Source organism: Corvus kubaryi, unplaced genomic scaffold (genome assembly GCF_017639235.1).
Source record: "Corvus kubaryi isolate FWS band 111438036 unplaced genomic scaffold, C.kubaryi_AGA036_p1.0 37367, whole genome shotgun sequence".
Taxonomy (NCBI): Eukaryota; Metazoa; Chordata; class Aves; order Passeriformes; family Corvidae; genus Corvus; species Corvus kubaryi.
The window spans coordinates 6,103,164-6,174,612 of NW_024581119.1; the positions used below are offsets into that span (position 1 = coordinate 6,103,164).

Below are 71,449 nucleotides of genomic sequence, written 5' to 3' on the forward strand. Positions count from 1 at the left end.
CACACTAGAAACACATTTAATTACCTTGTGGAGAGGAATAAGGAGAAATTAGGCCTTGCCACAATTGTCTGGGTATTTGGACTCTGTCTAAATGCATTACTAACTCCTGTGACACCCCTAAGTCCTTTTAAACACTGTGTGCTTAAGATTTCACATTTACAAAAACACTGGCAATGGTGTAAGACTTAATTATTGATGAAGAGCACTGCATTGCTTTGAGAGCTGCTGGAAAAAAAGGGCAAGTCTTGCCATCATCATTATTATTATTGTTCTGTCTTTAAGCTGTCAGATTACATAAATCTAGGCAGATGCCTTAAGGCATTGTGTGCAGAGGAAAGCTCTCTAAAGGAACAAATTCCATTTTACTTTGTCTTGGACTAAAATATCATAATTGTACGTGAAGATAGGACAGCTATTACTGAAAGGGAGGTACAAAAGGGTAGGAAAGAAGCTAATGCAGCACTGAAAAAGAAGAGATGAGAGACAGCTTCATCCAAACTGATAGTGAAACACAAATTATTCCCAAACTGGCCTTTTGAGAGTATGCCATAAACATTTAGATATTAAGGGGCTGTGAGACAATGGCTGTTATTCCCTGAGTGCAAATGTAATACCCTGGAGTCTGAGATATTAGCACTTACTGCTCTTCTTTTTTTAGCCTGAAAGTCTCAAAAGTGTTCTAAGCATCAGCTGGACACACAAACTTATTTGCCTTCTTCAGGCAATCCTGTCCAACTGATCCATAAACTTTGTTTCAGAGGCTGGAAGCCTTGACTCGATTGTTTCTGTGGGAGTTGGAGATCAAGGCTCCTGGGAGGATTCTGCAGGGTACTTTTAACCTAATGTGAACATGATGAACAGAATTATACTGGTGATTAATGGATCTATAAAAGAGAAGTATTAAACCACGCTGCCCTGTAATATTATGAGTTACCTATATACGTTCTCCTTTCCTTAATCCCTCTCCAGGGCCTCATACAGAACTTTTTAGGCTCTTTCTCAGGCTGCCACCATTTGTTGCATTGCACTACAACAGCTGTGACATGTCTGCTGCATTTTGATGAAATTACTGGAACCAGAATCACCCATGGTGCAATTTTTCCTTATATAGATGATTTTATTACAGCAGGGAGATGTTACAGGGTTAATTAATTGTTGCTTATTAAGTGCTTTGAGACCTTTGAATGAGAGATGCTACGTATGTGCAAGGGATGATTATTAGTTATTAACAGCAATGCTCCCAGCTATTTGGAGGGTAAAAATAATTTAGTTTCATTGTGAAATATTAAATTTGCAGTCTAGTTGGATCCATGGCGCATTTCAGGTTGCAAGTGAAAAGCCAAGTATATACTTAGGTAGTGATGCACTGTGCCAAATTCGGCTTGTGGGAGTAGTTCCCATCAGTTGCCGTTGGAACAGAAAAGAGCTGGAAATGCAGCAGGTTGGAGAAACTGGAGGAGGGGATGGTGTGGGAGGAGGTTCCTGAGCTTTCAGTAAAATCCATAGGAAACTGAAGGGTTTGCAGGAATATTGAGGTACAGGCTCTAATTTAATAATTTAGCCAAGGTTATTGAACGGCATCCATTGCCTTCAGAGCCACCTTCTCCTTTTGAGGCTTTTTCCTAAAGATTTTCTCCATCAGGAGCAACTGTAGGCTTGCCTGAGCCTGTGGACAGTGTATCTGTGGAAAATCAGGCTGCCTAAGCTCTGGTATTTATCCTGGCACTCAGGCTGCAGTGCTATGTCTAGAGAGATATTTCATCGGTTCTCAAAATTTAATAACTCAGGGTGTCAAAATATGAGCTGTTCAATTACTGGAATCCCTTTACTCATTTCAGAGAGCTCTCTCTTCCCTTTGCTCCTTCTTGCCACACTTATTCTTTCTTATATTGAGGAATAAACTTATTTACTGGTGAGAGAGGAGGAAGAGACAGACTTTTGTCCTCATGTTGCTTCCCATGAAGGAGCACAAAGTGCCTTTTAAGGCTTGTTTCCATACCTGGAAGTTCAGTACTTGTCTCCATCCCAGAGATGAGCCCACTGACCGGGGGCGTTTTTGTGAAGGTTCTGCAGTGCCTCAGAGAGGAAGGAGGAAAACACAAAATGAGCTCTGTGAATCCTGAGCCAAGCAAAAGCGACTGACATCATTAAAGTTAAAGTCTGTCTCTAGGAAATGATCACTGACATGGGTAAGTAGCAGCTCTTCAGGGTGCTGACCCATCACAAAGGGGAGGATTGGGCAAGGTGTGAATACAGGTGCCTTAAAACATCCCCTGAGCTGGGGAATCCAGGCAGCGGGGCTGGCCAGGGTGTGATCTGTTGGGGTCAGTGCCCACAGCTCCTGCTGAATTGCACGCGAGGGGCTGCTCAAATGTGGATCTAGGTAGGAGAGAACCGAAGGAGCTGCCAGAGGGTGGAATGGACCCCTGCAGCCTATTTCTAAATTTGTGAACTGGCTCTAAACCAGCCTCTAGATAGAGCTGGAGCCCTACAATAGAGTATCTCCAGCTGCTGCACATCTTAGGTGCTTTAGGTTTGTGCATTTACAATCTTTCCCCAAGTCCCTGTCACAAGGACAGTGTTTGTCTTGCCAGAGAGGTGCAGAAGTGCCACGTTTCTGCTCAGGTATTCTGTGCAGCACATTGTGAGCACCGGGAGTCACTCTGCATGCATGGGCTGTGAGCTGCATGCTTAATGCCTCCTTAGTTGCTGCAAGCCCTAGTCTTGCTCTGCAGGTGCTGCAGGGATGAGCTTTACATACCCAGCGGATATGTTCAGGAGTCCTTGACGCAGAACTGCCTGATCAGAGCTGCTGCAGAATCCCCAGAAACTCAGGAAAGTGTATGTGGTCTTCAGTTCTGCTTGGATAAAATCTCTTGGAAGGAAAAACAACAGCAACAACAACCAAAAAATCACATATATCTGAGAGCCTTAGATGAAAGCACAGCTTTGGGGGATTTATTTGGGGGTTTTTGTCAGGTTTTTTTGGGTTTTCATCACTGTGCTGTGCAGTGTCTAGTTTAGGCCTGAATTGTGTCATCCAAGTAAGAAAATTTTTAAGAAGTGTGCAAGACTGTCTAAAAGGTTCCTCTCAATTTACTGGCATTATCCTCTAGGAAGTTTTCACCAATTTTGATGGACCTAGACCTCTTCCTGTTCTCAGTAAGCAAATATATGGGCCCATTTTCCAGCTTGATGGTTTCAGGGAGCTAAATTTTGTATGAACTGGCTTTATTATTTTGTTTTTATTTTATTATTTTATTATTTATTTGTATGAACTGGCTTTAATTCTAGAGAGTGAAGTTGTCTGTGAGTGTAAATCCCCTTCCACTTGTAGGAGCTAGCTGTGTATATGTGTATGGGACACAAGGAGGATTCAGCAAGTCTGATCAGAGGAATTTCCTGGGGTGAAGCCTGTTGCTGTTTTTCTGTACAACAACTGGTTCTGCTGGGTTATGACTGGGATCTGAGATACTCCTGCAATGCAGATGATGATAATAAAAATACCCCACATGTCATTAAGTGAGTCAAGGAAAACTCCACCAAAGATACAGTTAAATCTTTATCTGTTCTGATGGTGCAGGTAGGGATTTTTGGCTCCAAAAGCAGGAGTGTGGGGGAAGTTAGGGCAAATTCCACTGAATTCCTGTTTACCTTGGGCTGTTCTGTAGAATGAGATATTGCAAATGCTGTGGCAGGTAGAGATGTGCATTTGTCTCAGCTACTGCAACAGCCCAGAAATACAAATGCTTTCCATGCTGTAATTGTTTTGACTCTGGAGAATTGTTCTCTTTCCTGTGTTCTGGCTCTTCTGGGCTCTGATTGCCTGTCAGCCAAGGAATGTTGCTCAGCAAAGGGGAATGGCTTAGTGCCCATCTTTGTGGCTGAAAGACTATTTTATTAAATCTTTCTGGACAGTGTGTTTCAATTTCTATTGCTCCAGGGCTCTGGAATCTGAGCCACTCAGTGAAACAGGCTTCTGCTCCTCCAAGTGCCAGGAGTGATCTGAGGGGAAATGAGAGTGGTGGCCAAGGCTTGTGTCCCAGGATTCAGCCAGTGATTTTCCCACTGTGGGGGTGTTCAGAGAGACAGAAATCCCCGTGGGGAGATGCTGGGTGGGTCACGTGAGTCACCAGAGAAACACAGCCTCAAAAGACAAGGCAGAAAAGCAAATTGGTTTTCTACAGATGAGTTACCACACAGGGACTTACTAAAGATGATCTATAAAATTTGCAGGATTTGGTTTACTATTTTATCCATGAAACCATTCTTTTAATATTCGGCTCTTGCTCATGGGGTGGAAGGGATGTGAAAAGCATCTGCAGCATTATTAGCAGTCTCAGTGTAAAAGGGATCCTTTAGCAAGGTGTTGTGGCCGTCTGTTGTCTCCCTCCTGCTTGAGCCAGCCCCTCCATCCCAGTCTCTTTATTCCCCTGCTTAGTCAGCAGGTTCTAAACCAGGTGAAAGCAAACAGCCCTAAAAATGCTGACTTCTCAAAGTGCTGCACCCTGCCAGTCAGGCACCCAGGAACAGAAGTACTACCAACATCTTCCTCACAGCAGACTTTCATCTCCTTCTAAAGGCAGACACGTAAAAAGGGAAATAATTTACAAACAGTGATGCTAAAATTAAAAGCGTAGAAGAAATAATTCCTTATTCAACCTGAAGTAGGTGGCATACAGAAGAAAGAGGTAAAAAGCAAAACCAGTCTAGTTTTCCCTTCTCTGAATATATTACTTTTTTTAAAGCTTGGATAAATCAGCCTGGTGTATTAACCTTCCAGAGTGGTGGAGGGAGTGCAACTTGCAGCCTGGTTTTTATGTCTCCCTCCACTTGAGAGCCTTTGCTCACAGGTCCCATCTCTCACAGTTTTGTATTCCTGGGCAGAACAAACTGTCAGCCCTTTACAGCTGGAATGGGAATAGGTCTTGAGGAATGGCTTCTGGTACTGTTTTCTCCAGGAATCCCACAGGCATTCCCAGTGATAATACCATACTGCTCCTACTATTTTCCATTCCGTGAGCTGCTCCAGTCCCCTTGGCCTGGGCTTGGGGCAGCCTGGCAGCTCCGTGGTGGAGCAGAGAGGAGATCTAAGGCTGCACATCCTGAACTGGCTTTCCAGGAGTGCTTGGAATCTGTACTTGTACATGGGACACTCAGCTTTCTGGATTTATTCCACGTGAGACTCTTTCCAGCTGCAGACAGAAGTAAAAAAACCTGGTTAATCTTGATTTAATGTCCAGGCTTTTTCTGCCTTTTAGGAAGGCTCTTTCTGTGTAACTCAGCTCCCTCATTTCCCAGAGTATTTTAATTTTAATTGAAGACTCAATTGTACATTTGTACAGGTACAGTTGAGTACAGGTAATACAGTACTAGTCAATGAAAAGGAGCTTTATCAAAGCAGAACAGAATATTGTGGGGTTTTTCTGTTTTATTTGCTTTTGTTTTGCCAGTTGACTGAGGCACCAGGCTTTGCCTTTCCTGCTGCTGCCCTTCTCGCTGTGGGTCAGGGCTATCTATGAACCACTAAATGATGTATCAAGAACACTCTCTCATTTCTCTGCCTTCAGTGCAAGCTTGTCTTTGATGGATCCTAGCTGAATGGGATAAAATAATCCATGTTCACTGTGGAACACTACAGCTCAAGCCAGAAAAGGACCCCAGTAAAAACCCAAACAACAACAAACCCCTTCTTTGAAATTCCCTGATGTTTCTTACCCTCACAACTGCTTGAAGGGCCAAAGCTTTTAAAATCTTGTTTAGAGAAGATACTAATGGCACCTGATTCATCCCATAATGCTTCTTTAAACTGTTTTCCTGTTTTCAATACAAAATCTTGGGGTCCTGTACAAAGCAAGGTCAGCATTCTTCCCTGTTTCAGAGCTGAGGAAACTGAGACGCAGGCTGAGTGGATGACTTATGCAAGATCACACAGAGAGTTCTGAGACAACTACAAGAAGATGTCCTGCTTTTGAGCTAATTGATGCAATCTGAAATCCACATTATTTTCCATAACTGTCCTGGTGTGGGAACTCCAGCCTGTATTGCTGTATTAGTAGAGGAGCTGTTTTTTCCTGTTTTCATGGCGAAGATGAGTCTGGAAGTTCCTGTGGATCTTTGGGGGATGGCAGAGAGCACTTTTTGTAAGAATAAAGCCTTGTCTCACTGTTTCCCCTGGGTGACCTGAGATAGACTCTGCTCAAGAGCTCCAAAAGAAGGCAGGATATGAGCCCTGGACATACAGCTCAGGGTGCCAGAAACCAGTCCTTGCTCTGGGCCTCTGAAAATTGCAGAGGGACTGTCAGGAATGGAGGAATGGCTGGTGTGCAGGGAAGAGAGAGCTGGAATGGTGGGGGACAATGAGAAGGAAGAGGGCAAGAAAAATATGTGAGCACAAGAGGCTCAAAGACATTCTTTGGCTTCTTCTGCCTCCTGTGCTGGCTCAGCCACTGCTGGGGCCATGAAGACCCCTCTTAATCTACATTTCCTTTTCCTCTTTCACTGGGAATGGAAGAGTCATGTGTAGGTGACCCTGCTCGCCCCCTCTTTCCCTCTCCATTTCCTTTCCCAGCAGCGTCTCTCTGGGATACACAGCCATCTGGCTGTTTATTGCAGCATGAGCTGAACTCTTAGATGTGTCCTTTGGAATTTGGTCCTGGTTTAGTGATTTCTCTGTCATTCCTTTGCATTTTCCATACATCTCGTTCACGCCCCCGCAGCCACTGCTGTGTGAGTGCACTTTGTCCTTTTGTATCCCACGTACTTTCATGTTTCCTCTTTCCCCCAGAAATTCTCAACACTTGTTTGGTTTCTATTATTTTTATTTGATTTTTTTCTCATGTTTCTCTGCTTCCTGTTAGCACAGGGAGCACCATCCCACTCTGAAACAGTCAACTGAGTGTAGGCATCAGCCTCCCTCCTCCTCTAGTCCCATCCACCCTGGGTCAAGACACTGACCTCAGAGGCATTGCTGGAGGTGGAAAGGGAAGATGCAAACGATTCCAAAGGAAGTTCAGCTTAAGAAGCTTTTAAAGTTCAGCACTGGGATAATCAGCAAGACTCCTTAGCCCTCTCCCTTTGTGCTATGAGTAAAATGCACAGTACAGTCTGCTTAACTCCTTCACTGCCAGCAGCAAAGATGTTGGTAAAGAGATAGGGAAACAAAAAGGAGCATCTTCCATGGAAAATCCATCTGTTCTGTATTGGTAAGAAAGCACGAGATACTGAGAGTATAATGATGAAGTAGAAGTCTGTCCTGGGTACTTTCATACTCCTCTCCTCTTCCAGTATATCTCACAAGAGAATGTTAGCCCTACAGCTGCTGGAAATTGATTTCTTGATGGATTTCTCATGAATGAATGGATTGATGCTGGGAATGAAATCTTCATTTGTGTCTGGTGGTGAGATAAATTATGACTGAACCTTTCTCTCCTCTCACAGATTAATTCTCTGATTCTTAGGGGTGTCCTGTGCAGGGCTAAGAGTTGGATTTGATTATCCTTGTGGGTTCTTTCCAGCTCGTATTCTATGATTCTGTTAGAGTGTTGTTCTAGGCTCTTTCAGTACGTAAGACTTTCTCCTTTTCATTTCATTCCTCTTGCTGTAACAGTGAACTTGCCATGGTTGTTTCCTTGTGCTGGACACCATCAGGGCAGGGCTGAAGGTGAAGCTGATGCTCCTGTGCCATCACACGTGTTCCATGTGATGAGGAGCACGCAGGGCTGGTCTGCTGGGATCTGTGCTGAGGAGGCTGAATGGCCACCTCACAGTGGCAAAGGATATGGACCCAGAATAATTAAACAACTGTGTCTCATTGCAGCTCATGACAGCTTCCAGATGCTGCTGAAAGTGATTCCAGATGTGTTCTTGGGAACCTCTGGTTGTTGAGAGCACCCATGTGTTGGCAGGGTGAGAGCACATCCTCTTTCCGAGATGCACGTGGCATCCCTGCCTTTCTCCCTGAGACATGAGAGGCCGGCAGCACTTAGAAATACCCCCACAGGGCAAAACATTTCCCTGTCCCTCCGGTGCCTCTGTCCTTCCAAGAGCTCACAGATGTGCACTGCTGTGCAGTTGAGCAGGGCACAAAGGGTTGTCTCTGCCTGTCACCTGTAAACCCTTTACCTTACGCACAGTTACTTTTAGGGCCCACTGTGTCCCGCCGTGGAGACATGCAGACCCAAAGTGACCTTAGTGATTCTCTCTTCTAGCAGCACAAGGCAGGAATTTCTCCTGGTTACCCGCATACCCTTGGCTTTCCTGGCCTGATACCTCCCCCTGCTGTTCCCTGTCTTTTTTGGCGCTCTGCATCCAGCTCCGTCCCAGCTCTCCGTCACTCCTGCTGGTACCTCCGGTAACTGCGGAGCTGAGCTCGGACTCTGGCGTGGCAGAGGAGCAGAGGCGGGACAGTGGGTGAGGCTCCCGGAGCGGGAGAGTGTCTTTAAACGGAGATCGTGGGCTTGGCATTCTGAACGAGCTCTGAGTGGGGAAGGACTCAGAAGTCACAGGGGCTCAGCTCTGGAAACCCCAAACTCAGCAGCTGAAGGCCACTCTGGTACTGGCTGCAGGCACTTCTCTGTTTCCCCACCTTTAGGACAACACCACCTCCCCATCTCCCTCCTAATGCTGGCTTTAAGAGATTTCCCAAGCTTTGCATGGTTGATTTTTTTTTAATGATAGTTTATGTGTTCAGTCCCAGTGTCATTAAAATTCTTCTTTTGTCCTTCCCAGCATGAACACTTCAAGGCTGAGACTGGTTTATATTTTAGTGGCTTTCAAGTAACAAATATAATGAATTATATAATTATGGGAGAATATAGGGAGGAAGAGGAGTGTTATTGGTGCTCATTCCAGCCCCTTCACTACACCATGCAAACCACCCAGTATGAAGCAGGCAGGCAGCTTTCCCAAGGAGTGTGCAGGGTAACAGTATTCCCTCTGACCTCTGCCCCGGAGGTGACAGGGGAGGAAAGGGGCTTCATCATCTATGACAATGCCCCAGAGAAAAGGAATAACATTAGAGTGTAAAATCTTGGTGAAAGGGACCATTTTTATTGCATAGGGATTCAACCTCCCACACAAAGGATGTTCATCCCAACTGGGTGCCAGCCTAGTAAAAGCACTTTTAAAAAGAAACAACTAAATGCACTGCGAAGCAAAATAATAAGTAGAATTCGACACATTACAAATAAAACACCAAACAATCTTATTAAATCAGCACTTAGATGCTAGAGCTGAATGCATTCAAATTAGATCTAAAGCTTTGATATTGCAGTCTCAGCAGACGTGTGAATTCCCTGTTACAGGTTCCATCACATGAAGGCTTTTTGGATGGTTTTCTAAAGATGCTATTTCACCTCAAAATCACCACCCAGAGCAGCCCAAGGACATCTGCATTGAGCCAGTGGATAACTTTATGGTACGTGCCTTGACTCTGTGAATGTGCTGCCATCGCTTGGTAGGAGGGGGACTGGAAAAATGGGATGAGAAGGCTGGGCTGGAGTTCAGATCATGTGGTTTATGCTTCTCTCCATGGCAGGAAGTGGCTGGTGGTTGTTGCATGAGCCTGGGGAGCCCTGTCTGTGGATGTTTGTTTAGAAACACAGTTGCACCAGTAACACCACAGTGCTAGGTCAGTTACAATGGAATTGGCTCCAATGGTTTCCTTTTCAGCTCAAATGTACTGCTCCAAACTGACCTGTCCTCTCAAACCCTAAATCAGGCTGTGCCCACTCAGTGTTTTCCAGTGCTTTTAGGAAAATCATACTTTGACTGATGGAAAGCAGAGCTGAGGAAACCTGTGTGGACTGAAGACCATTAGTGTCTTCCCCTCTTTCTGGGACACAAGAATGTGATTCGTGAGGCTGTTCCTCTCTGTGATGAAGAACTACCCAGAAACAGGACAGTCCTGATAGTGCTGATGGGCAGGAACTGAGGATAAGGCTGCTAGTGACTTAGGAACAGAAGGAAGGAATGACCTAGATTTAGGCAAGATGGTTTCTATAACAAGTATAAAATACTCATCCAGGCTCATTCCCTAGTCTTCTATTCCCCAATTTTCTACGGTAGGTCTGTATTCAACACTGTAACTGTGAGCCTATTGTACCTTAAGTGTTTTCATAACTTCTTTGAGCAGAAGGATGCAGACTTTGGCTGTGATTTTATTTGGTCCAGCTGGTGAACCTGTCCTTGGCTTGTCAGGAGACAAGGGAAAATCCTCTATTTAGATCAGTAGAGATCCTTCAGGGAAGGACTGTGACATAAGACATCTGGTTACACTTGGAATGCTGCCGTGAAAATCACGCTTATTTCCCTAGACAAATCTCATCCTTCATCCTTCCCTCCAATTCCCCACATGTAAAAAAAAGGATAATATTGCCTGATCTGTGGATGTTGGGAAAATGAATCCACAAGTACTTGCAGGGCACTCAAATGCTGTGGAAAAAAGCTCAAAGAAAAGCCAACCAATAAAGAGAGTGATGAAGAACACAGGCCAATGTAAACCATTCCTTGGCCGTGGTACAGCTCCGTTTTAATGACTCATGGTCTCGTGCAGTGTAAAACAACACCTCGCTTTCTGATAGAACAATAGCTTTATGTTGCATCCTGCATCCAGTGCTCCCAGACACGCACAAGGAAAGGCAGTTTTATGTTTTATACATGTTTGCTTTTCAACCTTCAGAAAGATTTAAGGGGGGTTTATTCCAAATCTGCAGCAAAGCCAGTGTTTCTTCCTGAAGATTAGTAATTAGATCCTGTGGCAGCACTTAAATATTTTGGTGATGGGTCCTTTAAAAGCATCTTAGATTAGATAGTCAGATAGGAATGCATGATAATAAACTGAGCAGACAGGGCCATGTGCTGAGTTACTCATTATCACTTCAATCCAGGCTGAATTGTGTGAACATGCCGACACTAAAAAGGCAGAAAAGTAAAGTGGGCTTCTTAAAAATAATGTTATTTTTTGCTCTCCATAATTGATTATATACACATTACTCTAGAACAATCCAGAAGACAGGACAAGGAATATGTCATTTTATGCTTGCCTGTCTTTTGCTGGCTTCCTAAAATATTGCAGGTTTGAATAGACATGATGATACTCTGAAAGTCTAAATTATGTTCTATTAAAAACTTTATAAATGGGCCCTCCATGAAATAGCAGCTCTGATGGCAGCGAGGCAGGCTGTGTTTCAATGGATGTTAGTGGGAGCTCTGCTGCCTCCAAACACAGGATTGGGCACTTGTAGAGTGGAACCTGATCCCAGAAAGGCCCTGCGGGATGCCATTCACAGTTATGATTAGAAATGTCCCAGGAATGTGTGGGGAAGGATGAGTGCACAGCCTGCCTGAGATAGTGCCAGCATGGTCTTCAGCTCTCTCCGGAGGAGCCAGATGGCATTGTCTCTTTTTCCCAGTGATTTTGATTCGATAAGGTTGCCTTTTCCATGTGCTCCCTCAGTCTGGCTGCAAAGGACCTGGGAGAGGGGGAACATCTGACTTTACTCTTTGCTGTGGGATTCTCTCAGAGTTTGCTGCCGACCCCACTCCCCAGTGCTGGCATCCAGTAACCTACTGCAGCACTCCAACAGCACAGGGACACCACGCAGGACCTGCTCAGCCTGACAGCCAAATTTCCATTCCCATCTTTTTCCAGGCTCTCTGGCAGCTAATGAATCTCTACAAGAGGTTTTCCTTCCTTTTGTCGGTGTAATACATTTAAAGCCTTGAGATCACTGTACAGAGACCTAGCAACACTGCAGCACTAATAATGTCGTTCTGAGGGCTAAGTCAGCCAACAAGTCACTGGCTGAGTATAATTTCTTTGACTATTTGTCATTATCTCCAAATATGCTTTGATTGCTTTTTTCCTTGACATGCAGACTTGGTGATTTGTCTGACATGCTTTGAGCTTTATTTAGAACGAGCCTTGGATTAATTGAATATCTCAATTTTTAATTTAAATCCTGTTTTTAGAAAAGACTTGCAACTGCAAATTTTACCAGAAGGTGGAACTAAAGCTCCATCTCCCAGGAGCTGCTCCAGCATAACTGACAGGCATGTACTTAAAAGCCTTGGATTCAGTTAGTCCTTTCTCTCTTTCTCTCGAGGCAGCTGCTGGAAAGAACTCTGTCTAACACTGCGAGTGGATTAATTATTCTATTAGATTTGTTTAACCAAAATCTAATGTTCTGAACATCATATTGTGTCTGAAGGGACTTTTAGTACTTGTTTAAAATCATGAAGATTTTATTATTCCAGATACTTCCTGAAAAAACCCTTTTTTTGTTCAGTCTTCTGGTGCTTTAGCTTCTCAACAGTTAGAGTTTATCAGGCAGAGATGTGACTATTTCTAGTAACACAACTCAGGGAGCTGGTACTTTTAGTGGAGTGTTAGTACATTTTGCAATGAGTTATTGGGTCATATTATTCCATGAGAGCCCATTCCAGAGGCACTGATCAAGATGCAGGCCCCGCATGTGAGGTTGTTCCTTTTCAGCTGTACACAGAGTTCTCCAGAGAGTTGTTAAAGCAAAGAACAGCAACAAAAAAAGGTGTGTTGCAACTTTCCCGAGGTCACAGTGCTGGCAAGTGGCAAGAATTGCATCCATCTCCTGAAACAGAGTTGTTTTCAGACAGCACTGTGCCTTCCCAGGGCAATTATAATTTACTAATTGTTCAGTTTAGCAACAGATCCATTATCTGTCCCTCCTGTTTTTTCCTTCTCTCTCCCCTCCCTTCACCCAGAATCTCAAACCACAGCCAATTCTGTACCTCTTTTTGGGGAAGAGAAGTACTCAGAGAGACTCATAGCCTTAAATGTAATGGAAACATTTGCTAATGAATGAGCCCTTGTTATGCGTGTTACAAGGAAACACTTAATTGACAGTGGCCACCAGATAACAGGGTTTAATTAATAAATCTATGTGGCGTCACATACACCACAGGAAGGGATTACAGGGGTTAAAGTGTCTGCCTGGTGGACTTTTATGGAAGAGTTGTGTTGCCTGTCTTTTAACATGAATAACCCGCGTGTCTGTGACCCAGCACTTGCAAAGGGAGGGTCAGTTGGTTCTGAGAACACAGCAGCTCCGTCTGGCTGTTTGAACATGGCTTGGATGGCATCTGAAGCACACCAAAGGCACATTTGTTTTATTGCCTCTCCAGCCAGCATCTGGGTTCCTGTGCTGCTGTCTGTCCTACTGCACACACGGCCCTGAGCAGGACAAACAGGCATCTCAAACTCAGCAGTTAATGACCGGGTCATTAGTGCCTCAGACAGGCTGTCAGCACCCACCTGCCCAGCGGCAGCAGGTTCCCAAAACAGGGACTTGATAACTGTATTGATAAACTGATGAAGCTCTGCTGACCTTCCTCTACTCGTACAGTGACTCCATACCCAATGGGGAGCAAGGCTCCGGAGATCCCACTGCAGTCTGTTAGGGAGGATGGATTACTGTCACTCTGACCTGCAAGGGGTTCTCCACGTTTGCAGTATGATGTGAAAAGGTCACAGAGAGTCCAGAACTCCTGATCAGTCTGGCCTTTGATAATACTGGAAGGTTCCATGCCAATGGAACCAGGGGGTGGAACGAGATGGGCGTTTAAGGTCCCTTCCCAACCCAAACCATTCTGTGAGTCTGTAATTGTCATCCTCTTCTATTTGCACCTCATTTTAGACCTGGAAGTGTTTGTTTGTGACAAACAAAGGGGTAACATTCACAACCACCAGCAGCCCAGAAACACTCACCTTTAGCCACTCTGCTCCTGCTTGGATGCACATCACTCTCAGAAATCCCTGCAGAGGGGACAGAAAGCAGCAGCTGCCCACGTGAACCTTTGCCCAGGAGAGCTGAACCTCCCAATATCAGCTGGCCAAGCCCTGTGGAACCAAACAGAACCAGCCTCATTCATCCTAGCCCATGGGCCAGGCAGCACATCTCCTGTTCTTGTGCATGCAAAGTGATAACTGGGCAAGAGGGGAACAAAGGCTCTCTGCCTGAAGTGGTGCCTCAGACACAGAGAGCTCTTTGGGACATGGCAGAGTTGTTTGTTCTCCTGCACACAAGGAGCATCTTGGAGAAATGTGGCCATACCAGTTCTGCTGAGAACAATTAGGGACAGAAAACCCTTTAACCTGCTCTTTGCCTTCCCAGCAACCAGCTGTGGCTTACCAGTACAACCCCAGTCACCATCCTTTGCCTGAATGAAGATGTCATTGTCCTGCCTTTAGTATAGATATTAAAAAATAAATAAATAAATCACACTAAGTTGAAAGGAGCAACTTTTCTCAAGGATGCAGGTCTTTATTGTTAACCAGTTACTTATTCAACTAAGAAAACAGTTGGACCATGGAGACCTAATTAGCTGGTAATTATTCTCTAGCTTTGCCTTATCTGGATCACAAGACAGATCTTTATCCTCTATCAGTAAAATCCCATTGCAGGCAATGGAACAGGAATAATCTGTTAAACTGGATCCTGTTCACAATCCCAATATTCTGGAAGAATGGGGGTTTTCACATGCAGGTCCGCAGAAACATCTCACTGCAATTACTTTATTACTATTAATCACTACCAGGCTATGACGGAGTAGTAGTAAGTTGAAAAGAAACTTGGTTTACTATGAAAAATTGTGTATTTTGATTTATTCTCTAGCTGCAGCGGAATCATCTCTTTCTGTTCTCTTAATAGGAGACTTTCCATAAGCCTTGACTCTTCTTCCATGTGTTAATGTACAGACCTACTTTTAATGCTTCTGTATTAATATTCTTCTGGACTTAGAGCTACAACTGTGGAAACCATAATTTTCTTTAATACACAAAGCACAGAATAGGACACAGAGAAGAATTAAGACTAGGGAGTCTCCAAGTGCTCCCTGACCCCCATAGCTCATAAGGAGATTTCCTGCCTACAACAGGGATCCATAGCTGGTGAAAATAAAATTTTGTGTGAGCTAGAAAGACTTCAGAAACAAAGTCTAGAACATTCTTCTTTCTGTGCTAAAAAATACACTAACGGGAAATTTAGAATTGAGAAAAAAGAGCTCTATATAACAAAGGATGAGCTATAATAATATGCCCTTACTATAAGAGCTTGGACCTTTTTTTTTTCTTCATGGCATCCTTCTAGGCAAACATTGTGCAATTATAACTTATATAAGCTCATTTTACATTAACCTTGCCTATTTTAACAGTTAAAACACTTTATTTTCAGTTGCTGAGATTAATATTGAGCTACTAACACAATATAAGCAGCAAGCAGAACTATTCCAGCTCTCTTAGATGGTCCTGTGCCCTTCTCACAGTGCAGAGGGTACTTAGCACAATTACCCCTAGTTAGTGCTTGCAGGTCGAAGTGCAGGGACTTGGACATCTTACAAAAAGGGGAAGATGAGCTTTCCTTCAGTTTATTTCTTTTTTTTCTTCTCCTCTGTATAGCAGGAAGAGTTTCACAGCAAAACATGAAATCATCACTGGGGAAGGAAGGTGTTGCCCCAAAACGAGAGCATAAAATGGAGCTAAGCCATGAAGAATTTAAATGTAAAATATTAGTGTAGTTAAGTAGGAGCACATCTGGAATATGAAGAAATGTTAATGGTAGATTGGTGGCAGACAGGGAGCAGGAACAGGCTTTCAGGCTGGGTCTAGTAACCTTTCTTCCCTGTGTTAAAGATACTCTTCAATTGCTGCTGTTGTTTCCTCCAGCAAGAAAAGTGGAACTTTGTCTGCCCCGGGAAGTCTTTGAATGGGTGGAAGGCAAATGAGAACAATTCTGCCTTGCAAACAGACACGATGAGGATCTGTGCAGTCTGGGTTAAGCCCTGAGTGAAAGACACTGCTCAGGTACCAGCTGAGACAGCCCTGATGCTCCCAGGAGCAGTAAGATCCCTGGCAGTAGGGATTAAAGTCTTTCAGAATGCCATGGGAAAAGGACTGGGGAGAGTGGGCAAGGAAATAGGTACTGGTGAGAAGAAAAACAGCTCAGGGTCAAGCATAAGGCTGAGACTATGAGCAGAAAAATGGGACAAATGAGTTAAGGGACCTGGGGGTGCTCCTTAAATAAGGGGATTGGACACCCTGAACACATGTACCAGTTGTTTGATGTTCTACTCCCCCCTTGCACTGATAACACAGTGAAAGCTCTGGGGCTTAACGATTGGCACCAGGGTCTTAACAGCTACATGTATTTGAACGTCCTAATTACTGGGAATGGCAATGGAATTAGAGCTGATTCCTCCCTGTTCCTCCCTGGCTGGTTTGTCTGATCCCGAGGCTGGGGTCAGGGCCTGTCTCTGCGTGGAGCTGAGATTACCCAAAAATCTGTCTGTGTTGCAGGGAAGGGAAGTGAGGCAGAGCCTGGAGCCGAGCAGTGGCACAACCTGATGGATTGCAGATTCCTGTGGGTGCCTCAGTGCTGTTAAGCAATCTAGAGTGTGACAGATTTGCTTCCAGAGCAGCACTGGTGCAGTCAGGTTGTTGTTCAGAGTCAAACCTTTTAGTCCAGGGTTGCTCTGAGGGTTTCAGTGTTCTGAGCAGTTCTGACTGAGCTGGGGCTGAAGAAGCTGAGTGCTCTGCAGGCAGACCCGTTGTCATGCAGAGTGTCCTCTGCAGCATTCCCAAACCCCTGGAGCTGGATGCTGGCTCCCAGCTGATGTTGAAATACCCAACTGCTGCAACCCAGGCAACAAATCCTTCTGGGAATGGCACAGTTCTCCAGCTCTGGCGATGAAATTGATTCCCAAGCTGTTCCACAGGTAAGGATTCTGTGACTTTGTGGAAGGTCGAGGAATGACACAGAGCATCATAGGGAGCTAAATTAGGCACTTTTAATAGGAGAGAGACTCTCTCCTCTGTGTTTCAAGCCCCAAACCCTGCCTTGGCTGGCTTCCACGCACACAGCCAGTCCTCTGCCTGCTCCTCAGGAGGGTAGATTTGGCCAGGACCTCTGGAAAGCACTTCTCACTGTAGCTGAGGTTTTCCTCTTTCCTTGTTTAGAAGGAATTAATCTATTTATAGGCATGATCAGGCTCTGCAACTCTGTCCTTCCCTTAGCACTGGGCAATGAAAGTCCTGGCTTTACCTGTGGATGCAGGAATGCTACAGTTAATTTTGGTATGTTCTGTTATTTATTGAGTCCCAGAGCCCCTGTGTCTCCTTGTTCGTCCTTGTATTAATTAAGCACAAGTTTATCTACAGCAGTGAATTGCAGCAGCACAGCACCTGGGCAGTGAAGAGCAGGTCCTGGGCTGTTCCAGCATACTGGGATAACTGGGCTTCTGGCTGGCAGCTCCTGCTCTCTGCAGCCTGTTGGGAAGGGAAGCCTGAGCGGTCCCTGTAGGACACTCAGCCCCTGGGCTCTCTGGGAATGGTGGTCCTGGTTTCTCTTGGGTGACTGTGCAAAGATCCATGGGCAGGTTTGGAGTGGGATCTTGCAGAGCCCAGAATGATGAAGGCTGTCTAGAAACCATTAATAAAGATCAGAACTTGATGGCATCAATAACTCCCTTTGGGCTTCTTGCAGGCTGAGATAGTGGCAGATTGTCAAAATTACTTAACATCCTGGAACACCACCCATTCCAGTATGAATAGGTTTCTTGTGTACAGCTCACATGACCCTGGTGTTTTCCTGGTGTCTCTATGGAGACTGGAGACATTCTTCTGGTCTATTGGTTGGGGATCTTTGCTGCTTTCAGGTAAATTGTCTTGTAGAAAAAAAAGCGCAGAGATAATCCTCTGAATAATGAATAAAGCATCAGTCACAGAACACCGAAACATCCTGGCTGTTTTATAGAAGGAGTTGCAAATATTTTGATTTTTCCTTTTTAACACGCTACCAGCTTGGCAGAGATTTAGCAATACTTGTGCAAAAAATAATTGGCCTTAGGCAAAGCTGGATGAAGCAGTGAGCATTCACATGTGGATCCTCATCCAAATGAGGCTGGAGCATGGATTAAAGAGTGAAGCAGTGTTAGATTTGGGAAGCCTTCCCTGCCAAAAATTGGGGATGCTTTTTGAAAGATGTTCCAATTCCAAACACTCTTATTCTCATGAGATTAGATACTTCCCCTCACCATTGGCTTCAGTCCCTCTAGAAGAGTAAATTAAATGAGATTTTTGTTACCTTGGCCATATTCAAACAGTTGTCTCTGTTTTCACGGGCATTCTGGAGAGGACAGCAATGTGGGTAGGAGGAAGATGATGGTTGGGTGCTTCCTTCCCCTTAAGGGTGGGTTGTCACAGCAGTGTGGAATTCACTGGAGAAAGGGGGCAAACACTGTTTATTGTCCCATGAATATTTGGGATGACTAGTAGGGGACCCGGTGCTTCTGTCTTGCCCAAACAGAACCCTCAGGTGGCACAGAATGCTCCTTTGCATTCCTGGTTGCCACTCCCAAACTCCTTAGCCCTAGTTTATACGTCCAGAATGTAGCCTCTTAGCCATAGCCTGGAAAAACAAATCCCACTTGCTGAAAGATGGGCTCTGTTCCTTGGCATAGCCTCTGGTGTACGTGGTGTCTGCACAACTCCCAGAAAATGAGAGACACCCCATAAATATCTCTTTAAATGCCCTCAGTTCTGCCAGTGGGTCTGTCTCAGGATCCATAGTGATTTATTACTTCTGGTTTGGTTCCTTGGTGCCCTCTGTAGTGGCCCAGCAACGCCCTGGGAGCTCATGGAAATACTCCAACTCCAGTGCCAGAGCCTGGTTGGGTTTTGGTAGCAGTAGTGCCTCGGGAAGGAGAAACTGCTCAGGTGCTGCTTGCCCTGCAAAGAGGTAACTGGAAAAAGTTAACACAGTCTCACAGCCCCCAGTGTGCTGTGGGGGAAAAAATGAGGTCACAGAGGAGAATTCTGGGATTCAGATTCTGCTCTGCCTGGAGAGGACGTGATGGTGAGTGAGGTCTGGCTTCTGTCCCAAGCATTAACAGAGGGAAACTTTGCCTCAGTTTCTCTGCATGTAGATCTGAGGCCATATTGAGGTCTCCTTTTTAAGGGATTTTGCAACTGTGTCATGAGCCTGCCATCAGCACTGATAAAAATGGTTATTAGCTGTACTATTACTTTAAATCAGAGCATCTTTTAACTAATTTGGGGACTGGCCAGTGGCTCCAGTCACATGATGAATACCCTTATACTCTATTTCTAGATGATTCAAAGTTGGCTCTAGGCAAGAGAGATTAGGTTTACGACTTGAGGCAGAGCAGGAAATAAAACAAAGGTGTCCCAATTGATAGTTCAGCTGTCAGTATGATTTTATTGAAGAACGTGACTCAAGCTTTGGTTTATTCTGAGCACATCAAGGACACCTTTGTAGTGTTGCTGCCCTAAGCCCATGGCTGTCCAATAAGGGACAAAACCTGCTGGTGGAGCCAGGAATGGTTTGGAACCACACAAATGCTGCGGCACAATGGCGGGGATAGGGAGTAGGAGGAGAATCAGTTGGACTTTACAGGGGAAATAATGTAATTGAGTATTTGAGACAGCTTTGGGGGCTGAAAAAGAAATTCAAATGAAACTGATGGACTTGGAGCAGTCTTATTCCATAGTCACTTAGGCCAGGAGTGAAATTTGGTTGTAAAGATAAGCTGGGAGCAAAGAGCCCCCTGAAGGCGATGGGGTGTATGAGCTTGTGCAGTTGCTGCTCTGCAATTTCTGTTTCCTCGGCTGCCCAGAGGTATCATCTTCTCATCTGCAAAGGGGCCAAGGTAAAGTTCAGGGCCAACAAACACTTCAGTTTCTTTTCCATCCTCTGCCTTTACAAGGCTTTCCAGGAGATGGGGAGGAGACCCTGCTCAGAGGTGCCTTTCTCTCAACGAGCATTTCTGTCAGGGGAATGTACAGGGCTAAGGGTTCACTTAGCCACCCATCAGGTGGCTTTGCCTTCTATTTGCATGTGTGGGATGTTTTACACCGTCCCTGGCTTAAAGAAAACATCTTCCTGGGCAATGCCCTTTTCTCTGGCATGGGGCAGATACTCAAAACTCACTTTATTTATGTGAAGCAGATGCTGAGATCTTTTAGTCAAAGGGATTTTAATGCACTGAGACCTTTCACGCTGCGAGGACAAAGCCTCTGGATTCCCTGGAGCGAAGTACTGGCCCAAATTGTGCCTTCCTCTTTCTAGCCACACATTTGATTTTTCTATACTAGATCAAGTATCAAGCCAAATATCTTGCTGAAAAAGGCATACACTTGAGATCAGAGTGTCAGTGTTTAGCAGGATTGATTATGTCTGTACAGATCTGTTTCCAAAGGTGGTTGGATTTCACTGGAAAAGGGACTTTTCTAGTGAAAAACGTGGTAATGTCAGGGGCTTGTGAAAAGTATCTTTGCCCTTTCGATATGGAAACAGGAATTCAGACTGAGAGTCAATGCACTTTCAGGTCTGGCACTTTAGTTTGTTCTGTCCATTCTGTCAAAATGGGCTTGCATCTTGAATTCTTGTGGAAACTGGTGAGCTGAAAACCCAACAGACACAATTCTTCTCTTTAGGCAAACAATCCCAGTGTGCTCAGCAATGTACAAATACAGCAGCAAGTGATCACCACCAGCTGACTCTGCCCTAAGCAGAGCCAGGTACTTGGGTGCTACCTAAACCACAAATTTAGTAATACAGCAGCAGCTTAATTCCTCTTGCCTTAATCACTGTCTCTTATGGTAATGGTTGTGCTGGGACTGAACAAGTCAACTCAAAGGTGCTTAATCATTTTCCCAAGATGCGCCACACCTGTGGGTCTCTGGCACTGCTCACAAAGGGCCTGGTAGCACAAATTGACTCCAAATTAAAACTACTTGTCTCCAGAAACCCCAGTTTAGAGAGTCTGCTGCCGTATCTCTCCTGATTGAACACAACTGCCCTCCTGGACAATCTATTTTCAGCTCTCTGGTGCCGGGCTGACCTCCCCGTTTTTCCTTGGAAATGACTTGTTACTGACTGACAGGCTCACAGCAGTGCTATTTTCCTCCCCAATTCTGATTGAAAAAGTGCTTTAATTAGTGAAATGCAGGATTGTGTCCCTTGGATTAATTCCCTCTTGGAAAAGGGCAGAAATCCTGGTCCCTGGCTGTCCGGCTGCCGTTTGTGCTGTGCAGGTGCCGGCCTGGCGTGCACAGACTGCGTCAAGTCTGCTGCCCTCCAAACCTTCCTGAATGTGCCTTTCACTTCCCAGCCTCCCGTCCAGCCCCAGCTCTCGGCCACAAGAGAAACCTCAGGGAGAAGAACTTACCAGCAAGGCTGTCCTACAGGGGAATAGTCCTGGGACTCCAACAGCTGCTCCGGGTTTGAGTCCCCTTGGCAGATGTTCGCTATTCCAGCCACTTCATTAATTTTGGAAACAAAACCCCTGATTATTCCTGACCAAAGCACCCCTTTTTGATTGACAGCCAGTGTGTGTTTCATACAACATAACCCACCGTATTGCTCTGGCCACTTACTTCTTTAAAAAACATTAATAAAAAGAAATAAAGTGTCTAGAGATGTATCAGTGTGGGCTAATGCCACCTGCCAGTTCATCTGCTTGGGCTCAGGTGAGGGCATCACATTTCTAGAGTATGGGCAGAGGTGCCAGCCACACACCTCTGGATATTCAGCCCTTTGGATGTGAGAAAGAAACATTTAAAGACAAGCAGAGTCTCTTGTCCCGCCGTCACTTGTGTGCGAGCTCGGTGAGCCCATGGTTTGCTTTCCCTCTTGATTTCTGGGCTGGATCTGGTCAAGCTCCCGGAATACTCTTTAGGAAACATTCCTCTGCTGCATCGTGGCAGGTTTTGCAAAGGCAGGAAAAGCAGGATAAATGTGAAGTGGGGGTAGGGGGGCTGCAGCTCCTGCCTGGACCCCGAGGAAACACAGAGCAGTAAAATGCCATTCAGTGCTGCTTTGGGGCTTAAATCAGTGGCTTGCTCAGGCTGTTGCTTCTGAAATATTCTTTGCAATACTTATCAGCAAGTACTAATTGCTGAAGTTAATGTTGCTGGTAATTACTTTGTTTCCTAAAAAAAAGAAAAAAAAGTGTCTGAAAAAGGTGAAGAAAATGTGCTCCTGAAATGGTTTATGTCTGAATGAAGAGGTGAGTACTCATAAAACTACATTAATAACAAAGTCAGTTCATCTGCTTAAATATCCGTAGTTTGTTTAGGAATTAATGCAGCAGTTTAAGTAATTTTTTAAAAGTTATATCATCATGGACGAGAGACATCCTTGAAAACCTTAGTTGTTATTATTCTAGTTAAATTCCTCATTGTAAGATCACTTTAGTTTCTCAAAATAAAATGAAATAAAACCATTTCCAAGCAATTTATTTGAAATGAGAATTTTGTCCCAACGGTTTAAAATGAGCAAAACATTTTGCTTTACATTTCTTTTAATATAATTTTCTGTGCCGTATTTTTTAAAAAAATGTAATGAGGTTTTAAGAAAAAAAGTTTAATGGATATATCGAAAGTCTGATATATCCTTGCATCTGCCTTCCAGTTTGGACAGTGTGTGGACAATGCAAGTTTCTTATTTTGATTTTGAGTCTCTATAAATGAGAAACTTTATTGCTGAAGTTAAAGTCAAATGAAACTGTGAATTGAAAAAAGAAATAGTGCTTTTACAAAAGAGGTTAAAGATAGCTTATAGTGTTTTGAAGGCTTTTAAAAAATACAGTTGAAAAAATAAAAGTTGTTCAAATCATTGATGAAAGTTTGAGATGGTTGTTGCCTTTTGCAAAAACAGATTGAGTTTTCTGTTAATAAAATAAGAGTTTGCTGCCATTTGGATTGCCAAAGCATGAGAACTGAAGGACGGCTGATAACTTTTTGCAGATTATATTTAAATCCTTGTGTGAAACCTGCAAATAATATTGGGGGGGGGGGGGCGGTGGTAAATCTCCATAATGAGCCTCTCTTTACCCATTTAACGTTTGTGAGCTGGCCGTGGGTTCTGGAAAACCTGTAGCAACCAGTTAATCCAAGGATTCCTCCCGATACTCCTTTCCCTGAGTAGGGTGTCCTGGTGATTCCTGTCGGAGGCCAAGGAGACAAGAAATAAAACTCAGACCTCAGCCTGGAAGGAAAACTTCTTCCAGAGGGGGAAGTCTCAGCACCCCTCATTAGAAGGGGCGGAAAGCTCAGCTTTGCAAATATCCAGCTGAACTAAGCAGGGATCCACCAGAGAATCATGTCAGACGCGGGGTCCCAGTAACGCTGCTCCGGAGAAAAAGATCTTCTCTACAGTGCTCCCACAAGGCACCTATAAATAGGTAAATAGGATTTTTTCTCCTCTGCCACTCTCCAGCACTTCGCGGCTCGGGAATAGGTTTGGTGCTGGTCGGGGAAAGCTGTCAGGGCCGGGGATGAGGCACTCTCCTCCGGCAGCCCGCATTTTAATTTTTTTTAGGTAATTACAGTATAGAGAACAGGAGGAGGGGGAGAAGAAAGGAGAGAAGCAAAAGAAATAAAGAAAAAGAAAGAAGAAGAAAAAGAAAAAAGAAAGAAGCCAGCCCCAATCTGGAACCTTTCACCAAAAGAAAAAAAAAAAGCCAGCCACACACCCCAGTATCTTAAAATAGCGAGCAGGGAGGGGAGAGGAGCGGCGGATCCTCCCAGCCCGGCGCAGGGTAACAATGGTGCTGGCGGGGAGCAGCGGGCGCCCTGATTGACAGCCTGAGCCTCCTAAAAAGGCCGCGGAGCGATGGGAGAGATGCTTATCGGCGGCTTTATATAGCGGGGAGTCGGCGGCGCGCAGGGCGGCGGAACCGGCGGGCACAGCGCGGGCACAGCGTGGGCACAGCGCGGGCACAGCGGGACGCGCTCGGGGCGCCGGGCGCCCATGCGAGCCGGGCGCGGCTCTGGCCGCCCCGCAGGGGTCCCGCCATGCACGGCCAGCCCCAGCCCCAGCCCGGCCCGCAGCCCCCGGCGCGGCTGCCCGCGCCCGGCCGGCCCAAGGCAGGCAGGAGGCGCTACAAGACCTTCATGATCGACGAGATCCTCTCCAAGGAGACCTGCGACTACTTCGAGAAACTTTCCCTGTACTCCGTCTGCCCGTCGCTCCTGGTCCGGCCCAAGCCGCTGCACTCCTGCGCCGGTAAGCGCGACCCCGGCGATGCCGCAGCGAGGATGCGGCGGGCGCGGAATCGGGGGGCTCGGGCGAGCTGCTCCTGCATCTCATGCAGTCCCCCGAACCCTGCCTGAACGAAGCCCGGCTTCACACCCCATCCCCACGGGAGGGATTGCTCCCACTCCCTGGGTTTGCCAGCGCAGGGATCGTTGTTAGTTACTATCGGTAACTAACAGCTATCGGTTAGTTACTATCAGTTTTTAGTTACTATCAGTGTGCCGTGGTGGGGTTCAGCCTAATCCTCGTCGGGTTGTTCACTGGAGCCAATACATACCCAGTGCTAATGATCACGAGTTAAGGAGCTCTACAGGAGTCCAGGTCTTGTAGAAATCGTCCTTCATCTTATGCTCATTGAAACCTCTGGTAGTTTTTTCATTACGTCTGAGTAAGTACAAAGAAATTAATAGAAATATTGTGAAAGGAAGAAAAAAATCTATAGAGGCACAGTTTTGCTACCCTAAATTCTCATTTCCTTTGAAAGAATGTAGGTTATTTCTAACAGCAAAGATGGGAAAATACTTGTAAAGATTTTGCAAACACCACAAATAAATACACACAAGCGGCTCTGCCCTGCACAGGCAACACGATGAGCGATTGCGTCTTGACCATGGGCATTATAAAATTTCACAAGCAGACTGGTCTAGTGTGCGTGTTTAAAAATCCACATTAAAAATAAAAATAGTATTCTTAGAATGCATTCCAGATTTTAAAAAATATTTTTAAAAATCCCTCTTTCTGGTGAAGCAAGCAGTTTTCCAGATTTCTGTTCTTCCCATAAGGCCACCCTTCCAGTGGTGACGCATAGCGTGTCAAGAGAAATGAGACGATGAAACTGCAACTTAAAAATACATTCTTCAAAAAATCTTAGATACTGAAAAATATTTGTAAAGGACTAATTACCAATAAAAATAATATCTATTTCAAGGTCACAGAATTCTATTTTTCTTCTTTCGCTTTGCTGGAAAAAGCTCATTTTGCCTTTGTATTAGGTTGTGTTTAAAAACTCAAGGCCTGTACTTTGGCTCAGGTTTGTTGGTTTGGTTTGTGGTCTTTTATTGCTGAATATACATAAGAAGGATCTTTTCAGCTCTTAGCAGAGCTGTGCTGATAGAAAACTTGCTGTTAGGGTACCCTAAGAGTTTGAGAAGTAGAGTAAATCCTTGGTCCAAGCATAAATCTTCCTTCAATCTCAATATTTATATTGTAAATACCAGTTATTAGAGATCCAGAAGGGATTAGGAGGCTGGATCAGAATTAAGACCCATGATGACCAGCTTTTGGAAAGAAATTGCGTGAGCAGTGTGATCCTCCACCAACATGTATTTCTTCCAGCCGATCTCTGCGTGACGTCCCTTGCCTTCCCTAACTAATTGCTGACATATTTTATAAAAGAACCAGTTGTTAATCAAGATATTGCTGACAAGGGAATTTTTGAGAGCTGATCTCTCGCTACTGCGTAGTGAAATTCAGTGCTTGGCCAGAACGTGCCGAAGGGGTTTGGTGTGTGGCAGTGACGCACAGAGTGCCCGATTCTGCCTGCAGACCTCAATCCATGTGGGCAAGGAAAGATGCTTTTCTCTCTTTCTGTAAAGAAAGAGGATGAATTAGAAAAGAAAGTCCCTTTAGCACCCAAAAGGAATATTAACCTGGATATTATCAATGTCCAGAAGCATGTACAACTACCTCGGCATAAAATAATACAGTCTGAATGTCACCTAATAGATCCTTGGGATTTTGGATGGGTGAGGCACTCCCCAGCAGCTGGTTTGACACTCACCACCCACCATGGGGAAAAAAGGAGAGAAATTTTTTAGATACATAGTTCTTCATCAAATATAGCAAGCATTGTCTCTGCAAGAGTAATATATATTCAGTAAATAATACTAATAATCCTCGTATGATTCAGCAGTGGAGTCAGAGTGATGCCAGTGAGTCTCTTGTGGTTACTCTTCAGTTAAAGCCTTATTTTCTCGTTGTGCTTGGGATCTTTAATGAATTCACCCTCAAGGTTGTGTTTCTAGCCCAAGCTCTGGCCTGTCCCTGTGTCAGGCTGGATTGTGAATATCTGCTTCTAATGGACTAAGCTCTATGGAATTGCAGTGCCTGTGAAGTGAAGTACAGAGAGAGATTTGCTTGTGGGATTAAAATCATAGAGGAAACCTGCTACCAAAGTCCACACTTCCAAACTGTCAGATTCTAAGGTGTATAGGCACAATTAAAAGTCTTACAAGTATTAGGCAATGGGAATGGTTTTTTATGAAAGGAAACTATTGGCTAAGAAATGGATAATACTACAAAAGATACCTGAATGTGAAAGAATTTGAAAAGTACAAAATATAAATCTGTAACTAAAATAAAAAACCAAATCCACAAAGACCCACAGAGTGAAAATAAACAAAAAACCCCCTCCCAAGCTACTTGGGGACTAAAGGCTGCAGAAATATAGCACTATAGAAATACTGTATTGCACTTAACTTACTGCCTGAATTTCCTTTGCCTCCAGAGTTAATCAGGAAGGGAGTGAGCACTTAGTCTCTTCATGATCTAAGAAAATGAATCTTAACCTAAACCACAGAGATTTGTTACTGTACCATCGTAGCTGGGACTTGGGAGCATTTGAAACAGCTATGAGTAATGAGTTACTCCAGCTGAACATCTTCTCCGTGGCTTTTTCTCAAGGCAGGAGTCAGGGTTTGTAGGCGTTTTCATGGGCTAAAGAGTTAATATTTCTTTCATCTTGGGTGAAGTCAGAGAAGACTGATATGCCTTTATAATTTATTTGGAGCTGAAAGACATAAGACGTTGTACGTGTGCAGCATGTGTGTTCAACAACATCCCTGGTTAAGTGAAGAGAGATCAGAAAACTTTGGTAACCCGATAGAAAAGAGTTTTTCTTTTGGCTGTGATGAATTGCTGAATATTTAACTGGGTGCAGCTGAATTGGAACAAAACAGATTTGTCAAGTAGAGGCAGAAGGAGGTGGAAGAAGCATTTGAGACTTTTCTGGTGCATCTTGGGGTTGAAGATTGACGTTTTATTTGTGAGTAGCGTTTGTGAGGTCTCGTGCAAAGCTCACCAACGTCGCCGGGGAGATTCCTATTGAAGAGAGCTTGGAATAAGCCCCAACCCAGTTTTGGTTTTTAGAAAGAAAACTGCAATTGCCTGTGAAAAGGTTCCATCATTAGTTTAAAGTTTGGTGTATGAACATGTATTGTGGTGTTTCTTGAGCCAAAAAAACAAGGCTGAACCTTGAATACCAAATCTATAATGAAATGCTAGTCTGGGTTCAGAGCCATTATGATTAAAATTAAAAAAAACTAGAAATATTTTCTGATGGTGATTAATGCCACTTTGATTTATGATTTTTTGGGCTGTGATGGCTGAGTGAAAATACTATTTACCTTGTTTCATGATATTTATATTTTTATTGGCTTTTCATATTATGTCACAGTTAATTAATTTGTAGAAGTAACAATACAGTGTTCATACGCTTGGTTTGTTACAGTGATTGCTGACAGCTGCTTTTTGACCTAGCAGAGTCCTATAGGAATCATTTTTCAAGTTGCCTTTATATCATTTTTCAATTAAAAATATTTGTAGGCGAGCCTATTCCTATTCTAGTTTGTTTCCTGTATTTTTCATTATCTTGCTTCAGCGATAGATTTAAAATCCTGTTGCCTTATTGGTAGCGTTGGGCATGATAAAGAATCAAAGGACACTGTCAGTGTGCGATGTTACAAGGTCAAATTAGAAAAGTTTCTTATTTATCACAGGAACTAAAATAGTTTGAAAATGAAAACCGGGCTGGGGTATGGAGGGGAGCTGTGTGCCATCCCTGGTCTTAGTGGAATTTGTGACATTGTGTATTAATAATCAATAATACTGGTCTTGGATGGCCTTTTTAAACTCTCCAAATGAACTGAGATGGCTGGATTAAAAAGAATCACATCGCCTTCAGTTGCAGAGTTCAGTTATTTCAGCAAAGTCGGTAGTACAAATTGTTAATTGTCTGTGCCATGTATTCATTTGTACCAGGCCCTATTCCAGAACTTATAAAAAAACCTCAAATTTGAATGTGTCTTAGTGATTTATAATTTAAATCCTAATGAGCAGCAGAGTAATTTATGTCTATTCTACGCCAAGGTTTTTTACTAGTCCATATCTCAGGTAGGGCTGATTTCTCTTTAATTGCTATACCAGAACACCTTGCAAGGCAAATATATACGTGGGATCAGTGTGGCCTTGCTTGTTCCTGAGACAATTGTCTGCTGAGACATAAAATATTTACCTATGTTTTAGGGGAGTTGTGCTGAAGAGGATTCTACTGCTCTATGTACATTTAAAAGCGCTGCAACTTCGGGAAGTGAACTTAAGTTTGTCCATTTGGTTTTTTTGGTTTTTTAGAAAATTTACTACTGGGCTTGCTGGTCTGTGCAAAAAGTTTCCTTTAATGACCATCAATAATTATTATTATTTGCTCCCTTGAAATTATTATTGGGATTTTTGGTTTGGTGATTGGATTTTTTGGTTTGTTTGGTTTTGTTGGGGTTTTTTTTTGAGTTCAAGACGTTCAAGATTTGTGTGATTGGGATTTTAATGTAGGCAAGTGTTTAGTATAGAATTGCTCAGATCTTGTATTCTTCTCTTCCAGTTCCATGTCTGTCTTCTGTTGTTTTATCTTAGGATGAAATTTTGAGCTGTCATTTTCCTCATATAAAATGATATTTTCTGGATTAAACTCAGTGGTACTTGCAGCCGCTGGGGCCTTTGGAGAATCATTACTTGGGAGATAAAGTGTGAGCTTTGGTCCTTCTGGTCCTCACCCAGTCTCCTCAGCCTTTTTAGGAAACCATGGTGAGAAAATAGATTTTTTTGTGACTTAAAATAGCTCAGTTTTTATGCGAGACCTCACAACAAGATTCCTTCTGATTCTCTTCCAAAAGGTCTTGATATGGCTTGATGGCAAGGCTTGATTTTGCTGTGGGACATTACTGAATATTGGTGTAGAAGCCATTTCTTTTGCTCAAATACTTGCTGAACCTTTTCCTTTAAATTGAACAGATATTGTTACAATTCCTGGGGGAATTCCTGGGGGAAGGCAGCACGCTTGGGAAAGGAAAAGGGAATCCACATAGTGCGTGTGTTCTAGCACAGGGAAAAATGAGATGGCATCCATTCATCATGTTTCCAGTCTGAAACATGACAGCTGGATAAATCCCATTGAATAAAGCTGATGTGCAGTGGTGGGTGCACCTTCTGCCAGACTCCCTCGGACCTGAGTGTGTCCCGCGTTCCCCGCGCCGGGCGCCTGAAGCTGGGTTTGGATCGTCATCCCCAGGACACCGCCGGGAATGCAACGGCATCCCAGGCAATGGCACAAGGCCTTGGAAAGGGTTTTGCTCTTGTGCTGTGTGAAGTGATTGCTCAGGAGATCTACATGTCTTAAATAGCTCCCGAGTCCGTGAAACACCTGTATCCCAAAATGTTGAGGAAAGCAGGCCAAAATGAATCTGTGTGTTTATACAATAGGTGCCAACCTAAATTGCAAAGCTGAACCTGTCTCCATGTAGAAATCTGCATTGCTGCAAGGCTGTTTGGGATTTTTGCTGATTATTTGTGCAAACATATGAAGAAAAAAAAGATACTTTGAAAACTGCCTGTATTTATTTGGTTTAGCTTACAAAGATCAACAGAATTCTATAGGTGAGTAGCAAGAAGTAAAGGCAAAACCAGAAAGGAATTTTATTAATCCCGAGAAATACAAAGTGCTTCCTCTGTAGATGTCTTTGATCCAGTATTAGTGAAGCTACTGAGTATTTTTAATAGATATAAGATAGTTCAGAGACAACATTTCTGCCTAGAGATGGCAGAAGGTGTAGTCACAGTTATACTGCTGTCTCTGAGCATTTCTCTGAAAACCCAGAAAAGTCAGGATTTGCTGTCAGGACTGTGTCCCTGCTCCTGTAGTGGGATTTATTCAGCTGCAACATTGGGAAAAATCTGAGTTTTCTCAAATTCTCCATAACTCTCTGTCCATTTTAGCCCTACAAGGAAAAGCCTGTCTGTGGACGAGGAGCACTTTATCAACCAAGGTAAATAAAACAAACCTATGGACTGAAAGTGGATTCCTCTGTAACTGTTGTAGATTGGGCACAACAGTTAATTTTAAAGAGCTTAGTGTTTTTCAGGGTGGCCACCTTGGGTTTTAAGTGTTTTGATGTCTTTAGTAGAAAACCTAGTTCAGAAATGCCCAAAAATGGCATATGGGGGATAATAACGGGCTGGGTGATGATAAATAGATACTTGGAGAAGTGCCTGTTAATTTTCTTTGCTGGATTATATCCAGTACTAGACATGGCATTTCAGAAGGAAACTCAGATTTGAATCTGGATTTGAAAGCAGATCTCACTTGGACTTAGCAGACAAATCTGGCTCTAAAGAAATTTCAGTGCTAGATATTAAAATATCTGTAATAAAGACTTACTTTTGCTGTCTTATCTCAGTACTGTTAATAGTGAATAAAAGGAATTAATGAAAGGCAAAACTACAGTGAACAAACCAGAAGATCACACCCCAGTGATTGCAATAAAACCTACTGTGGCAAGTAATCAGCATTGTGGTTGTGGTTGGGCATGAATAAGCATTGTGGAGGAATGCTATAATGGGAGGCATTAATGAATGTGGGATTCCACTGGGAAAATTGACACCTACGCCTCATTTTCTAAAGCTTCAAAGCTGGCACTGGAAGCACAGTTTAAATCCATCTGCTCAGTGATTTAGGTTTAAATGCAGCACTTCCATAAGAATTGTCCTCCATTTGGCCACTGCTCATGGAGACTGTGCAGCGCAGACCTAGTGCCATTATTATTTTGAGGACTTTTCTTTAACTTGCTGCTCTAAAATGCTGGAAAAGACCATCTCACCCTGTAGACTCAATGACCCCCAGCACTGCTGCCTTCAGGACAAGCTGGGCATGAACAAAGGCAAAAATCCTCGCTGGGGAAGGTGAGGAAAAGGAATGGAGAGTGTTTGGAGCTGATGTGTTGTGTAGAGCTCCTATCATCCCACCAGGCTCAGGGAGCAGAGCAGGGCAGTAACTAAGGAGATTTTGTGGTTTTTCTGCTGTTTCCTTGTGCTGAGCAGTCCATTTATTTCCCATCTGAGCATGGGGACAGACAGCTCCCTGCATCACAGCCCTGTAGCGTGTGGATGGGAGCGTTGATCCACCTTCAGGAAGGATTTTCTGCTGATAGGAGTGGAGCAGGTTTGGGTGATGGAACAAAATCTGTGCCTTTCCAGCTCAAAGCCACTTCCATGCCCTCGATGGAGGCCTCTGAGGAAGGAAGATTTGCGTGGAATGCGCACAGTGGATGGCAGAGCTGGAATTGATCTTCACATCAGGAACCGAGCTCTGGAGGCGCTTGCTCAGACAGTGGCTTGAGTTGTTTCTAAATCCACTGCTGGGTTTGAGAAAGGCTCTGCTCTCGTTGCTCAGATGATTTAATTGCTTGATTCTGCTGATCTGTTTCTTCTGCTCAGCCCTTGGTAACTTGTCCAATGTTAGACGTGACTGCGGCCCTGCTTGGAGCCACTGGAAACCTGGGTTTGCATTTGCAGGCCATGTACAAAATCTCATCACATCCAAGTGAAAATAGGAGAAGTCAGAAAAATTGGTGGTTTGGATTGTTGGTAGATTGAAAAAATAATCATTATGTGTCCTTTTCAGTTCAGAGCAAACCAAAATGTTATAAATTAAGCTTGACAAGGGAGAAGTTTAAAAAGTGTGTGTATGTGTAAGATCAGAGAAAATACTCAATCAGGAATAAAATACTGAAAACTTATCTTCTAAAGGCTGAAGCAAAACTTTATAGCACTTTCCTTTTAATAGACATTTGGCAAAGCAATGAAGTTGCTTTCAGTATTGCAAAATTTTATTTATTTTTCTTTTTCAAGGAGAGAAAGTTACAACCAAACATTTTCAGTCATTTCTATGTAAGAATTGCTCCAGCTGGATTGCAGAACCCAGGACATGTAAACAAGAGCTTCGCTTGCTAGGAAATAACAGTTCCTTGGAAAATTTGGGATGTATTTTGTGATCTCAGTTGTATTTGTGTGAAGTCTGTAATAGAATAGGATCACAGTGACAAGCTAATGGCAGCTGAGCAGTGCAAGTCTGATGTTATCCATTATTTCTTGGGTTCCCAGAATTGTGGGAGAATTTAGCTGAGAGGTTTCTATCCCAGAATTCCCAAAGCTACATTTTAATGACATCTTTAAAAATACAGAGATTTGGTATTAGGACTTGGCTGACACAGGAATACTTAATATTTTCCATTTTCCAGTATTTTCCCTTTTCCTCTAACGCACCTTTACATTTTGACCCATTCTTGGCCAGAACACAGCTCAGAACAACACCCTGTTACCAGCTGCAGGTATTTCAGGTGTTTGGGAACAGCTGAGATCCATTTAAGTGACTACAGAGAAGGGTAAAGAACAATCTTTCAAAAAAAGATCCCCATCTTCCCAAACATGGACCCCGGCACTGATATTCAAAATCTTTGGACTGCAGGCAGCACATCCAGAATATTTAAGCTCTGTCTAAAACACAGAGCCTGAAAGAACCTTAACAGATAAATCTGCTTTGTTTTTCATTTTCTGTTTTAAAAAATCACACTTTTTTTTTTTTTTTTTTTTTTTTGAGTGAGAGGAAAAAAAGCAGTTTTCCAGAACTTCCTATACAACAAAATTACAATTCCCTTTGGAGATGTGTTGACAGAAAATTTATGAATATATGGTCTTTTTCTCCAAGCAACAACCTTCCAGCGACCTTAAAATGTGTTTGGATGTGTATGTTCAGGTCTTATCTTGTAAATTCTTTGACATGCCAGTGGTTTCTATTCATGTAGCTCGCTGTCTGACTACAGCAGGATTACTCATGCAGAGAAGGGATTGAATTGGAAGTATTTATATTTGCCCTGTATTTTGGATAACCTGACTACTCAGTTTTTGGATTTTCATCAGAATAAGAGAGTTTTCCATGCAGTCACTAAGTCAGTTTTAAACACTTGGCCACCATTTGCCTTTGAATATTTCTTTTAATGATTATTTTGCAAGTCACAGAGCAGTTAAAGGCTACTTTTCCTGCCAGTGCAAATTTTTGGGTTTTTTTCAAACTGGGATTTCAGCTTACAGGGTTGAATTTCATTTGAATTAAATTTTAATAGACATCTTGAGAACTAATGTTGGAGCAACAAGTTCCTGTACCTTTGAGTGTGCAGGTGCCTATTGCTACATCCAGTGTAGAGCTGCCTACGTTGATTCATTAAAAACCAGAGCTCTGTTGTGTAAGCACAGAAGGATTGAAGCTTTAATAAAAACACGTCCTTTTCTTTTAGAAGACAGAGAAATGTGCGTGATATGTTTGTGGTTACTTAAACAGGGTATTCTATGACAGATTAACCTGTCATCTTTGAAATAAAATTAGCAGTGGTGGTACTTTATTACGGAAAACATCTCCTTGCATGTCGCACATAACATGATATGCCTTATGGAAGGCCGAGTGCTCTGGGTGGTGTTTATTCCTGTGGCTCAACGAGGAAAAATATGAAAAGGCCCCCTGAAATAGAAACCAGTAACATAATCATTGATACAATAAAATGGTGAGAAGTCTGAAGCAAATGGGGGGTTTTTTCAGCCAAAAAAAATTAGCGAGTGTTTGTGAACACATTTCATTTCACCTTCTGCCTGTTTTGTTCCAAGCCTCCTCTTGACAGCTTTGCTAACAGTTCATTTTGTTCCTGTGGTGACTAAGCTGTGGAGGAGCTGATATTTGGAGGTTTCTGTGCATAGTACCAGGCAGTTTGGGGCTCAGCTGTGTTGTGCTCATGGCTTTCCTCAAGCAGGTCTGGTTTAGGTGGCTGCATATGGTGAAATTCTCCACTGAGGGTTAGGAAGCTGTGCCAGAAGTTAAAAGGGTTGGTTTCACCTTGTTGCAATAAATTACAAAGCAATCATAAATGATAGGAAGGAGTTTGATGAAGTGGGTGAGGAACAATTGATGGATTATTTTAGTTAAAATTACTTAGAGCCCAGTCCAACTCCCACTGAAGTCAATTAAATTGTAGCTGGATCAGGGCCAAAATGAGTCAAATTCAATTATGCCTTAACTGTAAACATTTTAAAGCTCATCACTGTAAGGTAGTTCAGCACTTAAATTGCATTAAAACAAAAGCATTTATGAAATCCCGACTGATTTTATTTTATTTGTACAGCCCTACTGAAAGCCCTTTTTCTTGTGGCTGCAACAGAGACCTCTTTGGCTGGTGCCTAATCCCCAGAGCACTGGTCTGTTGTGAAGAGATGTCACAGCCATTGATACTGTAGATGAATTTGCCCATCACAGACTCGCTGCTGAAGTGATTGCATCAGAAGAGGCAGCAAAGATGACTGAAAGGAGATTGTAGAAATCCCACTGCTGTTTCATCTAATTGTCAAGATTTAGAGAGCTTACTTGTGTAAGTATCAGCTCATAAATAAATGAAACTTTTTCATGAGCTAATCCCAGAGCTGGAATGCTTATGGGTATTCATCTGTTTCTCAGCTGAACAAAGTACAGCATCCAACATATTATTTAAAAAGAAATAATCTACATGATAAAAAGGTGGATTTATAAATACATTCAAGTATGGTGGTGTTTTCACAAAATTGGGCAGGTTATCTTTTAAATCATTATTGTCTTTTAAATTGTGATTCACAGGCTTCCTTTAAGACAATTTATGTATTTTTAATACATTCTGGATTGATTCTTTTTGTTCTGTCCTCAAAATTTTTCCTTCCTGTCCATTCTCCAGCAGAGCCAGGGAGCAGCTCCAAGTCGCAGATGTAGGGTTTTCCTGGCTTGCATTTGTCTGACTGTCTTGGGAGGTCAGAGCTCCACATCCCAAGTGCCATCCCATCAAAACCTTGGGTTATGGCAAGCTGTGCAGACAGCAGGGAATGTCTGCTCGCTGGGATCATTCCGTGGGTGAACTAAATTCATCTCTGCACAGATGATCTCCCAGTCCATGCCAAGTGCTGAGAGCGCTTCTGCAGGTGTGGGATTGGTCTGGCTTGGCTTCTGTCTTTGTAGCAGTGGTGCGAAAATGAAAGATAGGGCCTGATCCTGCTTTTAATGGCATGACATCACTTTGGCTCTGTGAGGTTCTTTGTGGAGGATGGAGGTGCTGGACACGTGTGGAAATGGAAAAGATGGATTTGACTGCATGCCCGGCTGGCACAGGAGTGCGGGAGTGTCTTATTGCTGTGTACCTGGCTCCATGGACTGGGTTTTGGTCTGGAAAACTCAGTTTGGCAAATCACTTCCTTTTCTTTTGTGCTCTCACAGTTTTTGTAATTGTTTTTGCCTTTCTGTTTTCCATGTTTTCTCTTAATAGCAGGATCAATTAATAGCTTCCACTGTCACATTCTGCAGAGCTGGCAACTATGAAAGAGAAATCTGGCCTTCGGAGAAGGGGAAAAATTATACCCATCCAACAGCTTTAATCAGGAAAAGGGACAGAACTGTGATAAATGTTAGTACAGGACTTCTGTGGCACATACTCACCCAAGGAAAAATATTGTCCCTTTTCTTCCCTGTCACTGAGCAAAACCACTACCATGAGAGCAACAAGACACTTTCGTAGCAATTGGTGACTCTGTGGCTTTAATATGTTTGAAAAGGCTGATTTCTGTGATCCAGGCCTTATTTCTCCCTTTTCAATATTAGCACAATTAGTCATGATAAAACTTGTAAAAATGCATTAAAATCAGTTGGCAGCTTTTCAAAACCTGAGCATTGCTGTTCCCTCCTCACAGACACTGCTCAGCACAGCCTTGGCGTGGGGGTTTGACTCATTAACTCACGACTGAGCTCAGCTTTGGGGGTGCCTTTGAAAAAGCAAACCCAGCAATAAAGTTCTTACCTGCTGGTGGTTTTTATCTCTGAGCTTCCACCCACAAAATAAAACTGGTGCTTTCCTGTAGTAAATTACAGGATAGAAAATCCTTCTGGCAATGAAGGATAATGAGAACCCTTTCATTCATCACAGTGTCTCGTTGGTGATTTTGGTCGAAGAAAACCCTTCCTTTAGAAGAAATACCTTGGGAAAACTCCTGATATTTCTTCTACTTCTAGGAAGTAGAGCCAATGCTGAATTTCTGAGTATTTCAGGTGTGATTTTGAGGGTTGCCCTGTGCAGGGCCAGGAGTTGAATTTGATGATCCTTTTGAGTCCCTTTTAACTCAGGATATTTTTGATTTTAACTCCTTGCTGATGATTTGCTGGGACATATCCCACTTTACTCTGAACCACTCATGCCTATGAAATATTTACTGAGTATTTCTTACATATGGAGTAAATTATAATGGAATTGCTGCCACCACCCATTGCTGTAATGTTAATTAACTGAAAAATCCACCCAGAAGAAAGTTAAGTGTTCATTTCCAGTACCTGGTGTGTAGCTTTGGTGTAATTTGAAATGTGATGGACTATTAATTTGTCTTCTCAAAATGTTTGTTTTCCCCAAAGTCAATCATGGGTCATTTGCCTCCAGTAATTGATACTAACATTGGAAATACTTGTCCAGTTGATGACAAACTGAAGTGTTTGACAAATTACCAGCTCTGGTTAACCTGGGGCCAGTTTACACCTCAGGAGAAAATTCAAATACACACCTCATCTAGATTTTCTCCATAAGAATTTTCTTCATTCAGGTGTCTCACTTGTTACAACTATCAGTAAATAGTGAGGCTTAGGTATTTTTGCCTGCTGCATATGATGTCCAAACATTGCTTTTCTCAGTACCTCTTGATTTTCCTCCTGTCCTCACTTATTTTCTCCTTGAAGTCAATAGAAGTTTTGGGTGTGTAGAAAAAGAAAAGGAATTGCATCAGACTGCAAATAAATTACCATTTTCTGCTGAGCATTCATTTATCTGGCAGCTTGGGACACACCGTGTTGGGAGCAGGGATGTCTGAGTGGAGCTGGGTTTTGCAGAGCCCAGAGAAGAGCTGAGAGCTTTGCAGGCAGCGCTTGGTGCTTGGGCCATCCCTACTTGGCTTTGTCCTTGACTTCATGTATGACATGGAGCCAGCTGAATTCCTCATCCTTCCCGTTTTCTAGAGAAAAGTGGTGCTTCATTATGCATTTGTGCCAAGTATTTTAAAATTCTTTGCTAAGAAATGCAAGAGAAGCCCAAAGTCATATGGCCAGTGGGGACTGTGTATGTGTAATTGTGTGTGTGTAACTGTGCTCTTCATGAGTATTAATTAAGTACAAATAAAATCCTGTTGTTTTCTCCCAGCAGAGAGAATTCTGTAGGAAGGAACAGACTTCTCCACAAACCACTTTAAGATAGGTATTTATTACTTTGCAAGAGTTTCAACTCTTTCATCACCAATTTTTATCCATCCTTTGGTTCTTACTGGGGTTTTACACCCTGTCTATGCCCTGTAGGGTTCTTCAATTTGCTCTTTCACTGTCTTCCTTCCCTTATCTCCCCATGAGCTCTTTGCTCCCTCAGCACAAACTGCACCTGAGAACGTTCAAGTTCAAGTCGAACTTTTGAACCCATGATGTCAGGTTGGTTTGGAATTAGGCAAAACCAGTTTGCCCATCCCTCGCTGTAAAAGGGTTAATCCTCTAAACTATTGAGAGACAAGGGCAGGGAATTATGAAAGGAGCCCCTGTTTTATAAGCATTTGTATTGCCAGTGCTTGAATGCCCATAATAAGCAGGTTGTGCTGTGATTAATGACTGTGTTTTACATGCTGGCGATGGATGATGTGTCTCATTGGAGAAGCCATTTATTTTTATTCAGGCTCCTCACCCCAGCAGCACTGGAAATGAGATGTTAACGTCCTGGTGGGAGTGTGTTTCATTCTCAACAAGTTAATGAAACGTGACCCACTGAGAGGAGAAAATAATTTAAATGGTGCCTTTTCCTTGCCTCTTTTTAATGTGTGAGAAGGCAACTTACAGGATTATTTTTTCATACGGGATTTTTGTTTTTCCTTTCAAGATTCTTACTTTGTTCCCTCAAAATTGGAAACAAGTAGGAATGTGTTGTCATTCTGAAACTTAATGCATTTGGAAGGAGAAAGCTATTCAAATGCCTTAAACTTTCTTTTCTTAATTTATTTTTAATAAAGGACCAAAATAATTTGAAATCTTTAGGTATTTGAGCCAATTTTTATATCAGATTATAAGTTCCTTATTTTGCTGCAGTTTCAACTGCACTCTTCCCTCCACTTTGTCATTTTGTACGTGTGAAGGATGTGGTGGTAGAGTGTTTGTGGTGGTTGGAATACACAGAGTAGACACAGAACTCATCTTTTTATTAACCAACTATATCTTTATATCCATATGGATTCAACGTTGTATCCATCTAACATCAAGGCTTTAACTTTTGTGGAATGGCTTTAAGAAAGGAGGAAAAAGACTCTAAAAAGCACTTTTTAATTAATGGGAGAAGATCTATTTCAAGGCAGCGAAATGGGCTGCAGCGTCCAAGCAAATCTTTCAAAAGCTCTACATAAACTGAAAGTCCTTGGGTCTCCTTCCCAGCAGACCTCCTGGGATGGAAACAGGGACAGCTGTGGGCATGGCATCAATACTTCAACAGAGAGGGAAAAATGAGCAGGATGTTTAAAAAAAAAAATTTAAATGAAACCGTTTTTCATATATGGTTCATATTAAGGCTCTTGTGGCTCTAAGAGTATAAAAGCTCCCTCAGAACTATCACACCATTGCTGAGCAGAGCAAACCAATTCACGTGATGGGTCAGCAGTGTTGGGTGTTTTCACCACAGAGCAGTAAATGCCAATAATTGCCTAAATTCTCTGGACAGCTTAATAACATTCCAGGTGGGATACAGCCCCTATTTCAGAGCTTAATGCAAACACTGTCAATGTAAAGATTTTGTCTGTTTGCATGTGGAAATGCCAAATCTAAGATGAGCTTCATCCCAGCAGTGCCAAATCAGTCTGGTAGTGGTGAGATTTGGGAGATACATAAAATATTCCCTGCAGAGTTATTTAGATCAGCATCATGTTAAAATTGGCAGCCACAGCTGATCCTGGGCAGAATGTCTTTCTTGGGTGAGGAGAACTTTAAAAAAAGTTGAGCTGGAAAAGGCTATTTTTGTTGGAAAAGCCACACGGTGCTGTTATTGAAGGAGTTCCCGTGGAAACACTGCTGCTTGCACAAGAGCAGGACACATGCATTGCTTCAAAATTAACATATATATTAATGGCACATTAAGGAATTTCATAATCGTATGACACAAAGAGAGTTCTCAGCACAGCGCTCATGCAATCTATTAATGGGCAATGTCTGCAGGGAGCTGGGAGCTAACAACACCCTGCCTCCCCACATGGCTGCTGCTGAGTCCTTTCCAGGCCATACAACTGGTGGGGTTGGTGTTATCTCCCTTGTTTTGCATGTGGGGAAAACAGAAGTCCAGTGGGGTTCAGGCAGTTGGCTGAGATTGAACATTAAGGCAGTGCCAGGGGTGGAAATACTGGGCCTGAGGTCGTGTTTCCCCAAAATCTACACCTAAGTGAACAGAACTTCATTCTTTTGGTGCTTTATGGGACAGAGTAAAGTTGGTGAGAATGTGACAATATTCCCATCAGCCCAGAGCTGTTTCCTATGCTGGTGGGAATGATACCCCCGCCCACGTGTGAAGGGAAGAAAGGGCTGTGTTGCTTTTTGCCTATTGACTTTTATAACTGGCATTGGAATGAGATTAGGAAGCCCCAGCATCCCTGTGGAACACAGCAACACCACATTCCCCAGTGACAGGGGCTGTAGGGAACTCAGAGAAGAATCCATGGGTGATGAAACCAGAGGTGGGTGATAACCAAAGCTTTGACTCCAAATTTTAGGTTGAGGGAGGGTTCTCCATCTGGATCCCTAAACTTCCCACTTGGATCCCTAAATTTCCCACCTGGATCCCTAAATCAGAGCGTTTCCAGGGGCATGTTTGTAGTTCTGGATTGGAGCTGTTTGGAACAGTTGTCCTGTTTAGAACAGTTGTAACATTTCTGCCCATAAGGGCATTAATTCACAATTAATGCTGAATTTGAGCACCGTAGAAACTTAATTCCATCCACTATGACTAATTAGGGCCTTACCTCCACCCAAAGTCCAATCTAAATTTGTCTGGAGATGTGGAAACCGTGTCTCCTTGGCTGACTTCCTATCAGAATGGAAAAAAATCACACAGATCAATGTTGGACATGAATGAGGGTTTGCATTTGGAGATCACTGAATCATGGAATTCCAGAATGGTTTGGGTTGGAATCTCATCCAGTTCCAGCCATGGGCAGGTATCATGGTATCCTGCAGTGGTGGGGAGGAGGAGAGAGATCCAGCAGGCAGGAATTGTGCAGCAAGATTGATTCATTTAATTATTTTACAACTCTTTTATCGACTTTTTTCTTCATAGTCTAATTGGTCAAAGGATCAGCCACCCCTTGGAGTGATTGGCTAAAATCCTAAAACATCCACTGTCAAAATATTTTCCTACTGTACCATAAACAAAGCTCTGCAAGGTCGCAGGTGTTCATAGCTTATAGAACTCTGCTGATGTCTTCTGTGAGAGAGAAAAGTATCCACGAGACTGGAAAGAAGCAAGAGAAATTCTTGCTAGCAGCATATTTGTATCCACAGGCAGGGACACCTTTCACTATCCCACGTTGCTCCAAACCCCATCCAACCTGGCTTTGGACACTTCCAGGGATGGGGCAGCCTCAGCTCCTCTGAGCAAGAGGAGGTCAGGACAGCTAGAGCTCACCAGCTGGAATTTCTGTCTCATCCTTCTGTCAGGGCTTTGCTATGGACAGCCTGGTATCTGGGAAAACATTGTCATCACTTTTCTGGACCATACCTGGTTTCAAGCCTCCAACGTGCTTTGCAACTCTGAGGCTGACATTTTGCTCATGGAACTGCCTTTTCTGGATGTGTCCATTTGGGGACTGCCCATCCTTGAGACATTTTTCATCTTGTTTTTGAGATTAGATGAATTCCTGTAAGAGTGAAACTCACTTTGTGTTTCAGCTGAAAAATCCCAATACGCCACCGACCCTGGAATGAAGACACTGGGTCCTGGCTCCCATCAATCAGTTTGCTGGGAGACTGGGGTGTAACTGATGGGAGCATCCACCTCCCCATGTCCATATGGGACACTCACAGCTGCAGGAAGAGGTGGAGATGGAGCCATGACTGAGGGTTCTTACAACATCTTCAGCTCATGACTGACTTTATATAATACGGAGAGTCCTGAAGTCAAGGAAGCTGCTTTGGGAATGAAGTTGCCAGCGCTGGTTTTTATGTTGCAGAATGGCTGGCAGTGAAAAGTTTCTGTAACCTGGAAATCCAGCTGTGTATTTTCCCCCATGCAAAAAGTGAAAGCTTAGCTGTCCTCGATTCATTCTCTTTTGGTTAAGATTGGCTCTGTGAGGTGACATGGGTGTGCTGTTACTTGATGTGAAGAGGATAAAAATAGCCATGCCCTGTGCTCATGGAAGCTGTGACATAGTCAGCTTATTCAAACAAAAAGATCAGGTTTGGAGGAAATCCTCTTCCAGGGTGCTCTAGATTCTGTTAACAGGGTTTCAGCTTCCTGGAATAATACTGGGATGTGCATTTTGCTCGGCTTTGTTCCCTCTACGTGTCTCTCCTCCTTACCCCAGCCACCAGAGCTGGGTTAAGACCACTGATCTAATTGGCAACCACAAAGGACAAGCAGGCTGTGAACAAAACCTGCTCGTGTATCAGTTGCATCCTTCTAAATTGCATTGTTTGTGCAGCTGCTCAGCCAAATCATCCACAGAGTTTATTTTTGTCCATAGAGGAAACAGAGATGGGTTTTCTCTGTGTTAGGGCAGATGCAAGATAAAAGAATCATATATGCAGCTCAGAGAGACCAAGCTCTCTGCTGAATGTGTCCTGATGGGGGAAAAATTAATAATAAAGCAACCCTTGAGATTGTAAGCCACAGCTCTAAGAGGCAGAGGCTTTGCCTCTATGACAGGTCTGTTTCAGGTTAACACTGGTACTTGCTGAAGTCCCCCTTTCATTTCAGTTGGGAATAAAAGAGAGAGATGTCTGTGTATTTTAAACACTGATCCACTATTCTCCTGAGAAGGAAAAAGCGTTTTCCAAAAGATCCATCAGGCAAAATTTACACAGTCTGGTGTTGAGAAACAATTGCACTCTCTTTCTTCCCATGTGTCACTCAGCAACATGTTTTAGAGGCTCGGGGCAGGAAGAGGTAGTGATATTTATGGCCAGCTTTCTGCTGGAGCTCACACAAGGGTGGGCTTGAGAAACCTGAAAAGTGCTTTTGTGTGCATGGCCAGTCAGCTGGCCAAGGCTGGTGTTTGCTTATGGATGCAGTGACAATAATTAACAGAGCAGGAAGTGAGGGACTGATTGATTTATGCACCCATGGCATTATGTGTTTGAACTTGGACAGAAACTGTGAAATCCTGAGAGAAGGCACAATCATTTGTCAGATGTGTGAGGATATAAGAATGGCCATAATGTGTTGGCCCAAGGTCCATATAGACTCAAAGCTTTGGCAGTGGCCAGGGAGAGATGCTCAGGGAGCAGAACAGAGCACAGGACAGGACTTACCCTTTTATCAAACTCCACCCTCTCAGCTAGGACGAGCTGTTTCTCCATCAAAGTCCAAATCTTGCTCCTTGACCAGTGACACCATCCAGACAGAGGAGTCGGTCTGGCCTCTCCCAGTGTCCCACTATGTCTGGTCATGTCTGTCATTGGTAAACTGTTGCAACTTAAGCTGAGACACCCTGAGAGTTTTGGCATCTCAGTGCCAATTTCCTCCTCCATCCCCAATAGCCAAGACCAGAAACTTCCTGTAAATCCACTCCTTAGAGCTGTTCCATTCTCTCATCCTTTGGCTGCTCCACTTGTGAAGTCTGGGTGCAGTGGGTGATGAGCTCTGGTGCTGACCCTTCTCAGTGATGGAGGGAACTCTTGGCTGAAGTATTTAACATGACTCCGTTCAAAAGAAAGAGTTACAAGCTGAAGTTGGCTTAGTGGAGCCGAAGTGTCCCTTGGTGCAGATCTGGGCAGGCAGCTGGTGGATTGTATCCCAGGAACTTCCCTGCACTGCAGGAGTGCTGTTGTTTATGGAGATGTGCTGGTGTTTCCTTCTCTGGGATTGATGTGGTCTGGGCTTAGAATTCCCTCTGAGTCCAAGCAATAAGGGTCTGGAATGGAGGTTCCCTTCCAAACCTGCCTTCCCTGGGGAGCTGTTTGCAGTCATGATGGCCTTGGGCCCATGTATCCAATAAATATTAGGGCAGATCTGCTTGTGTTCAGAGCACCTCCTTTCCCACTGAGTAGAATTTAAAGGAATCATTTGCTAAAGATGAGGAGTCTCAGACAGAGTTCCTTTTGCTTAGCCATTGACAATGAGCAGGGCCTCTCTGAGTCATGCTCAGTTTGGCTGGAGGGGGTGGGTTTGAGTCAACGGGGGCTCCCATCAAAAAGGCAGGTTGTCCTTTGAGTACGTGAAGCAGAATAATTCAAAGTACAGAAGTGGTGTCTGTTCTGATTCATTTTCTGCTGATGAAGCCACAGTGCCATTACATTTGCCACAACGAATTTCTTGAGTGCTGGCCAAATAGATTCTCTAAATGCTTCTTTAAAACAAAATAAATCTTCTTTATATATAAATTTTCCTCTTCACTGAGGATCTGACAAGGTCCTGGCACACTCCTCTGCTTCACTGACAGCCTGGAAGAAAGGCTGCTGTGTGCAGGGACAGCAGCCTATCACACCAGGTGGTGCTGGCTCGTGTCTTTCCAGCAACTGGGAATAAACTCGGCAGCTGGGCATTGTTATCCCAGGATATCCCAGTGATCGCCCCAGGACACCACAGCCAGGCCTTCCCACTCCAGCTTCAAGGTGCATTACTACCTCCTCCCCCGCTGAACGCCCCTGAACAAAGCCAGTTTGTCAGAATGGTGATCACCAGCCCTGCCAGAAGATCCCTGGTGCCATCCTTCAGGGATCTGGCATTCCTGGAGACACTGATGCTCTAGGTGAGTTTTGGATTGTGTTTTTAAGATGCATAATTGCCCCACATCCAGCCCTGTCCAAGGCAGTGTTCCTGTGGCAACAGGGAGTGAGACAAGTCTTGTTCAGGGAGGCTCCCAGGCTTCTCAGCTGTTTAAGGCCAATTACTTACGTAAACATACAAAAAAGCATGATATGAATATCAACTATCATTAATAAGTAAGGATTAATTATTTTTCTGTTGGTTTTTGTGGAGACCTGCAGCATGCACGCCTTGCATCATTCAAACTTATTAATTGCTGTTACTATGGAGAAGTTATACAGCAACTGCTAATGGGGACAGACTTGAAAAGGAAAACCTGGATCCTACAGCTCCAAGAGCTGAGGAAATTTCCCCTGTGGCTTTGAAATTGGGCTGAACTCAGCCACAGCTCCAAGGGTCCCAGACCACAGGGAATGGAAGCTGGAGCTGTGTCCAGCGCCAGTCATCCCTGGGGAGTTGGACTGGGATTTGCAGAGTGGGAGATGCTTTGAGGGGGAGCATCTTTTAAGTCATCCTCTAGCAACATCAGTGTGTTTGTTTGCAACAGATTTAGCTAAAAACCTGCTCCCCCCAAAAAAGTGATTGAAGAGAAAAGGAACTGTTCTCTTAGGGAAGTTTAAACATGACTCCTGGATGAGCCCACATTTTCTCCCATCTGAAAATCTGAGGTCAAAAATTGCCATTTGATCAGATGCCAATTTTTTTGCCCACTCCCACTTGGCTCATATGGAGGTATGGACTCCTGAAGAACTGGCCTTCAGTCAGAATGCCTAAAAAAAGGTTCATTTTAGCTGTGCTAAAATTAGCTGCACTAATATCCTTTTTTTTGTTTTATTTTCTGTTTTCTTTCTGTGGGCACATGCGGGTGAAATCCTGGCTCCACTGAAGCTGATGGGCATTTTGCCATGGACATCAGTTAGGTCTGGATTTTTTCACAATGAACAGAAGCCATTTGCTACACTTTTTGCTGTGTTGCTGAGTTGCATTTAATGTCTGCAAGACTCATGGTCCTTGTCAGATTAATAGAGTTACTGAAGTGGCAAAAGAGTCTGGTGTGAATGTACCTGCAGTCTTTGGTTGAGGAGCAGTTAAACTTTGCTCCAAGGAACCTCACTGGTGCTATTTTGGAGTACCAGCAGTGTCTGTTTGTATTCCAGCTCTGCACTTAAGATTTCAGGGTTGATTGCTCTGCTTTCCTGTAGTTTCCGTGACACAATTCCTATGGAAATTTTGTCTGTGTGCATTTGGGCTGAGTCTTGAAACTATTTCTGGAAGCTTTCAGAATGTCCCAGAAGTGCCCTTCGCCTCTGCTCTTATGCAGAGACTTAACAACTTTGGATACAACTGATTTCCACACGTATCCAAAGAAAGAGAGCAAGTAGAAAAAGAAACCAAACCAAAGACAATTCTCCTCTTCCAAAACAGGGCTAACTCTGTCACTGAGCTTTGAGGTGCTGGAGAAGAAGAATGGCAACAAAGAGCATTTTCAAGCACTCCCAGTTCCAGGATTTCCATTTAGTATCCAATAGTCACAGAAAAATCTGCTTATAGAGCTGAGCTCTGGCACTTGTAAAGGCTCAGAGGATTATCTGCAGGTTTTCCAGCTCTTCCAATACTGAAAGAGGTATAGGAAATGTAAAAGAGTATCTGAGGGTTGTCTTACAGAAAGACTGGAAAGGATGAGAAGAGAATCAATGCCTGAACTAGCTGATACAAAGGGTTTCTGACAAATTACCTGTCTCCACCTCTCTGGCCAAGCTTTGTTTCTAGGAGTGCTAGAAACATCTAATTCCATACTTAGGTACCACCTCTAGGCTCCATTGCCTTGCTCAGGGACAGCTTAGGGAGGCTTTGTTGCTGTGGCTGGACTTCCAGCTCCGAAGGACCGTCTGTGCCAGTGTGTCCCAAGGGCTGCTCCGTGCACATACACGGACTCACGGCTGGGAAGTGCCAAGCTGCCAGCACAGTGATCACAGCCTCATTAGCCCACCTCTTCCCAGGCCATAATTGGCTCAGGAGCAGTCATCCCCTGGCATGGCTCTGCTGCTTCCCATTCTGGTGACAGTGGAGGGATCTGTTCCCACCATGCTGCATGGCAGAAACATCACCCAGGTCCTTTTTTAAACTTGGGATTCAAGTGCTCATGACAGTGCTCCTGTGGGCCAAGCATCTTGGAAAGGGCTGGATCAAGGATGTCTGGGACACATGGAAATTCCCCTCAACCCTCTCCTAAGCACTTGTTCCTGAGAGGATATGAATTTTTCTGATACATGCACAGCCTGTTGCTGTTCTTCCCTTTCCTCTTGCCTTTATTTATGTCTGTCTCAGGGTGCTTGGTGGAGCACAGCACTGGTCTTGGGAAGAATCCAATGCCTTCTAATAACTTCTAATAGTTAATAAGGAAGAGTCTCCCATGTCTGGGGAACTTCTCAGTACCTAAGCCTGGTATAAATGGAGCAGAGAAGGTTTAAATCCAATGTCACCAAAAATAGATGGGGTAAGGTCTAACCTGAGTGCAAGAATTGCTTTCCTGCACTCAGTGGGGTTTCTAATAGACAAGAGGGGTGCTGCAGGTCCATGTGCTGCCTGAGGAAACCCAGCAGAGGTACACAGCCCTTGCACAAGGGTCAGGTTTTGTCTCTGGTCAGCTTTTGGCAGCTCTGGCAACCATGAGGCAAAGTAGCCCATTCTGGCTGAGGGGATGTCCTGTGTCCTGCAGCACACTGTGAGTACCTGGATGTTGTCTTTAAGCACTTGGCACTTTAAGCACTTGTTTAAAGCACTTGGCTCCTGGGCCACAGTGAGTTCCTGGACTGTACCAGGTCCCTGCTCAGCTCTGGATGCGGTGGTAAAGTCCAGATGAGATCCATGGAATTGGTATGGTTGGAAAAGCTCTGCTTTTTGGGATCTGTGGTGGAAAAAGTCAATGTAATGCCCTCCCCACTAAACAAACTGTGTGTAGTTGAACTAAAATTCTCAACGTTTCCATGCTTCTTTTATTTTCCTTGCTCCAATCAGGGTTTGCTTATTCCTTTCAGTAGGCTGCCTCCTCCTTCAGCAAAATACAATTCTTTCCTAAATGAACTCAACTCCTTCTTGGTTCCCTTTGTTTTGACACTCAGGAGATGAGAGATTTATAGACCTTCCTGAGTCATAAATTCATTTTCTTTCATTATTTACCTTTCACTGCAGCCCATTCTGAGTGAGATTTCATTCTGCCTCTGAGCAGGGCTGTCCTGCCAAGAGGAGCTGATCCATAAATCTTTCCTTCCTCTTTCTTTCTTGCCTTCCAAAACAACATTTGGAAACTGAGTTTCCCTGGGAGGAAAACTGTTCTTCCATTGCCGGCAGTCAAACCGCGCAATTAATTAGTGCTTTCCCTTTTCCTTCTATTCTGTGTCTGCTGGGCTTGAAATTAAGCCAGGGAGGAGGGAAGGAGGGGGTAAATAAGGGGAAAAGATTTGTTTGAAGTATTTATTTTTAATTACAACTTCTGCAAGGTGATCTGGTGCAGTGGTGGTGTATCCACTGTGTCTTACGTTGTGGTCAGAAGAAGTTTAAAATAAGTTTCTTAGAAATGTCCCAGCAGATGAGTAGAGATGGCTTCAGGTTGGTCTTCTTGATGTAACATCTTCTTGGTCTTGCTGATGAAAACAAACGAGAAGACAAATCTTTGGATGCATCAAATCATGATACATTTGTAGCAGAAATATTTGACATATAATTAGGAAACAGGAGTCCAGACTTCTCCCAGACCTGTGTGGCTTGAGTAAGCCAATTCATGCCAAGGTGGAGTGGGCAGTGCTTACTGCAGACCTGTTATTCACTGTACAGTGGCTGCCAACACTGATTTAAATAGCAAAGCAAAATGTTTTCAGATCATAGAAAATGCTCTGCAGATCCAGTATCTATTTTATTTTTAGCCCTTGGTTAGTTCTAGCAAGAGTGGCCAGATGTTTGCTTTCTGGGGTGGACAGAAATAAGAGCTTTCTTGCTGCTTGAGATTATTCAAATCCTTAGAAAAGAGCTACAGGAAAAATTCTGTTGTTTAGGCAGCACTCCTTCAGTTGTGCATGGTATGAAATATGGAATTATGCTTCTCAAGTATTTGAGAAGTATTCAGCAGCAGAGTGAGGCCGAGACTACCCTAGGCTTTGAGGTGATTAAGATTATTCTAGTAGATAAAACTGGGACTTTTCTGTAGAAAGCCACATAGTAGGGGACCACTGTCCCTGTGAAGAGCAGTGAGATCTCCTGAGTCCTAAACCACTGGTGATTTCACCATTGGAGTGTGGGTCCTCTTGACAGTTTTAGATGGAAATAGTAAAATGCTTTAGGTGTGTTTCTGGGGTAGAAAATTCCTCATTACCTGGCTTATGTGGGCAGCTTTTGGGTTTTCATGTGCAAAAGAGCAGTGGTCCAGAAAAGGTGCTCACACATCAGCACAGGTGAGAACGCATTCAGTGGAACCATTGTGAAAGGCAGGAATGGAAAAGAAAGAGCTCTTCACTCCCGTTCATCCCAATCTGGGAGACAGTGCATGTTCACAACAGTGCTGAGCAGACAAGAGCTGCTTGCCAACATTTAATTTGTTGAAGATCAGGAAATTATTCCATTATTCCAATACCATGTCAGTCTAGAAGTACCTTTGCGCTCTGGGGGATGTGAAGTTTAGATCTTGCCTCAGATTTCGTGGTGTTTGGAAGGCAAGGCTTTATCAGGGTGAGAACTGTACGGATGGTTTAAGGGGAGTCGTTAGCAGTGTACCTAGAGACAATGGACTGGTTCAGCTTCAGCTGCTTTGAACTTTGGGACAACTAGATCTAGAGCAGGACACTGAACTTGGGCTTTTTTCTCTGGGATCTGAAAGCTGACTTGTGCAATGCAGAGGTCAGTTATTTCTGGTTTGCTCTGCATGCAAGGGGCTGCTAAAGCACTGCCCCCTTTCTGACCCGTAGCTTTCCCCCCAAAATATCTGCAGCCTTGAACCCCATGCCTTTTCTAGATGCCATCCTTATTCCTTACTCCATGCCACAACCATCCTGTGTCCTCACCAAGCTGAGGGCACAAAGCTGAGCAGTCTTGTATAAGCTGGGCTGATCATGATGCTTTCATTACTTATGATGGTTTCTAAAAGCACTGTCACAACTGTTGGTGTCAAACCATAAGCAAAGGTTACTCTTACAAGCACAAATGATAAGCAAATACATGACACTTAGTGTCAACAGCCTCACAAATCTGTTCAGCACCTGGAGCTCGAATCAGCTTGGCAGTTGTGAACCACAACTTGTGCAGAAGCAGCACCGCGGTTTCAGAAGGGCTGTAAATAAATTTGTGTCCTGACGTGAGCACCAGAAATAAGCATGTGCTGAGCTTTTCTGACTGCTTGGTCAGGGCACAGCTGCTGGCTGCTGAACATTTTGGAAAATGTATCCCCTCATTCAGGTGCTCAGCACTTGAAAACACAGACCCAAACAACTCTGGTGTCATCTGCTTCTCTAATAACCACTGTTGTACCCTGCAAAAATAGCCAAGGCCTTGCTGCTGATCTGGGACAGCAGTTCCTTTAATCCTGATCTTACTTGACTGTAGATACAAAAATGCTGCTAGAAAGGATTTTCTTGCTATTTTCTAAGTCCATGAGAGACTTTTCTCTCACAGAAGAAGTAGCAGAGTTCTGTAAACGACCAAGCCACCTGCAACCTTGAAAAGTCTTGTTTATAGTACAGTAGAAAAATATTTTGACAATGGATGTTTTAGGATTTTAGCCAATCACCCCAAGGGGTGCCTGAATCTTTGTCCAATTAGACAGTGAAGAAAAAAGTCTATAAAAGAGTTTGTAAAATAATTAAATAAATCAATCTTGCGGCACAATTCCTGCCTGCTGGATCTTCTCTCTTCTCCTCCCTATGGCTGCGGGACACAGTGATATACCCTAGGGCCTAGGCCTGCAGTAATACTTGACTATTAGAAAAATAGCTTGAAGAGACTTTTCTCTGTTTGATGAAGGCAGATCTTAAGCTCTGGGACGATTGTAACCATCCTCCCCTGCCTTGAAACCGTCCCATGTGCTGCTGCCATGCCATACAGGAAAGCAAATATCCCTGGTTGCTCTGATATCAAATAACTTTGCTGACCTCCCTTGAAGAGAGTTCCCTGTAAAAATCCTTTCATCCAGAGGTTTCAGTCACTTGGAGTCTTGCAGGGGCTTCTGAGCTCTGGTGATGTATTATTCATGAGTAATTTTGTGCTTTATGGAGAGCCCTGCTGGAAATATCTGGAGGTACAAAAGTACTGATTAACCAGTGCTCTGGTGCCAAAAGCTACCCATGAGCGAGGGCAGGAATGGGCTATGGGATAAGGCTTGGAGGATGAACCTGTAGAGGAGCAGGAGCTCTGTTATGGGCAGGTTTGAACCAGGACCGATAGCAGCGGGATAAGGGGAGGGAATAAGGCTGGACCCACTCCTTTCTGGAGTAAGCTTATGGACTAAGAACGGGTATCAGTTTTCAGTCTCCTCATGCAGAACAGGGTGGAACTGGGATCCAAGAAGCCTCTCGGAGCCTGAGTGACCAAGAGCAGTTGTGTACAGGGGCTGAGTCCCAGGACTGCTGCAAACGAAGACATCAACACATGAACTCATGGCTCACCCAGGAACACCTCTGATGGTGGAGGTGGCCTCAATGTTCCTGCATAGGACTCTAGAAATGGAGGGACCCTTCAAGGAGGCAAGAGGGGATGATTTTTGGACAAATTTGGCTGAAAGAGAAGAAATCATCTGTTCTACGGGTGGGTCAGCAAGTTTTTGTTATCCCACAGTGTCAGAAATTAACAGTGGTGGGTTGACAAGGAGGACATAGGCTGTGGGAGCAGCATCTGCTTTACCTTCTGTGTAGCTGGGTGGTGTCAGAGGGTGCATAAATACCAGCACAGATTTAGTGTGTAAAGCAAAGGACAGCACACTCTGTCCTAATTTATGATCTTTGAGCAGCCACTGAAGTTGTACATCAAGGCAGAATTTCCACCAGGTTACTCGGTGGTGCTGTAGATCAGCAGAGTCTTCAGCTGGAAAAAATCCACAGAAAGGAAAGGTAGCTAAAGCTTGACACAAGCTAAAGGTTGGCTTGGCAATTCTGATCTCATCTCTCAAGTGCTTTCTTGGTGGTTTAAGTGGACAGCTTTACATTTAATGGCAATATTTTGATTTTTAGTGTTGCAGAGTTGTGGAGGAGAAAGCAAGTCTGAAGCCCCGGTCTGCCTAAACCCCAGTCTGTAGTCACAGCTGTCCTTACATCCCAGTCTGTTGGGATTTGGGGTTTTGACAATAGTTTTCCAAGCTTGCTTTGTAAGTGGCTGGATTTTGTACGACTTGCTGTGGTTGAGGAGAGAAGCGACGATCAACAACCTTTGTAGTTCTTTGCTGTACCTTGGGCACCAGAGCTCACCTAGGGCCTGGTTCCTGTGATCCCAACCCTACACCTGGGGAGAGGGCTGAGGAATACAGGTCACCAGCAGGCCAACCTGGCAACTCCTTTCTTCCACTGTGCAGTTACTCACCCCAACACACTCATTGAGGTCTAGAGATCATTATTTTCATTAGTGGTGATTCATGTGAAGGGTTTCTCAATCAGGCCTGCTGGTGTAATATGTTCCTTTCTACGGTACCGTTTATCTAAAGATCTCCGAATACTTTGTGTACATTAAATTTTAATCCATGTTTTACCACCAGTGATGTAGGCAAGGAGGATTGTTTCCATATTGCAAATGAGGTAAACTGAGGTACAGAGCAAGTGACTTGCCCAAGACTCTGCAGGTTGTGTATCTCATCTTACAGTGAGTTTATGTTTCTCGTATGTAGCTCAATTTCCCTGCCCAAACTTTAAAGGAACATTCGATTTCCTGGGGCTAAGGCTGAGCAGGAATTCGCTATAGCTGTAAATCAGAAGGCCTGATGTGAATCAGAACTTCCTCTAGTGTTTGGGAATATTTGGATTTGTCATCCCAGAACAGCCCTGACCTGAAAGGATTGGAGCAGAACTGGTTTGTTTTTAGGGCTGGTATCAACTGGTTGTGTAAGATGCAAAGTTCAGTCAGTGAAGAACTCTTGGGATCTATGCATCCTCATCTTCCTGCATGGTCAGCGGGATCAGTGTGAGCAATGGAGGATGAAAGTGGTTCTGATGCAGTGGCCTGTTAGGGGATGGGATGAATTGGACTGAACTGGACTCTGTTGTCTGTTACCTGCAAGGAGAGGGGAGGTGACTGTCTCAAGTGAGCCCTGTCCTAGTTTCCCCAGGGAAACAAAGTTGGGAACAGAATGGGGATAGATTTCATCTTCTGCTTGGAGTCTAATCTCCTGCAGTAATTAGACAGATGATTTCAATGGTGTGTGCTATAATAGCTCCTAAAAAAGGAGTGGAAAGGCAGTCCTTCCTTTTCCTGTCCTAGGGTTAGGGTCAGGGTCAGGATCAGGATCAGGGTTAGGGTTCCCCAGCCCAAGGGAAGCTACGCAATTTGGGAGAAGTTAGCAGGTCCACAGCGTGGAATATTCTGCCTTGTGGTCCTTTAACAAGCAAATGGCAGACCCAGGAAAGCTATTCCTGTCTCCCTGCTCTCCCCAGCTCAAACACATCAGCACTGAACTGACCTTCATCTACCTCTGCTTCCTCCCTGCCAGGGTCCCCTTCTCTTCGGGCGTATCCTCTCATCTCCGTCATCACCCGGCAGCCGCCCGTGGTGCCCCAGCTGCTCCCAGCTGCCGGCAGCTCCCGGGTGCTGCCAGCCCAGCCCTGCGTGAGGGTCACAGGCACAGAGGGTTCCCCCAGCGAGGCCCAGGGCAGCAGCGAGTCGGAGGCAGAGCAGCCCCTGCCACGCTCAAAGAAGCCGCGCCGGAGTAGAACCATCTTCACCGAGATCCAGCTCATGGGCCTGGAGAAGAAGTTCCAGAAGCAGAAGTACCTCTCTACCCCTGACAGGTAGGTGGGTTGCTCACACCAGGAATAGGGATGAGCAAAAGGGCTGTTCCAGCCCTGCTCAGCTGTTCCACACTGAACGTTCCCTGGCTGGGGGGTGCTGCCTATGGCTCCACCGAGGTGCCTCTGCCATTGGCCGCGGCCATGGGCAGGTAACCAGATGCAGTTTCAAGGCTTCTTTTCCTGGGATCAAAGGTGACACAAATAGGTCATATCAATGGAAATGCCAGATGATGATACACGTGCCTGGGAGCAGGTCTCCAGGCTCAGAGATCTTCTCAGAGCAGAAGGATCTCTGCCTTTCCCATTCCTGCTGCACACTTGAAAAAAGACAGAGCCTGTCTCCCCCGGGATCTGCTGGTGGATGGCTGTGTGTCCATGGCTGCTGTGTGTCCATGCTATCTTCAGCTGGCTCCTGAGCTGGGTTTTGTCCAGCACCTTGGGCAGCAATGCAGTGGGAAGGTGGTGGCCTGTCCATCAGCTTGGAAAGCAGAGCCTGGTGTTGAAAGCTCCCTTACAAAGGCACAGGCAAGTTCTTAGGCACCACTTGGTACTCCATGGGCAAACCAAACTGAGGGAGGTTTTAGCTTTTTTAAGGGCTTTGAATCCTACTCTGCAAATTTAAATTGTAGAAAAGTGATCCATCCAATTCCTAGGAAGTTTGTAAACCTGGAGAAGGTTTGAAAGGTATCAGTCCCTGCATTCCACAGAGGGCAGGGTCCCAATATTTAAATTGATTTTGAAGACGGAATTTTCTGCTCCTACTGCCTGTAACCAAATTGCAGCAAGACCAAATTTCCTGGCCATGGCCAGCCTGTCTCATGAGTTTCAGAGCTCCTGCTGTGCCTGCACTGACTCCTCACAGCTTCACACCACCAGATGGTTGACACTTTGCTGAAGCACTCAAGGCTGGTAATTAACAATCTCGTATGACTGTTCCTTGGCTTCATTGGGGCCGATGAGCAATTCCTGCCCATGTACCACTTCCCCTGTGTTTGTTTCCTTGGGTTTCCAGGCAGTGCTGGTTGCACTGAAGTGTGTGGCAAGAGATGGCAGCTGGGTGCAGGTAATCCAGGTGTTACCAGACATGTGCACTGAGGCACGAAGGGTTGGCTAAGCTGTGCTTCTCTCTGCCAGCTCATGGCTGGAAACGTGGTGGCAAAGCAGTGGACTGTGGTCTGTGTTCACTCCTGCAGCTTTTGGCCTGGATAGGAGATTGTACCCCTGGGAGGGCACCTGAAGGCCCTGGTTTATCCATGGTGAGGGAGTGCAGGACATCAGGGTAATGACTCTGACAAGTTCTACTCTCAACAGTAATGGTGTCTTAAATCAATGGCTTCAGATGTGAGGTAGTGGCATAACAAGCCTGCAGGTCCAGAGTGAATCCAGAACTGGGGAGAAGCATGAATCCTTGAGTGTGAGGTGGAGCCCAGAGAGCTGGTGTGGGGTATGTGGGTGTTTACAAATGTAATGGTTGCCCAAGGAGCCCAGCTGTTACCACGGTTTTGTTATGAAAAACTTGGCCGACAAACGTGTTCCCCCATCCAAAGGCAAGGAGATACTTGCCAAAAAGACAGAGAATCCAGAACACTGGAATGTGGCTCTGAGTTGGAGCTGTCCCACCTGCAGGACTTGCATGACTCTGAGGGGCACTTTCCCAGCATGGCTGAGGATTTCCAACTCCATCCCTTGTGCTACTCCATTGCAAAACTGCCAGATGCACGGTGCTATCACCTGTGGGGAAGGATCAGGAGCTACTCTGAGCCGCATTTGCTTCATATCCTGGGCTTTAATACAGAAATAATGAATGGGTTCACATGAACTTGCATGGGTTGGAGATTTGTAGAGGATGAATCAGGGTTGTCTGCTACATATACCCTGCAGCTAAACATGCAAAAAATAAATTCACTTAGAAGCCTAAATTGCCTAAATAGCAGAATGTATATGAAATTAATAGATTTAGACATACTAAATCTATTAAAATCTCCATGAAAAATGAGCAAGTACCATGATCCCCATTCTGAAGGTAGTGACAAAGAGTAGCACTTTCAAAGGCAGGCTGATGCTGGGTGTCTGTTCCTACGTGTTTGCTTCAGACACCAGAGACCTGTTTTCCACGTATGTGTTGTACTAGTAGCACCTAACTCACACACAAACATGGAGTATCAGCAGTGGGAGTGCAGCAGGTTCATGTTTCCAAGAGGGCAGAGAAACCCTGCCACTTCCAGGAGGAGAAAAGATAATAGAGAGCTTGCAAACACCTGCATCTTCCATAGGAGCATCTTTGCATCCTAAATTCATGGGTTTTACCACTTTTGTGTGACTGTTCTCAAAACAACTGATCACAGAGACACTGCTGAATGCTCTTACAGTGTTGGACTGCCTGGACCTGGCACCTGAGCTCCTCTTGGCTTCTGTAAACCTATTTTGTTATCTGGTTTGTCTCCCAGGCTCGACTTAGCCCAATCCTTGGGGCTGACTCAGCTCCAGGTGAAGACGTGGTACCAGAACCGCAGGATGAAGTGGAAGAAAATGGTGAGTGGGTCCTTGTAATTTCTCCATGGCTCTTAAAAACTGATTGCAAAGAACAGATTTGGAAGCTGAACATAGTGGAGTGACTTGTGTCTATTTATACCATAATTTGTTTTATTCCTGATCACTTCTCACAGGGATGGTCTCTTTTTTTAAAGTGTTCATACTGCAGCATATGTGGTGGGCTAGAGGGGATCAAAGGCAGTAGGAGGAGAACAAAGCAAAGGGGTGAAAGAAATGAGAATAGAACTGAGAGAAGAACCAAAATATCTCCTTCTGCATTTTTGGCATTTGTGTGATCTCAGTGCTTCTGGGATTGGTTTGATGCACAGACAAAAAAGACTGTGTTGCTTTATGGAAACAGAGCAGTTTTGAGTGCTGATATCATTAATTTTTGCTTCTCATATCTTCCTTTCACCTTTCACTTATTCTCATCTTCATGGTCCTTTTCCAGTTAAAATGCTTTTTATAAAGGACAACCACCCAGTAAATGCTGGTGGGAACATGATGATGTGACATTATCTAGTGGAGGTGCCCATGTTTTCTGATCTGGGAGAGGGGATGCAGTTCCAGGCTGTTCCTTTGGTGTATGTGGCACCTTCAGAAGTTACTGTCACTTCAAACAAAGTTGGTATTGGCTCGGATACAGATCCTTGGCTGGAGTGTCTTGTTGCTGCAGGGATGATATGAAGAGAGAGGGAATTAGACACAGGAACAGGATGCCTGAGACCAGCAGAGTTCAGGATCCTGACGGGTCGTCTCTTTGCTCCAGGTGTTGAAGGGTGGACAGGAAGCTCCAACGAAGCCCAAAGGCCGTCCAAAGAAAAACTCCATTCCCACCTCAGAGGAGATCGAAGCAGAGGAGAAAATGAACAGCCAGGCTCAGAGTCAGGAGCTGGAGGGATCTCAAGCGTCCGAGGAGCCAAAACTGACAGAGGAGAAGCCAGATGAAGTCCCGCTGGAGACAGAGAAGTCTCCAGAACATCTACCAGAGCCTTCCTCAGAGGAGACTACACCATTAAGTTAAAAGGGAGAGAAAGGAGAGGAAAAGAAAAGCAAAAAAAAAGATAAAAGAGAAAAACCAAAACCAAATATATATATGTATATATATATTTAAATATGTATGTAATGGTGTGTGTGTACGTATATATATATATCTCTATATATATATATATATGTAGACCTTGTGTATAAGTCTAAAGATTGGTCACTTTGTGCCTTTGGGACTCAGCCATCACGGGCCAGGTGGAACAAAGACACCCTGAGGGAGTGGTGCCAGCCTGTTCCTCTGGTGGGTGCCTGAGCCTTCCTGCAGAGAGGGCCAGGGTTGGGATGTGTTTCCAGGGAAAACCACACCTAGAACTCCAAGACAGCTCCTTGAGAAGCCCAGGGCTCTCCCAGGCAGTGGGAGGCAGGTGTGTGGCTGTGTTGGAGGATCAGTGTGTTCCCTTGGCTTTATCCTTGCCCTGTGTGGTGCCAGTGGACAAAGAGCTTGGCCTGGGCTCAGATCAGGGACAGGAATGGGAGCTCTGACAGCACCATTTCCTCTTGTAACCAGCACTTCATTCTGTTAGGGATGGGCCCGACTTCAACCATTTTAGGAAACGGTTCAGACCCCCAGGTTTGCTTTGGCCCAGGTAAGATCAAAGCTTCTGAAGGGAGATCCATACCTGGGTCAGCTCCAATTGCCTCTCCTCGGGTTGTTTGGGTGCCGTGTCTGAATTTGCAGTGGTCTGGGATAAAACTTGGAATAAGATGAGCATTTGGATATAAGTCTGCTCCAAAAGCTTTGGGATGCTTGGATCTGGGACTTTTTCTTTGGGCCCACTTCTAATTTTTGTAGGGATTTTTTAAATGAACCATTAAATGTTTTCAGGGTTTGGGGGAAATGATGGATTTCCAAAGTTGCTGCAGGAAGTTGGCATTTGTTTAAGATGTGTGCCAAGAAAAGATGGGCATCATGTTTCATAGAGTCTTGTTAAGGGTGCATTTTGCCCAAAGGCTGCAAGAGATGTATTAAGATAACCTTTATTTTTTAATTAAAAATAAAATGTATAAATCAAACAGTTGTTGCTGTTGTTTCTCTTCCAGAGATTCTCATTTCAGAACATCAGGCAGGGGCTTTTCTGGAACGGGTTTTTCAATTCCAACAAAATCTGGAGAAAATGGAAGTCATCAGATTTTCCTTGACATCACTGCACAACAGGCTCTGTGTAAACTATTTGTAGCACTTGCTAAGGGAGGTGAGGGTGTTGTAAATGCCACCTTGTCACTGGGTGAATGTGTCAGAAGGAGGGCACTATTTTCTGTCACCTCCTCCAGTTTTGGACACACATTTATTGGCTCTTTGTGGGCCTGTGAGGATGATTTCTGAATATCCCCCTTTTGGGGTGGCAAGGATTCACATGCAGTGTTGAGTGGGGAAAAAGGGATTCTTTTTCCCCCAGTTTCTTGCTCAGTGGTGTTTGGAAGTGTCTGATTCCAGCTCTGCATTAGCTCTGTGTTGCATCAGGTAACTTAAAATAGGCATTTGGTAAAAGATTTGTGCAGTTTATTTTCATGGATGAGTGTCCCAGCCTGGCAAGACTCTTTTCCACGGCTGCCATGCATCAAACCCTTCCTATTGTTTGTTCTCCATCCTGTCAGTGACTGAAGATGTGCCTTGAAACTTGAAAATGGCTTTCAGAAAGGCAAAAAAAACCAAGTCATATAAGCCACAGTGATGTTTGTGGGACATCCTGTCCTAGAGCAGTGCTAATGTTATAAAAGGTGGGTAACTCCTGAAGAAATGAATCTGTATAGTCCTGCCTGGGGACTAATTTTTGAAATGGCTTAACAGAGAAATGCTCTCCAGGTAATCCTCTCTGTGCTACTCTCCGTGTGTATTTACAGTGTGGGAGACAAAGATTACAGCTTCATGTGGGGAAACTCTAGCTTTAGCCAAGCCAGGGTGGGACATGCTCCACTCCCTGTGTGTCCAACACACAAGAATCAACTTGGAAAAGGCAGCCACTGGTTTAAGTGCATCCACAGGATTGCACCTAAACCTAAACCAAATCTGCCAGAACTGGGCAACACTCATTTGCAATGAACTTGGAAACTACCAGGTATCTGCTACCTTTTAGCTCCTTTTTTCTGTGTCACAGTGAGCTAGAAATGGGATGAAACATTTCCCTCTTGCCTGTTGTGTTAGAAACACAGCTTGTGAGCTGCAAAGTGTTTTCTCTGCCATTAAATGCATCAAAATTTAGTTGTCTTTGAACATTTTTCTTTCCCCAGAGCCCTGACATGCTCGTGACACAGCCCCAGTGAGAGGCAAAGGTGCTGAGGCAGGATTTTGCTGCTTGTCTGGAGCTATGAAACAATGTCTGAGTTGTTGCACATTCTTTATCTGTGGATGTCGGGTTTTTTTCCTCTTCTTTCCAGAATTGTGCTGTAGTTCAACCATATCTATTGGACTAGAAATGACATTTAATTTAAAAAGGCCTATGGCCTGTTTATACAGGAATTAGATTAGATGGTCTATGAAATCTGTAATCAGCCTCTATTGTTCTTGGATAGTGGCATCAGCACTCTTATCTGCACAGAAGATGTTTCCACAAGCCTTAAGTGCTGCAGTACTCAGGGAGAGTGAAGAGAGCAATTGACTGGAAATCATTTGTCCAATAATGAGTTTCACCATCAGGTTGCAAAAAAACTCTGCAAGAGTTTCTACTTAGTTGATTTGTAACCCTGAACAGCTGATTAAATCAAATTCTGTGTGCAGATCATTCTAGAAACGAAAAGCTGACTGTCAGGGAAGGCATCAAAGATATTTCAACTTGTCTGAGTCAAAGTGAAATATTTTGTAATGAATCTGTTCTCTTCCAGGCCAGGCTGGACGGGGCTTGGAGCAGCCTGGGACAGGGGAAGGTGTCCCTGCTCATGGCAGGGGTGGCACTGGATGAGCTCTAGGGTCCCTTCCAACCCAAACCATCCTGGGACTTTTTTAATTGAAAAAAACCCCCAGGCAATCAGAGATGTACTGTGAGCACAGCATTTGGAAACTTCAGTATTTTCTTCAACCAAAAGGTTTTTCATAAAATGGACAATGGAAATGCATTTACTGGGTTTTTTTGCATTTGGTACCCAGAGGATTTGTCCAGCTTGAGGAATTCTGATAGATTTACATAACAGGGTGGGGAAAGAAAAGTAGAAACAGGAAAAAATATCCCTTTCTTGCCCTGAGATAGGAAGTGGTGTGTGGTGTTTCTTTGCTGTCCTAGGAAATAGATAAATATCAGAATAAAAAATTTCCAAAAATTTTAATGAGAGGTTTCGAAGTCCCAAGGAAAGCAAAGCTGGCCATTTTCCAACAAAGGGTAAAGTAAGTTTTATGAAATGACATTTCCCACTTCCCAGATGCAAATAATTGCTTCTGACTCAGCCCACTTTACAGTGGGAACAGTTCCAGTGATTTTTTAATTTTTTTCCCTTGTTAATCCCATTCTAATCACTTATGAGTCAATCTGGGTAAAAATGCAATTCTCTTACTGTCTGGGCTAGTTTTTAATGAGTCCATAAGACACTGAAGATGTTTTTGTTCCTCTTTTGGCTGAGGCGCAATCTTAACGTCTTATTTTTCAATGTGATTATTTAAGTGCAGAATCAGCTCTCAAGATGCTCTCTGCTGCTGCTTTACTGAATGACTTTCACTGGTAATCTCCTGAGTGATCATGGAAAGCACATTCAGAACGTGTGATTGGATGGAGGGAAAACAGCAGGGAAGAAACGGGGAAATAATGGAATTACTTGTTGGCCAAATCCTTTCATTCTTGTCTGTTGCATGCTACGTCTGCAAATGGAGTAAAATTACAAATTCTAGAAGGACTAAACATAGGGATCCCAGCTACTCTTGGGAGGCAAGGGCTCCTTTTCCTCTTGCTTTAAGGTTTTTCCTGCTTTGGGCTTATTTTTGGTCTGGTCACTGAAATGCCAAGAACTGAGTGACTCTTCCACTGCTCTTGGGCTGAGCTGAGTTGAGTTTGAAGGCTGGGTTGGGATTTAGCCCTTAACAGGGGCTGTGGGCTGAAAGTTGTGTTTGCCTTGTGCTCCTAAGACCCAGAGGAACAGCACAAGCCTGACTTCTGGCACCTGGGGCGCTGCTCCCTGAGGAAATCTGCACAAACAGTCCCATCCTCACCCCAGTGACAGCCAAGGGCTGCCTGGGGGCCTTTGGGCCAGCTCTGGAGATGGTTTCATTCCTTTAAAAGCCTCTTGACTGTTGTGCCTCCCAGGATCTGCTGTCCCAGGACTGCTGGTTGCTCATCCCAGCAATCTGGCCGGAGACAAGAGCCTTTGGGATTGAGCCCTGATGATGTTCAGGGGTATTTGGCTCCCAGTCCTGACAGAAGGGAACAAGCCCTGATGTCGAAATCCCAACTCCCCTACAGGGATGGGAAGTGCTCATATCCGGAGTTCTGGCTGGGACCCACCTTTTATTGTACCCACTGCTGAGATAATTTTGCAAAGCACTGAGCTCATCCTGCAGGATGGTTCCCCCAGGTCCCAGCAAGGATGAATAAGGAAAAAAAAATAGTCTTTATTCATTTAACTTCAGGCCAGTACAAAGAAATTTGGTGTTTTTCAGTTTTCCCCCTCTCAATCATCTTTTCTCAGCAGCAAAATGGAAAAAGTACAAAAGAATGGACTGAAAAGAAGAGGAGAGAAGAAGGAACTGAAAGAAAAAACAAAGGGGAAGAGCTTAACTGCATCAACCTACATGGAAAATAAAAACCAGAAAGAAAAATAATCATGGTGAAAAGTCAACCTCTTTTTTTTTTTTTTTTTTGGACAGATGAAGCTCTAGTTCTGTAAAGAGGTATTTTTCTGTGGTTTAGCTCTATGTGCAAGGATGATGAATGACTGGTTTTTCATAGGTTTCCTTTTATGCAGTATAAATTAAAATATAGCTGGGTAAAGAACAGTTCTTGGATTAGATTTAAGCTACGATACAGGATTTGGGCCCAAATCTCGACAAAGGCAGAGGTTTGGCGAAGTCTAGATCCTGTAGAATCTTAGATGTTGGGCATGAATATCCTGTAAGAACCTCATTCCTCTTTCTTCCCAGGGTCTGGTACTGCCAGGTAGGATTTATCAGGTTTTATTGTAAACTGAAGAATAGGTGGTTTGGGGGCATCAATCTTTGGAGCACAGTAGCTTTCCATTATTGTATTGTAGCTGCAATTTAAATCTCTTAAATTAGTGATATTTGGTTTAAATTACAGTCTATAAACAGGCTAAAAAAACCCCCCAACTTGTCCCTTGTCTTGTGTCTAGGAATCCACAACTGGGTACAAGCCATCGACCTTGAAGTCCTGGACTTAAAGTTCATGAGGGTGATTTTCAATGCAGGGATTTGAACCCTAAAATCTAAATATATTTTTCCCTGGCAGAAATAGATCAAGTCTGGTTGTTGCTTTTGTTTAAACCAGACACCCTGTGGTTTCTAGGCTTTCCCCACTAATTCCAGTCCCCTCCTGTATTATAAACCTCATAGTGTCCCAATGCAGTGGAATTACAGTCACTGCTCAAAAGGAAGCCTCTGGATCTGCTGGGATCCATGGGTAAAACGATCCTGTCCCAAAGGGAGAGTTGTGGACAGCTGCCAATGCACAGGGAACCCTCTGCAGGCTGCTCTGCCAGGTCCCTTCACTGCTGGAAACACTGGAGCTCCTGTTTTGTCAAACAATTGAGAGTAATAGAAAGTGTTACTCACTAGGAGAAGTTCTGAAATCATAGGCAGCCTGCCTCCTGCACGCAGGTGGGAGTGGGGACTTTCCCTCCAGAGATTACCAAAGAACAAATCTATCAAGGAGAAATTTCAGGAGCCAAAATTTCCTGGGGAAGAAGGTGGTGGAGGCTGCCGAGTGCTAACAAAAGCAGAGGAAGTGATGGTACCCCTTGGGCAAATGCTTCTAATATTTGCATAAACCAAAGGAACCAAACACTCGTAGAGAAAACAACAGTGAAATATTTCAGGCCTTCTATGCTTCCCAATGGACCATTAATGTCCTTCCCAAGCAGGAGTCAGCCTTGTCAGGTGGAGAAGGTTCCAATTTCCTGGACCCTTCAGACTTCACCCTTCTCACCACACCCAAAGCCAGCTCTCACTTCGGCCAAAGCAAAACCTTCATTAGCTGCAATACCCAGTTCTGATGCTGATCCTTGCAGACCACGATGAGTTCAGGTGGGTTTGGTGAGGACAAAGAGTACAAGGGACCCTGAAGCCCAGCAAGGTGTCACAGAGGCTGCTGCAGAAAAGGAATTAAGTGAAAGCAGGTCTGAGAACTGTCTGAAATCAGTCAGGTCCTGCTATTTATGCTGGAAGGAACTCACTGTGAGAAAGCTTTCAGCAGCATTCCTTCCTGTCCCATCTTGGGTGGCTGTTCCAGCAGTGTCACCTTGTCATTACAATGCCATGGTAGTACTCTTAGTTACGCTTACTCTTATAAAAATAATGAGAAAAAAGAGAAGTAAACTGTCATGAAAACAGCAGGGCTCCCTCCTTGAGGCTGCTGGATACAAACCCTGCAGATTTGTGTGGCTTTCAAGAACTTTTTAGCAAGCCAACATTGAGGGTGGGGGGTTATTTGTAAAGCCAGATCACACAGCTCCCTGTGGCACTTTCCTGGTGCCTCTGGAAAATTCAGATTCTCCTATAGATCTGGTAGCTCAATGAGGAGCAAACAAGCTGAAAGTGGTGGATTAAAAGTGATAAATTCACAAGTAGGTCACAGGCTGGGAGTTCTTGCTCACCATGATTCTGCTGAGAGATGGTGGCACCAGATCAGTGAGGAGAGACTTCTCCATCATCCATCCCTGTCCTTGGCATGTCAGTGCATGCACAAGCCATGGTGCCCTGGGTCCAAGGTCCTGCCAGGAGGGATGGGAACTTCCCTCTTCTTATGGACCTTTGGATAGCCCTTAATTCTGTCTCTCTTCCCACCCTTCCTACCTTGGACACTTCCTGATCAATGTTGTTCCCACAGGAGGTCCTTTGGCAGCTGGGGAATTGCACCTCCTGGGATTCCCAGAGCTGTGACCCACCAGTGCTGCCAGGTTTAGAGCAGCAGACACCCGAGTGTGCTCCCAAACCACAGGCTGCCACACCAGGGCTGGTTTCCACATCCAGAGCAATTGCTCTCTTCTTCCTGTGCTGTGCCCATCCCTGGGTTGGTGTGGGAGGATCAGGAAGCATACCTTCGGTCTCAGAGGATTGATCCCTGCCAAACAAGGGATGCAGAGCATCAGCTCTCTGCAAACCTCAACGAGAACAAAGCTCTGGAGTCTGGGCCACCTCAGGAGGGACAGCAGCTTTCTGTGCTGGGATTTGCACACAGAAGCTGCTTCATGGTGAAAATTAACAGCAGCTAACCCATAACGTCACCTGCTCCTCCACATGGAGATATTTCTATTATTTGGGTGGGGAGCATGACTCAGAGAAACTATTTCCTCTCCTGTCCACGATTTTCATTACTGGAAAGACAATGGCATTTTCCCCCGTGTTTCATTTTGTGTTATTTAGGATAATGATGCTGATAATAATCCCTGATAATGGGATTAGAAGCCCAGACTGGGAGTTACCTGCCTTATTCTCCATGTGCCTCAGCGAATATTTACCCCGGAGGTAATAATTAGATCCGTTCCTGCAGTGAAAAGTCACCGTCTTGCGCAGTGAGATGAAGATGTCAGAGAGCAGAGGATGGCTTGGCGTTTGTTCCAAGCTCTTGTCAGGAGAGAGGGAACAGCTCATTTTTGAAGCATCAGCCAATCCTTTACCTGTTAAATCTGAGGTTCATTGTTCCCCTTCCCCAGGCCCTGCCCCTCTCCTTGTGCCATGTTACCACCCTGGGATAAGCGAAAGCCCCTGAACTTTATCCTCCCCTTGATAGGAACTGATTAGAAGCTGTAGAAGAGTCCCTACACCCTTTCCCAAGGAATGCTCAGCTCCCTGGCTCCCAGCCCTGGGCTGGATCAAGCCAAGCGTGCTGACCTTTCGGGCACAGCATGGAGCCCATCTGCTCCAGCAGCAATTTGGGAGCCCGAGGCAGCAGAGTGAGATTTTCGTGATTTATTCAGCATTCTACGCACCTCGTGTGGGACATGGGCCCAGGACAAGAGCCAAGATAAGGTTTCAAAATCTGAATTTGAGACATTTTGGAAGAAAAGCTGATTTTGAAGCAGCAGACAATGCTCCCTCTGAAGGTGCCAAGCTCCTTGGAGCGTGTCACACACTTCTCCCTTAGCCTTGGTCCCCCAAAATCAGGAGTTACTGCACATCCAGCCCCTTGCCTGCAGAGGCAGGATGGTTTTCTTCCTTTCAGAAACCCAAAGCTTTCTACATTTTAGCTCTTTTTCAAGATCTGCTCTTAGCAAAGAAACTGAGCTCTAGTTGTGCACAACAAATCTGGAGCAGGTGAACAGGGGAGTGTTGCCAAACCATTGATGCTCCCTGAGTGCTTCCCAGAGCCGGGTGTCCTCCTCCTTGGATCGTATTTGGATCAGTTTCATTTCCTGCTTGTTCTTCCTTGCAGCGAACATTGATTCAACTCGGTGTAGTTACAGCAACAGCAGAGCAGGAAATGAATGGATGCTTGTGAAACAGAACACAAATATTCCCCTTTTCCCTGTGCAGGTTCTGTGCAGGTAGTGCTGGGGGTGCCTTCTCAAGCTGGGATCATGGCAGGAGATAAAAGTCAGGATTAGCAGGGTTGTTTGGGTTGCAAGACCAGGTTGTTGCAATTCCATGCTTGTTCATACTTTCTCTTTCATAAATATTTCTGTCTCTGATAAAAACAATCGGAAGGGTTTTTCGGTTTCTACTCCTCTTGGTAAGCTGTGGCAGAGGCCAGTTCCTGTGGCAGCCCTTCATTAAATTATCTCTTGAGGTCTCTGTGTGTCCCATTTCATGGCCTTTTTTTTTCCTGGCATTGTCCACTGCCACAAGCAGTTCTCCCTCTCTGCTTCTTCTCTCCTCAGGCATTTAAAGCTGGGGATCAGATCTCCATGCAATCTTCATCCTGTCAGGCTCTTGGAGGCTTGTCCCATGAGATAATCTCCTTCCCAGGATCACTCCCATATCCTTTTGCTGTTTCTGTTCCAGGCTGAATTTATCTCTCTTGAACACAGGTGATGAAAACCATACACGTTGCTGTAGTGAAGGTCTTACAGCAGCACCACCTCCGTCCCAGATACCGCATCTGGCTCATTTTGGAGTTTAAATTGTGGGGTTTTTTAAGGTGGGCCACCTGATTTTGGTAGCCAGAGACCTCATTTAGTAATTTAGTGGTTTGCTTCCACATGGTTTGCTTCTGCCATATCTCTCATCCCTGAATCTCCTGTTTTCCTGTAGGTTGTACAATTCCTTTGGTAATGGCAATCTGACTCAGCTTTTTGTCATCAGCAAACTTTGATGGCTCAACTCTGCTTTTACTGCCCAGGGTTTTAATTAAAGACTTATATAAAATTAATCTCAGCTGGAATCCTGAGCAACTCTGTTAATAAACTTCCTTGAGCCCACTTGCCTCTCTCTGAACACGTTTTCCTTTTATCTCCAACCACCTCTGGACCCTCTCATACAAACCCTGCTTTTGTCAGTGAAGATACTAATTCCCTTTGCAGAATTGGAGAATCCATACAAATTTCTGGTGGATGACATTTCCCTCATCTAGAAAATCCTTATTGAAAAGAGATTAGCCACAGCAAACATCTTTTCACATTATCCCATTTCCCTGAATCTCTTCTGCTTTATTTTCCTAAGCTGTTAAAGTCTGTTATATCAAATTTTCTTCCCAGTTCTTAAATATAGGTGACAATTTTTCATGCAAAGCTGGTTTATTAAAACCTTTGCTCTGGGGGGTCTGTGATAAATCATCTTGTTTGTGACATGAGAGTTGTTTCTTACGGGATTGTCGTAGCTCCGAATTTTCTGCCTGAATTTCCCTCCCTGAGTCCTGCTTTCAACAATTTGGGGATTTGCATTCATTTTTCCCATATGGAATCAGGGTTACCATTTCATAAATGCAAATTTTGCTTTCCACGAGTGTGGCGATGCTCTTTGTCTAACCCAGGAGGTGCCAGTGGATGGGGATACTTGCACGGAGAGATGGATCTGCACCGTTCACAGCAAGTTTGTCTTACCAAATACAGAGTTCCCAGACATCAGCCCAGCCCTGTTTCTTCTGAGAATTCAAAGGTCAGGCAAATAGGGAAGGAAATGGGAGCAATGGTGCTCAAACAGTTTTAATGACAATGTCCTTTCATACCTGCCAGTGGGGTTTTTAAATTTTTTTTTCTTTTTAGCTCTCTGCCATTGTTAATCTTTTTTTTACCTCTCGTCCTCTCTGTTTATTTTTATTGCAGATTTATTAGGTGCACAGTTAAGTGCCATTTAGCTTTGCAGAACTGTCATCGCCAGCAGTTTATGAATGGGATCATTCACTGACAAACTATTTAAACACTAAAAGGGGGGGAAATTTACTGCTCCAGGTCACTGAAGAAGCCAAGATCAACTGAAACTCAGCTGTGTTTCTCCTTGAATACAGGAATGTGACGAAGGTGCTCAGAGTTTTCTTTAATGTATTCTCATCCTTAATTTATCCTCACACGTCAAACCAAATGTCACTCTGTTTTGCAGTGCTACTTTTCCTAAAATAATGCCTTTTTTTCTGACAGCTTGCAAGAGCCCAGAGATCTAAAAATGTGGCTAAACAGGCAGTCACACACCTGCTAATTAAGGCTATGAATAAGCTGTGACCAGTCATGCAGGCACTGACAACCAGTTCCAGGCAGGGAAGGTTTTTAGATAGAAAGCCAGGAGAGTTTTGCAGATCTAATGCAATCCTGGATATGGGAGCCTGGGAGCAGGTGTCCCTTCATAATCTTGAAAAAACAATCTTACTGGCCTTTAATATTTCTGACCCAGAGCTGCCACAAGTGCAGAGTGGTGTGTTCTTTCTTCTGCCAGTAGATTCACAGGAATTCCTCCCTGTGAGGGTGGGGAGGCCCTGGCACAGGGTGCCCAGAGAAGCTGTGGCTGCCCCATCCCTGGAAGTGTCCAAGGCCCGGTTGGACGGGGCTTGGAGCCACCTGGTCTAGTGTCCCTGCCCGTGGCAGGGAGGTGAAATGAGCTTTAATTCCCTTCCAAGCCAAACCGTTCTGGGATTCTTGGATTCTATATCAGAGCTGGACTTTTCCCTTGGTCACCTGTTCCACCCATGGAGCCTGGTATTAATTCTATGGGTCAGTGCATGGTTCTTACAAGTGGTTATCTCTGCCCTCCTTCAAGCTCCTAGCCCAGGGAAGTCCTGCAGGACTGCACTTGCTGTATTTTCCATGCTCCTCTTGCAAGGGAATTTTCTCCCTTTTTTTTAGCCTTGTAATGTATATAACCTTCAAATAATGGTGCAAGGTTGTCTGTTTGCACATGTGATTTCATGTGTTTAATCATGTCCTTCACATCCTAAACTTTTGGAGTTGTATTTAATTCCTTGGGAGTGTGTAAATACATATTTGTGTGTGTGTGTGACTCTAGGTTTGCAGAAGCGCTGGACGGGCTCCAGGAGCGCAGCCGGTGGGGACTGTGGGGTGTTGAGTGAGGGACCAAGGTGGCCTCAGCTTTCCTGGCTCTCATGTCTCTGATGCTCTGACCCTTTGAATTCCACTGGTTTTTTCCCAAGTGAAATTTTCCTCTTCACCTGATCCCAGGATATTGCCAGGCTTACAGCTCATTATACATGGGGGGATCAAGCTGTATTGTAAAGCTGACAAAAGTGACAATTTTATATGTTTTTCTCCAGCAGTTCCACATTGCCGTGGAAGCTTTTTGACTAATCCACTCAGATTTGGAGTTAATCCTCCTGCACTTGGAATATTTGTGTGTAGGTATTTGAGAGATTTAAATGGACACCACTAACCCCTGTGGGGTCTCGTTTCTTAAAATACCTTAGAAACTCAATCTGTGGAGGAAGATGAGACACAAAGGCTTCTTTTTTGTAGCGATCTGCTTTGATTTTACTCTCTTTACAGGGTGAAATCAAGAAAAGAAGGACTCCATGGCTATGATTTTAATGCTTTAGCAACTTTAGTTAATGCAGATCTTCTAAGTTAGGGGAAGTGCCCATTTTATAGATATGGAAACTAAATGCACAAAGAGATGAAACACAGTTCTCAAAATAACAAAGACAAAAGTGGCAGGAGTGCAAGCCCCGGGGGTCCTCTGTGAGAGCAGTAAGAGTATGGACATGAGCTCAGCTGCTCATAAGAAATGTATTTTAATTCCTTTGAGAGGCTTTGACTGGAGTTTCTCATAAATTCTCCCAAATTTATGTGCTTTTGGTGCACTGGGAAATATTATAACGGCCTGTCTTTTTACCACCTGCAATTCAGCAGGTGCAGGATGGGAGCAAGCTGGAGAATCCAGGTCTGGAGCTGGATCATGACACCCCACAGTCAAGTGGAGTTTGCTGATAGGGGTGAGCTGGGGAAGGCACCCAAAGCTGGGTGTCAATAAAATCCCCCAAGTGCTCCTGTGGGACTGTTCTTCAGTGTTGGAAACGTTCAGGTTGAAGCCACCAGCTCTTAATGTCTGAGATTGGATCTCCACCCCCGGCAAAGGCTCGGTCGGCTTTGCTGTCCAGTTTGGGTCTGAGCCGTGTCAGGTCCCTCAGGTCCCACTGCTGTGTTGCTGTAACTCACCTCCAAATCGCCTTGTCAGTCACGTTCTGGAGCCTAATGAGCCAATACCAGTGGATTTCACCAGGATTTAATGGATTTAATGTCATCATTTCTTGATGGAAGTTGCCAATGATTTACACAATTTTGCTTCTCCTCCAGTTTTGGTTGGTAGTTGGTTCACTTTGTCAAATTTTTGTTGCTTTTATGGTGTGCAAAAAATGAGCGCTTTCAGGACTGACAAATCAAAGGTGAGGAAATCAACTTTTTGTCCACTTCTATTTTTTTAAATTAAAGCAGATATTTTTATTCTCATTTTGATAGTCTGTTAGGCAACACTACACAACAGCAGATTGAAACATTTCTTCCTTTGCATGGGGCTCAACACACCTGACTTTGACCATCTTAAAGTTTGCTGTTAAGTCTGAGCTGACCATCTCCTTCCATCTGTGGCCAGTGTGGAGAATGACACAGCTTATCCTGTCTCCTGCAGAGGGGAATCATTCTCTGGAGACACCACTAACTGTCCGCAGAGTTAAGATCCTTTCCTTAATCTCCTTTATGTTTCTAGTTAACAGCTGAAGCCACCAGACCTTGACTTGCATGGAAATTGATGCTCACTGGGCATTTTTAGCAAAAGCAGATGTCTTAGAGTTTGTTTTTAGCTGAAGACTAGCACAGAGTGGTCTAGGGGAAGGTGTCCCTGCCCATGGCAGGGGATTCAATGAGAGTTTTAAGGTCCCTTCCAACCCAAACCATTCTGTGGGAAAGGAGAACATGGAGCAATGGGGAGTAGTTTAGAAAAGTGGCTGTCCCAAGAGCAGACTGCAGTGTGTCCAGCCTGTGTCACACTGGGTGCCAAGGGGAATACGAGGAGCAGTTCAGACAGATGCAGAGCAACCTTTCCTCCTTCTCCTGACCTCCAGCAGCTGGCTCAGCCCTGGTACATGACACCGTATCTGCCTTCCAAATGCTCCTTACTCCTGGCTGTAATGACCCCAGCTATCGTTATCCACAGAAATTACACTTTGGCTCTTGGGTTTCAGAAGCATCGTGTGGCAGGGAGTCCTGCAGCCTCATTAGGCTCTCAGTGCACCCTCCCTCCTCCCTCCTGATCTGCTTCTTGTTCACTGAGGATGGGGACAAGGACGTGCCCTGGACAACCCATCATGTGCCTTCAGGTCACAGTCCTGCCCTCCTTCCCTCACCTGGCACTGTGTCCTTGTGCTGGCAGTGGGTGAGAGGAGAATTGAACCCATCATCTCTGTATCTGTTGGGGTTTATAATTAATAAAAATCAATTTTTATCCAGAGTTCTTTTTTCAGGAGCTCTTGGTACTTAATTGCATTGACAGATGCCACAGTAAAAATAGGTGATCTCACTGAGCAGGTTGTGAGTGGTGATGTTGTGCTCAGCCTTTGTTTTTAACTTGGGGAAGGAGCAGAGAAATCACCGCAGTTGCTTACTGGGGTAATAATCACCTGCTGTTAGAGCCATTCCATTTGGAAATACTCCCCCATGCTCAGGCTCAGGGGTTTTGAATGGAGGCAGAGTTAACACGGCTGAGGCTGTACAGAACCTTTTGGCACAGGGCTGGGCTGTGCCAAGTCCCCTCCAAGCAGGGCATTTATTGTCAGGGAGTTCATCAGCTCTTGGGCTCCAGTCACAAAGAGCTGCAGTTGCAGCCTCCAAAGAATCATGTCTTTGAGGAAGGGTTTTTTTCCTAATGAACATTATACCTTTTTTTTTTTTTTTTTTTTTTTTTTTTTTGCATTCAAACCTGAAATGGCATGCATCTCATTTTTAAATCTACTGGATTTTCCCTAATGGAGCAGAGGGATGATGGAGACGTTTTAACAGCGCAGCTAATTGAGCATGGAGAGTGTGCCCGGGATATGGTGGAGTTTCCATTACTGGAAATGTTGATATCCAGGGTAAATTTCTCTTCTTAAGAGACTTCCTTTAGTTAAAATTAATTCTGTGCTTGTATTCTAAGGCA

At 44.3% G+C, this 71,449-nt stretch overlaps 1 protein-coding gene across 1 annotated transcript; it reads left to right on the forward strand.

Moving 5' to 3' along the window:
- Positions 1-23,786: 23,786 nt before the first annotated feature.
- On the forward strand, positions 23,787-56,824 carry BARX2 (BARX homeobox 2). The gene is made up of 4 exons (XM_042034028.1): positions 23,787-24,065; positions 52,911-53,208; positions 55,656-55,740; positions 56,510-56,824. Exons 1-4 carry the CDS (start codon positions 23,855-23,857, stop codon positions 56,762-56,764), a joined length of 849 nt encoding a protein of 282 aa, XP_041889962.1. The 5' UTR covers positions 23,787-23,854; the 3' UTR covers positions 56,765-56,824.
- Positions 56,825-71,449: the final 14,625 nt, after the last annotated feature.

What these genes read in the sequence shown, in the direction of transcription:
- BARX2 (XM_042034028.1), top strand. Translation starts at nt 23,855, where the DNA reads ATGCACGGCCAGCCCCAGCCCCAGCCCGGCCCGCAGCCCCCGGCGCGG. An exon ending in GCCGCTGCACTCCTGCGCCG is followed by an intron (nt 24,066 to 52,910) that starts GTAAGCGCGACC and finishes CCTCCCTGCCAG; the next exon opens with GGTCCCCTTCTCTTCGGGCG. An exon ending in GGATGAAGTGGAAGAAAATG is followed by an intron (nt 55,741 to 56,509) that starts GTGAGTGGGTCC and finishes TCTTTGCTCCAG; the next exon opens with GTGTTGAAGGGTGGACAGGA.